This window comes from Crinia signifera, chromosome 4, assembly GCF_055691185.1.
Source record: "Crinia signifera chromosome 4, ASM5569118v1, whole genome shotgun sequence".
NCBI lineage: Eukaryota > Metazoa > Chordata > Amphibia > Anura > Myobatrachidae > Crinia > Crinia signifera.
In genome coordinates, this window is record NC_139220.1 from 331,993,388 (window position 1) to 332,065,476 (window position 72,089).

Consider the following 72,089-nt stretch of genomic DNA (forward strand, 5'->3'; position numbering starts at 1 on the left):
CTATTCACAATATCTCCATACTGTATATGGAATTAGAGACACCCTTTGGGAGGAGCATGACACACCCCCTCATAAGGCGCTGTGCAAAATTCTACTACCAACTGTAATCTCCCTGAAACTAGTTTTCAAAAGTAGGCAAGTATGGTTTTTTGTATATAAACTGTTGAAACTTAGCAGAGAATGCAAACTTTAGTGTTGAATAACTGAGTCAAAGGTGGGAAATTTAGCAGAAAAGAGACACTTTAGGAATGAATAAGGTAAGGGATATTACATCCTCAACTAGAAATTAGAGGCTGATAGGATGAATCAAAGGTGGTAAATGCAGCAGATAAGATAAAGATAAGGATAGGGAGCCTGTAGGCTCCTAAATTAGGAATTATGTAGAGATAAAGGTATGACATTTAGCAGAGAAGACACACTGTAGGGTAGAAAGAGTACTGAGAGTGATCATACTTGTCAAGAAAACATGTTTTGATATGTATGAATATTCCCCCTACATATGAGGGAGAGCCTAAAGGTTCCCACAGACGCATCAATTGTACCGTGCTATGCGTTTTTGACTGTACAATGGTTCTATACAATTTTTCTTCCAGCATGCGATGCGATGAACCCATGTTTGTACTGTTAATTTTCATATGTAGTCTAAAAAGTACGTGCAGCACATACTTTTTAGGACATACAATATCGGGCTCCCGGGAACGCGCATCGCATCGCAAAAGCCCATAAACACCACCCAATTATTGTACATAAGATGCGTTTTGTACTTAAAAAGTACAAAACGCATTCGATAATTGATGCGTCTGTGGGCACCTTAAGGCTGCTGTGTGCGATGCATAAGGCAGTATGCAGAGGTGAAACAGCAATGTTGCTCTAGTGTGTGGTGGTTGTCAGGGCTGCAATGCAATATTCTCATAGCTCTTAATCTAAGATATCGAGGTGATATTTATCAGAGAAGTCAAACATTAGAGGTGAAAGTACGGTACTTGTGAGTTATCCGGACGCCCGATTTCAAAATCGGGTCGGATCGGGCACATCGCATCGCATGCGACCATCGGATGCGATGCGATGCGATGACCCGATTTTTCCATAGGAATCAATGTTAAAATGGACTGAGTCCATTTTAACATGGAATTCAATGGGAAAAAGGGGTCCTTTTCATACCCCTACTATCCAAGTGGGCATGGAGTTGGATATAAACCTGTGGCGAGCGTAGCGAGCCACCGAGCCCGAAGCGTGGCGAGCGTAGCGAGCCCCGCGAGGGGACACGGAATACCGTCCGCTCGCCACGCTTCGGGCTCGGTGGCTCACTACGCTCGGCACAGGTTTATATCCAACTCCATGCCCACTTGGATAGTAGGGGTATGAAAAGGACCCCTTTTTCCATAGGAATCATTTTAACATTGATTCCTATGGAAAAATCGGGTCATCGCATCCGATGGTCGCATGCGATGCGATGCGATGCGATATCGCATCGCATCGCATCTGATTGTATGCCTTAACTTAAGGCATACAATCAAAAAATCGGGCGTCCAGATAACTCACAAGTACCGAAAGTACTATATACAAGAAGATGTTAGGGGGGGAATTTAGCAGAGTAGGCAAACATCAGTTATGTAAAAGAAGAGATGTGCTGGATTGAGTAGCAATTTTCCTGATGGAGAATTAAAGAAAGGCGTTCCAGCTAAATCTTTCCTTCAGTCCATCTGGTGCTGTCGAGCCCAATCGAGAAATCCATTGTGGTGAAGCCCTATCCCCACAACAACAACATCACTGTCCCTGCTGCCGGCTCCGGGCTGCGCTGGAGATCTCGCAAATGCCCAGTACAGCCGGCTAGGGGAAAGGAGATCAGTGTGAGCTGATGCGCTGTCTCCTCAATAGGACATCGCTGAAGGGGGAGTTTGCGCTCCCCCACATCTTGTCAATGTCCCTTCCTGCTTCACCTCATTAATGAGGTGAAACAGGAAGTATTATACTATTCTTTAAAAAGCCAGTTTTGTGCTGATAGAATATAATTTTAAGGACATTAAAGGCAGATTGTATAAAAAATATGTATTTTGATCATACAATGAATGTTTGTTGTGTGTGTATGTGTGTATATATATATATATATATATATATATATATATATATATATATATATATATATATATGAGACTGTTAATAATATATATCTGTGTGTATATATATATATATATATATATATATATATATATATATATATAAGCACAGGGTAGGTGCGGCACTCAGCTATGAAATAGAAAAACAACAGTACAGTCTTTAGGTGAATCAACGTTTCAGTGCTCTCTTTATTGGCACTATCGTCAGGATATGATATATATAAGCTGAGTGCCGCACCTACCCTGTGCTTATACCCTGCTGGAGATCAGCTGTGAGGGCACCAGCGCCAGCTTATTTCGGATCAGCTTGGAGTGCCGGTCCCATCGAGACATATATATATATATATATATATATATATATATATGTACATTTGAGAAACCGCACACCAACAGGTGTAAAGCAGGGTGCCAGATCACATAGAAAGTTGCATATACTGGGTGTTCTCCTTTAACAGAGAGTGGTCTGCACACCAAGTTGAAGAAAGAAACATCTTTATGTAGATGAAAAAATTGCAGCACATGGCATTACATAGGAATCAAAAAACAAGTAAGTAGGTGCAGGTTACTTATCCACAGCCCATCATAGCGTCATAGGGGGACCTGCCACCAATTCCACAGCATGTATACCCGACAGCCTGTTTCGGTGGTGCGACCACCTTCCTCAAGGACCCTTGAGGAAGGTGGTCGCACCACCGAAACAGGCTGTCGGGTATACATGCTGTGGAATTGGTGGCAGGTCCCCCTATGACGCTATGATGGGCTGTGGATAAGTAACCTGCACCTACTTACTTGTTTTTTGATTCCTATGTAATGCCATGTGCTGCAATTTTTTCATCTACATAAAGATGTTTCTTTCTTCAACTTGGTGTGCAGACCACTCTCTGTTAAAGGAGAACACCCAGTATATATATATATATATATATATATATATATATATATATATATATATATATAGTTTGCGGGGACCTGGGACTGGCTTAATCATTTTCACTTGCTCCGGTGCCTCCGTATCCACCGCAGAGGGTCTGAGTCTGAACTTTCTGATGTGACTATGCTGGGCGGCGGGGCCGTAACACAGCAGACCGGTGGACCCTCCCCTCTTACACCTGGGTGAGGGCATGGGTGCCGGACGTGTTCCCGATGTCGGGATCCCGACTGTCGGAACCCCATACCACACAGGAGGGTATAAGGTGAGCACTTTTTTCATTATGTATTGTACATCCTGACGATTTTTCGCTAAGAAATGAAACGTTGATGTGAATGACCGTGTGGTGATCTTCATTTAATGAAAATTCTCAGAGTGCCACGTTAATTACTAAGAGATATAGATATATATATCCATCAGTAGTGGCTGGCACTCACATGAATGTCTGGTAAACTGCCGGGGTGCCAATGCAAGGATATAGATGCCGCAGAGATGGATGTCACTCCTCCGGACTTGCAAATAATGAACGCAACACACAGGGTAGTGGTCAACGTTTCGGAAGCTTTACTTCCTTTTTCAAGACAGTGGGGTGCAATACAAAGCAAAAATGAAAAACAAGCTTACCTATAAAGAGTGCACAAGGAGAGATCTGCCCAGCAAGTGTGACCGGCTCATGGTCCACGCCGTTCTCCTGGCCCGGCGTCTCCCGGAAGTGTGGGATGAAGTCACATCCACCGCAATCATCTGGTGCTCTGGCTATCAGCAGAGGAGGCATGCCCATTGCCGTCAGTCTCCGTTGCTAGGGGAGACTGACGGCAATAGTCAGGCACTCAGGAGGTGAACTCTGCACGGAGTGAAACCCGCTACCCTGATAAGGGCTGCAGGATCGTTCATACCGAGTATCACACAGACAATCAAAATACAATTTGCATAAAAAATAATAAAAGTATCAATGTGCTAATCTGCCCGCGCACCACTAGCCGGCACGCGCTTCGCAAATTAGCTTCCTCAGGGCCAACCTGACTTCAGATCTGGCGTGGATTATATATGTGTTCATCCAATCATCATGCTTGTGTTGAGAGCGTCATACGTAGATATCCAAGAGGTGTCGCCAGTGGAATGATTGGCAAGTAGTCTACAATGCATGCAGTTATTCAAGTGGAATACTTTTGAGTATTGATAAAATATGCGGTTGTAATCAACTGGGATACATTGTATCAAGAGATGTTGCATATGTAACTGGTCTGTCACTGATACATGCTGAATAAAAAACAATCTGTGTAGTGTTGTACAGTGTACAATGGAGGACCGGTACATGCTAATCTGTTAGTAAAATATTGTATAACTATAAATACAGTAATGTGCAATTGTAGCACCCGGTAAATTATAGATATTAGCAATGTTTGTATTGAAAATAAGGGGGAAGTAGAAGAAACGAGCAGAAGGAAAGAGAGGAGGAATATACCGTTCATTCCTAACTGTATTGGACAAGAAAAAAGGGCTAGTGGCAGAGAGTGAAGACTCTGCTAATGTGATAGTATGTGAGATAGTGAAAACTGGGAAACTGCAAGCAGTGATAAGAACTCATAAAATGTGCGTGATCCTGGATGGGTGCTAACCATGTCTAGATTAGATCAGCCTGCTGATGGTGTACTAGAGATTTGCAGTCAGTCTCTCTCTATCTGCCAATACCTTCAGCCTAAGTCTGATCTATATTTTTATTAGATCTAAACCTACATATCTAAAAAATAAAACAAAATTTATTATACATGTATTCCTTCAATATTAAGGATATGTTAGGGACCTCGGAGGTACCCACCGAACCCGATCCCTAACTCTGTTTGTCTCTCCCCGTGGTTAGCGGACAGGTGCAGTGCTATGCTTCACCTTTAGCAGCCGTGTTCGAAGTAGCTGGTTGGGCCAGCTCCAACCCCGATGCCCCCAGGTCTTATGTGAGACAACTCATCCACGAGACAGAGAGATGAGCAAAAGGATTAACTAACTAAACCAAAATGGAACAGTGGAATACCTCCACAAGCAACAAACTTCCAGCGTGGAATCCAGGAGCAAGGCCCCACAGAACCCCTGGGAATGCAACAATGCACAAGATGGAACCGAATAACCCAAATAGTAAATGTAACAATACACAGGATGGTAACAGTGGTCAAAATATACCAACTGCGAAATGAATGCAACAATGCAAAAGATGATACCACAAGTGATAAATGCAATCAACCCCTGACTTATCTGGAAGATGGGAATCACAGGTATCAAAGAGGTTGAGCAAGCAGGAGAGCTGTGACTGGAAGCTGGCTGAGATGCTGCACACAAGAACACTGGACAGTAGGACACTGGAACTGGGAACACTGGTAGTGACAAGAAACACAGAACTATAACCAGTATCTGTGCTCAGCAGACGCCGGCCTTATATTCCAAAAACGCTGCCCTGCGGAGTATGATGTCAGCCACTGCCACTGATGCGTGCTGTTGTCTGCAGAGGGTGGAAGTTCGGGCCATTGCCTAACAACGGACCCAACTGTTTCTCCCTACCCACCTGGCTACTGCCAAGGAACATGGCCACCGCCTGCTGTGTCCCAGAGCCTCCGGCTCTGTCACTGACAGCAGCACTGCCGGAGGCAGAGGTGCAGCAGCGGTGGCGCCAAACAGGATATAGTGGGAGAAAATAATAATAAATATATTAACACATCACATGTGAATTAGAATACAGATCTTAGTAAAATTTCCCCAATGAGTTAAATATTAAACTGCAAACTGTCATTACCTTCCATAGTATAATAGTATAAGACTGAACTGTGGGCAAAAGTATATAGCTCTCACCCATTTCTACACTTGCCTGTGCTGAGACAGCTGTAACCCAACTGAACCAGACTCTACAAACTGCCCTTGATGAAGCTGCTCCAGCTACTCCCCACAATCCACGTAGGCTTAGATGCCAACCATGGCACTCTAAATTAACAAGACACCTGCAAAAACTATCACGTAGATTTGAACGTCAGCGGTGTAAATCTCAAAATCCAAGTGACTGTCACATTTAAGACAACCTACCACTCCTATCGTAATGCTCTAGACAAACTAAACAAACTTATTTTCAATCTCTCATCTCTTCTCAGGCCACTAACCCCAAGCGACTTTTTAATACATTTAAATCAATTCTTTACCCTCCTTCACCCTCCCCCCTGCCAATATCAGTGCGCAAGAGCTTGCTTCCTTGTTCAAGGAAAAGATTTCTAAAATCCAAGAAGAAATGGCATGCTCTTCCTCAGCCAGTGGCTTGCTAACTTAATTCCAGAGCCCTTTGCCACTTTCTCCTCATTTGACCCCACAAGTGAGGATGAAGTATCTACAGTACACTCTTCTCATCTTCCTACTCCACTAACTCTCCTCTTGATCCTATACCCTTACAAGTCAGTAAAGTTCTGTCTCCTGTGCTTATCCAAAGCTTAACTAAAATCTGTAACCACTCTCTCTACTGGTATCTTTGCTTCTCTGTACAAGCATGCACTTATTATTCCCATTCTAAAAAAAACACAATTCTGATCCAAACTGTCTCTTTAACTACCGTCCTATCTCTCAGCTCCAATGCCTCTCCAAGCTAGTTGAGAAATTTGCCTACACTCGCCTCACAAATTTTCTTAACTCCTACAACTTATTGGACCCACTTCGGTCAGGCTTTCGCTCTCAACACTCCACAGAGACAGCATTGACTAAAGTAGTCAATAATCTGGCCACTGCTAAATCTAAAGGCCATTTCTCACTTCTTATTCTTCTAGATCTCTCAGCTGCCTTAGACACTGTCGAACACTCTCTTCTCATACACACACACTACAATCCCTAGGTCTTCAGAACACAGCCCTTTCTTGGTTTACTTCCTACTTATCTAATCGCTCTTTCAGTGTTCCCTTCTCTGATTCTACCTCCTCCTCACTACCTCTGTTTGTTGGAGTACCACAAGGTTCAGGTTTAGGTCCTCTGATTTTCTCAATCTATCCCTCCTCACTAAGGAAACTATTCACTTCTTTTGGATTTGAGTATCATCTGTACACTGATGATACTCAGATCTATCTATCCTCCTCGGAATTGTCACCTACAGTATTGGTCCGTGTCTCTGAATGTCTTTCTGCCAATTCATCTTGGATTTCATCTCACCACCTCAAACTCAACATTTCCAAAACAATGTAATTATATTCCCATCAGCCAAGAGTAGTTACCAACCTGATATCTCTATCACTGTTGAGAACACAACAATTAATCCTACTCCACAATCTCACTGCCTAGGGGTCATCCTGGACTCTGAACTGTCCTTCATTCCTCACATTCAATCTGTCTCTAAAAGATGTTACATGCATCTAAAAAACATATCCAAAATGTGTCCGTACCTTACACAAGACACTGCAAAATCTCTTATCCATGCACTCATTATATCACGCATTGATTATTGCAATGACCTCCTTACCGGTCTTCCTAAGAAGAGACTCTCACCGCTACAATCCACTTTGAATGCAGCTGCGATGCTGATCTTCCTGGCTAGATGTTCATCGTCTGCTGATCTGCTCTGTCAGTCCCTCCATTGGTTGCCTGTATATTACCGCATTCAATATAAAATACTTCTACTTACATACAAAGCCATCACTCTGACTACATCGACTTATATCTTCGCTTATCTCAAAATATATCCCCACCCGACCTCTCCTCTCTGCACAAGATCTGCGTCTCTCATCCACACTTATTACTTGCTCCCACTTAAACTTGCAGGATTGTTGTCGGGCAGCACCCACCCTATGGAATGCCCTTCCATGCATACTAAGGCCAGTATTCAATGCCTCTGATTCTCCATATTTTCTGGGGAATCAGGCAATTCCCCGGGTTTACAGGGAATTTTCTCACTGGAAAAACAATTCGCCCTATTCAATGGACACAATTCTCTGCAAATGAAGAGCGAATGTCTGGCGATTCTCTGTTTGTGATTCTCCGCGATTCGCCAGTGGTTTTCAATGGGGTTATTAGTGGAATTCGCCGAGAGTGTATTCAATGCTGAAGTGGAGAACTGCTTTCTCCAGTGATTTTCCCCAGATTCTCCATTTTACATTCATCATCTTTTTCTGGAGAACTGGAATGTGATCTTTGAAAATAAAGCGTTTTTTTATTTTTATTTTGGTGTAAAAAAATCTGATTTTTTTTCTCTGAAGGGGTATGCTATTTTTATTCATGTGCTTGCAGCACATGAACATATTTTAATTATTATTATTTATTTTTTTTAAACAATTTTTTTTTTTTTACACATTCACCAGCAGGGGGCCGAGCCGGGAGACGCTCATTAATATTCATATATTCACTGCACACTCGTCCCGATCATTACACATGCACGATCGGGACCAGTGTGTAGCAGCTCCCTAACACAGCCCCCTGCCAGCTCTGGGGGCTCTCCCTGTGTCCCCCACAGCCCTCCTTCACCCCCGCAGTGTCCGGCGCAGGCAGGGAGGCTTCCATCTCCCTGCCTGCAGCCGTCCCCCAGCTCCCCGGCGGCATTCGCCGGGGGGGGGGGTTAAAATTCGCCGCCAGGGGCAGAGAGCCCCTGAGGCGTTGAATAGGGAGAACGGGCGGCTGCCCGGCGAATCTCCCTACAGGGAGAATTGGGGAGAAAGTGCAGCGAATCCTACACAGGATTCGCTGCAGCTCCCCAGAGCAGGCATTGAGTACCTGCCTAAGACTCTCCTCTAGCTTCCAAAATTTCAAGCATTCCCTGAAAAGTCACCTCTTCAGGCAAGCTTATCATATTCAGGACCCCACACAACCTCCTGTAGCATTTACAGTGTATATTTAATTGCATCCCACCAGGACTGTCCTGTAATCTGATGGGACTGCCATGCTATGGAATTCTATCCTTATGTATCCCTCCTATTAGCCCTATAGATTGAAAGATTGCGAGCAGGGCCCTCCTACCTCCATGTCAGTTTGTATCTACCCAGTTTGTTTATTCACTGTAGATTGCAATTGTAAAGCGCAATGGAATATGCTGCGCTATATAAGAACTGTAAATATAGCCATCTTGGATTTGCCCTTAGTTAAAATGGCCACTGTAGCATCACCATATATACACCTCTCTAGAATAAAAAGTGGGTGGGGACTGACACAAACAGGAAGTGCAATGATAGCTGGGACCTGCAAAAGAGTGCACCAGTGTGGCCAATTCCGCTTATAATTCTGCTTGGTTTTTCCCAATTAGCTTGTTTTCCCTGCTAGTTGTGGGTAGCTTGTTTTTGAGGTTGTTGCCTTGTTCTCAGGGCCAGTCGTGGATTGGATGCTGCAGAACAAAGCTGGCTCGTGATTTGCTGTGCAGGGATCAGGTGGGTGGGTCTGCAAGAAGTGATCACTGCTTCCTGTAGCTGCTGTATGGTGTGCTGCCTGTTATCTTCAGGGATCAGGGTGACGGATAGAAGCAGGTATGTGTATGTGTGCTGCAGCAGCCTGTACATCAGCAGCCACTCAGCCTCCACATTCCCTGGGCTTCCTTATAGTTACTTAGCTCACACGGAAGCCGGGACTGCTCTGGCCGTGCTCTGTGCTGCTGTACGTTCCTCAGCAGCAGGGAGGGGGAGGACGGGGGACTGCTGCCCTAATCACAGACTTATCAGAGGTGCAGCAGGGAGGGGGAGGATTGGGGACAGAAGCAGTAGTCCTCCTGTACTAAAGGTGCCCGCACTCTAGAAAGATCTGCAATCATAAGATGTGCGCATAAATTAGCCTTCAAATCTTTTGTCTGTCCTAGACAAAAAATTTCAGGCCAGCGCACCTCTTTACCAGAGATTTTTCTTAAGATCCCATGCGCGTTCCTATAGATCTTTTGTCAAATCATCTGATCTTTCATGCAGCACGTAAGATCAGAAGATTTAGCAAAAGATCCACGGGAGCGCGCATCGGACCGAAACCGGACGATCTTCGACCAATTATCAGTAAACATCGGATGATATATCGGCCGATTTATCGGAAAACGGCCAATCGGCCAAAAAATGTTCTAGTGTGTGGGCACCTTTACACAGATTACTGTGGTCATGAGGGGTCTGTAATACCCAGCAAGGTATGTGATTAGTCTGACCATGCCGAATATCTCATATACAGTGCTATTTTTCAGCAGGAACCAGCAGGAACTCAGTTTCTGAACCTCTAATTAAATATGACATCATCAGGAACTAAAAATGTACTTTCCATAAGATTTTCCATAAGTTTGATTTTAAAGTCACCTGTGATTGCCTTTGTTTCTAAATACAATATATACATCTATCTCACCCTCCCTCTCTTTATTATATATATATTATTTTTTATTTAATTGATCCACCCCCAGACCTGGAGTTCCTGGACCTGTTTTTCCAGAAAAATAGTACTGCTTAAATATTTAGCCATTCATTATATTTATCTGTCACTCATCCCCACTGTGTATAATGCTGGGTGGTATTAGAAGAGTGATTGACAGCGTTATACACACAAAGTTCCCACCAAGCGTTATACACAAACCCGCCCCCCAGGGAAAAGACCAGTGTTATACACACTACCACCCCCTTCACATCACCTTCCCCCACCCAGCCAGGGCTACAGTACACGGGCCACCATCCACCATTACTCCACAGCCACCAGGTGAGCGGCAGGTCTGCCCGCACCCCCGCGACCCACCCTCCCATGATTCGTGGGCCCCCGCGATTCATGACACCCCCCATCGCCCCCCCTCCCGCAATTCGTGGACCCCCTCAACCCCCTCCTGCAATTCGCGCCCCCCCCCTTCCCGCAATTTGCGGACCCCCTCTTCCCATGATTCACGTCCCCCCCCGTGCCTCCCCCCTCCCGCGATTTGTGGACCCCCACAACCCCCCTTCCCGCAATTCACGGCACCCCCCCCTTCTGCGATTTGCGGACCCCCGTGACCCCCCTCCCGCAATTCAGGGACCCTCACAACCCCCCTTCCCGCAATTTGCGGACCCCCCCTTCCCATGATTCATGTCCCCCCCCGTGCCGCCCCCTTCCCGCGATTCACGGCACCCCCCCCTCCTGCGATTTGCGGACCCCCGCGACCCCCCCTCCCGCAATTCAGGGACCCTCACAACCCCCCCTCCCGCCATTTGCGGACCCCCCTTCCAGGGATTCGAGCAACATTCAAAAGGTCGACATGGGGTTTTTCACTGTTTTTTTTAACCGAATGTCAACACATTCGACGTGGACACAGTTTATAGTGCACCACATCTCCTCGCTTCACTCGGCTCACTATTTTATTCTCCCACCACGGCCTAGTGCATGGGTCTTCAACCTGTGGCCCTCCAGATGTTGTGAAACTACATGTTCCAGCATGCATTGCCACATTTTTTCCTATAAGAGCATGCCAAAACTGTCAGGGCATGCTGGGACATGTAGTTCCACAACATCTGGAGGGCCACAGGTTGAAGACCTGTGCCCTAGTGGATGGTAGGGTATGAAATACCGCCTGTCGGCACAGGGCAGTTAAAAAACTGTCGAAAATCCCATGTCAACCTTTTGAATGTTGTCCTAGACACAGTCGAACTAATGACCTGTCGAACTAATGACCTTTTGACCTTGAATCAGGTTCACCTTTTCCCATGTCGATCTAGACCTATGTCGACCTAAAGACTGTCGACCATCATTCTGTAGACCAAATGACAGCATCCCGTACTAGTGATAGCACTAACCACACTGACTGCCCTCTATAAGGAAACCACTATATATATATATATATATATATATATATATATATATATATATATATATATATATATGTCACTCACCAGTCTTGCAGCTTACATAAGTGTTTTTAATCAGGCAGCATGGCAGACAATTGTCCGGTCAACATTTCGATCCACCTCTAGGACCTTTGTCATGAGTCCTATACATGGAAAGCAGACTCTTGTGTCGCGCCCAGAGAATTGATGTAATTTTTTGTATGTTGGGGCTGCCTATCTCACAAGATCCCCTGTTGGAGGGGGAATATGGGAGCACAGTTGTGAGTTGGCGCCACTAATGATGATCTTCACAATTTCATCAGTCCATCCTTAATACAATTCACTCTAGTATATAGAATGAGTCCAAATAATTTAAAAAATGTATTAAAAACGTCTCTTAATCCACACAGTGGCAACAAGTCATCCAGATCTTAATGGTTTTCATTGAGACAATTCAAACGCTTGATACCAGCAGAAGAAACCCAACGCGTTTCGCCCTTAAAGGGACTTCATCAGGGGTTAACTACAAAATTAATTGATAACATTTAGAATGTAAATTTGTTTAAAAATTGTAAAAAACAAAAATGGACTACATAATGGCATACTGGTACAGTACATTTTTTGGCTACATATGTCATGATTTATTTACATGAAAGGGATAAAAACATCAAGGGAGAAAATGGAGACAGGTGAACAGACATGGAACAGCAAAACAGATATACCATTTATGGTACAAGATAATGTGGTTAATTACATACCGGATCGTAAGGATTTAATAAGGCAGTCTTTCCCAAGAGGAATTAATTCCTATTAGGTGGTAAGTGAGTCCTTGAAACAGTATAACACCTAGTAAGGGATAATGAGAATTCCTTATCAGAAATAGGTTTATTCCTTATCATAAATAGGTTTCACCTACTCTAATGTGGAGTTAATTCTCCCATTCAAATGGAGATTATGTGCTAAGCCATCTGTACAATGTGAGAGGAGTACCCCACTCCATTGGTTGAGTAGACAAATGAAAGAAGTACCAATTAGTGTGTTTTCTGTGGATAAACCAACCGGCTGGGTGGCGGAAGACCTTTCTCCTGGATATGCTGCTAATATATTTGCAGTCTGATGTTACGTTAGTGGATAAGGTCTCTCTTTAATGGCAGTACCTATGTACAAATGTTCCATTTAGTGTGAAACCACTTACTGGGACTAAGAGGGTTATTTTGGTTCACTCTTTCTGACAAATTCCTTCTTAGATGGACAAAACCATGTGCACTGCAGGCGGGCAGATGCAACTTGTGCAGGGAGAATTAGATTTGGGTGACTTATTATCAGTACTATTGGGATGGAATCTGACATAATTAAATCCCCTTAAATGTAACATCTGGTAGGAATACATAACAAACTACAGATTAATTCATTACAAGCATATATCAGTTATGCAAAGTTCTACATACTATCTGCAATAGTCAATTTAGGTTGCTTACCCTTCAATGAGTGTGCTCTGGTCACAGGCTCTGTCTGAATGAGACTGCTCTATTCTCTGATGAGGGTTAAATAGGGCTAGGGGATGACATCACTTCCTCTCATTGGCTAAATAACTGGGATAATAAGACTGTTGATACTCTGTCATTTTGATACCCAAACGCCTTCCTGGTAAAGGGTTTGCCTGGAACTGAAGCCTCGGTGGGGGCAGACAGGATCCTGCAGACTGGTGGGTGCCTGCAGGCCAGAAGACCATGTGTGCCACGGCCAGGGGGTCCTTCTGGTCCAGCCTCCTCTTTCCTCATTGCGGGGGGCTGAGCTGATGCCTGCGCGTCACCGCCGGGTGAAGCGGCCAGGGGATCCTGGATACTTTTATGTAACAAAATCAAGCGCTTGTATTGTGAATATTGCTAATGTGCATGCCCCACAAAATAAGTAAAATAAAAATAAATATAAAAATCAAATTAATAATAATAATAATAATAATAATAAGGGCCAGGGGATCCTGCTGGAGGCTGCGGTGGACTCCTCTGGTGGGGCCGTGGATGCTGCCACACTCTGGCGCCCTCTGTTCCTTCTCCACCTCCCTTCCACCTCTTTCTCTGTCTCTGTGTTAAGCACCGCAGGAGCGCTCCAGGAAGGACAGAGCGGCATGTTCGTTCAGCCGCCTGTCCTTCCGGCTCTGACGTCCGGTTGCTAAGCAACCAGGGACGCCGGAGGACGCCGGGGGGACTTCCTGCCCACGGCAGCGCCGTTGCCTAGCAACGGCAGACGCTGCCGGGCAGAGAGGCAGGATAGCCTCTAATACTGTAGGTTAAAATAAAGCAGACCACAGGTGTCTGAGGGGGTTTATCAGGGCAGGCGGGGCTCAGGCCCCAGTTCCATTGGCTCCTGTCTTCTTTATCTAGGGAGCCAGCCCAACAGTCCTCGCCGGTGATAGCTCCTGTTTGGTCCTATCTGCCAGCTCCTGTCCGGTCTGCTTCCCAGCTGTTCCCAGTGGTATCCTCGTGGACATCCCATCTTCAGGGTTCTCCCAGCGTCGTGAGTTGCCCCACTTGGGGTAGTTTCCTTTTGCCTTTTTTCATTATTGTTCCTTGCCTTGTATATCTTCTTTCTGTCTGCCGGTTTGGCAGGTCCTTTTCGTTGGGGCATCTATTTCAGCTCCCATCCTTTTCCTCCCCTTGCTTCCCAGTCCACCTGGGAATCTCAGTCCCTCTAGTTCTATTGTGCTTTTGTATTTTGCTTTGTATTCTTTTTGTTCCCTGGGCGACTGTTGTCGCGGGTTGTGGCGACCAGGTCGCTGGCGCTTAGCTGCGTTAGCCAGGGTTCGGCAAGTCGCCGTTTGTTAATTTTAGTTAGGACCCTTAGCCAGCTTTCCTCTTGGCCGTACCCTAGGGGGGTCCCCGGCTCCTTATCCTTCCGTAACTCCTGGCTGCACCGGAGCTTGGGCGGGCGTAACTCGCCCATTCAAACGTGGCGGCTACAGGCGAAGCCTATAATATCTGCAGGAGTCGGTCACCGAGCCTGGGGGGTACAACAGAGGTAGTGTAGGATTTTTGCCGTGGCTGTCCTAAACAGCAGTCCCGGCTGTGGGGTCACACCCGAAACCTAACACTCTGCCTCCCTCGTGCTCGTCCTCTCTCTTCTGCAAGGCTCCCCATCTCCGGTGGCAGGGGAGGAAAGCTCCGGTGGATAGGAGCTCGCATGTGTGTGGCCATCCTTGGCCCCACCAGATGCAAAAAAATATATATATTTGTATATATAAATGTCCAAAAGAACAGCACTCAGGAGGCAGTAATTAAACAAAAAAACAAGTCTGTATTAAAGAACAAGCTTTCGGGGTGTGACCCCCTTCATCAGGTCTGTACCTGATGAAGGGGGTCACACCCCGAAAGCTCGTTCTTTATTACAGACTTGTTGTTTTGTTTAATAACTGCCTCCTGAGAGCTGTTCTTTTGGACATTTGCATAATTTTTCTTCGGGCACCGGGGCCTATTGTCATTTGAGCTACTAGAGAGTGCCGGTGGATTTGGATCTTTATTTGTATATATAGATATGCTTTCTTACAGGGATGTTATTAGTCTAGTGCTATTCGGTCCCCCACACCATTAGTACCAACAAACATATTCAAAAAATAAAAAAAAGAAAACTGGATGTGTTCCAGGTCCATCTCCATCACCAGAAGCAATTTAATGGACTATTTTCATTTAGGCCTTGCGGGGCTACAGTGTCCAGTGTGTAGATCGATTTCACTTTGCGTTGTTGTAAAGTTCTTGTTCGGTCCCCACCATGAATTGGTTTGGATACATGGTCACTCAACATTGATTTAATGCTGGCTTCTTGGTGTCCATATTCCAGACAATGTTTTGCCACTGGTTTATCCATTTTACCAGTCTCTAAAGCCAGTCTGATAGTATACCTGTGGTTGGCCATGCGATCTCGGAATGGTCTTGTAGTCATCCCAACATAATACGACCCCCAGGGACATCTCAGCATGTATATAGCAAATGCCAAAGTACGTGTTAGTCGATATCGGATCTTTATCCGCTTTCCAGTTAGTGAATGTGCCAATGTCCCTCCAATCAGCATTGCACTACAAGTAGTGCATCCTTTGTATCACACACATCCAGGTTTATTGGCCTGCAGCCATTGTGAACAACTGATAGGGACACCTTGCTACAAGCCACCAGCCAGCATCTGGTACAACTAAAGTAAAATTTACTGATTTCCCAATTTTTATGGACAAACTCCCCAGAGGAACTTTTGGTGATACAACTAAATGAAATGAAGTTTAGATCTTAGTATGACCAACTTCAAAGGGTTCACAATGGCTGCGGTCCAGTAATACATCTCATGTGAAATCGAAACTCCCATCTTAGTGACCTTCCCCCACAGAGTGTGAATCCGCACCGGATTTCCACTGTTCTCTTAATGGTTAGACCCATCTGTGTGCAGAGACAGCAGTGTCCGGTGAGCGTATCCATCACCATGGTAACTGTAAATAAGCAACACTAAGAGCATATTGATTGGCTTATACTATACAGGGAGAGATGCAAAGCTAGAGGGCAGAGAGACTGAATGGGGGAAATTTACTAAGATGTGTATTCTACTTCACATGTGATGTTGCTAGGGGCAACCAATCAGAATCCACTTCTTATTTATTTCGCACCCTCTAGAAGATAGTAGACAGAATCTGATTGGTTGCCCATAGCAAGACCACATGTGAAGTAGAATACACATCTTCGTAAATTTCCCCCTTTGATTCCTATTGGGAGAAAATGCTGTATACTGCAAATAACACTATTATTATTATTATTATTATTATTATTATTATTATTATTATTATTATTTACCGCACAAGCATTAGAGAGAGCTGTTGTTGCAGGGAGGTGGAAAGTTGTGGAGAATGAATAGCATTAGTATTTCTGCTTTCCAGTATCATATGTTAGTCATCAAATACTGGATGAGAGATTCCACCATGTCCAAGGCACTGATAGTATTAGCTTCTGCTTGTCACAAATGACTGCTCAGAGCATCTCTGTTGCATTTATTGCAGTGCAGAGTGTCCGCTCGGCTGTCTGATAAATGTAGGGTAGGGATTTATATCACTGTATATGTCCCCTATAGATAGAGAGAGTCTGGGAAATTAGACAGTATCTGTTCTGCTGTCTGACATCTGCTATATAAGCAGATATATAAATTATAGGCCCTTATTCTGGTTGGTGCGGTAATATCCGCGTGCGTTCGTGCCGCCAATGTTTTGTGTCTGCGCATGTGCGAGCGGGGCATACGGCCAAATCCCGCATGATATGTGAACACTCCGAACAGGGGGTGGAGAGGGGCGTAAAGGGCTGTTTGGGCTCATTACCATATGTTTACACCCCGCGTTTCATGGGCGTTCCCATGAAAACGCTGGGCGTACGTATGCTAATGCGGCCGTGACGCACGTGTAGGGGGCGGACATATGACATCGCCGGATGTCAGCTGCCCGCCCAGATCCCTGCTTTTGCACGGAGAAATGCCCGTGTGGTCTGAGGTTGCGGGAGCTGCCTGACCACTCGGTCCTGCATTCGATGGTCTGCGACCATCGAATGATGGGGGAGGTTCCCAGAGATGAAGGAGGTGTATTCATGAGAAATACACTCGTACACCGTGCGGTCAGCAGCTTACCGCATTCGGACGGAATGAGCGATCCATACGAAAGGCGGGGTTTAGTACGCATGGTCCTGGCCGCATATTCGGCTCCGTCCGCACCGACCAGAATAAGGCCCATAGAGACAGGTAGCGGTTTCTGCTGTCCTGAACTGGCTGTAATCACTATTTTCTGATGCTCTGGCAGCGTTTCTAGCTGTCAGAATGAGAGAACCGTTGTAGTATAGAGATCTATGTATAGAGCCGCTTAGAATGCGTCAGATCGGATTTTTAAGCAGTTTGTTTAAACTATCTAAACAGTATTACACATGAAGGCAATTTGATACAATCGTTTATAAAAAGTAGCTTTCTCAGCACACATGAAGCAATTTAAAACAATTGATATGCAGAGGTACTTGTTTCTGTTTATTCAGAATCTCTATTTATCAAATGAATACACCCAAAATGCGAGATCTATGTATAGAGCCACTTGGAATGTATCAAACAGGATTTTTAAGCAGTTTGTTTTAAACTATCTAAGCAGTATCCAATATAAAGGCAAATTGAAACAATTGTTTCTGCAAAGTAGCTTTTTTTATCACATATGAAGGAATTCAAAGCAATTGATATGTGGAGGTACTGTTTCTGTTTATTCAGGACCTGTAATTGCCAAATTATTACACTCAAAATGCCAATTTCAATGTTACTGAGAAATATAACAGTATATCAGTATATCTATAGCATAGTTCAAAGGATAAGAGGGTAAGGAAAAGCCGGGAGCTTCCTATGTGGCAGGAACACATATGATATATTGTATGCAGCCCTTTCACAAGTGATGTATCGCATGCGACCCCTGTTCCCCGCATGCAGGTCCGACCTTCAGGCCTGATATGCTCAGGGCATCGCATCGGATCCGATGGCATGTCATACAGATGGGGCCATTCTCCACCGTGCCACCAGCTCACCATATCTCAGTAGCTGGTGGGTTAGGATGTGTGGGCACCCCGTTCTGTCGGACAGCACGATGGGAGCCACTCTAATGAGAGTGGCCCCATCTGTACACATCTAGTTTGGGCCAATTTCTCAGCCCGATCCATCGGAGATGAATGAAATTGGCCCAAATCGCTGTAAAACTTCTCCGAGCTTTGTATCTCTACCCGTATAATATAAGCTAAACGATGTGCTCTTAGATCAGTATTGATTATTTACAGTTACCATGGTGATGTATACACTCTGTTAATTAAGAGAAGAACGGAAATTCAGGGCAGATTCACGCTCTTTGAACCTACACCGGAAGGTAACATTTATACCGTTGTGTCTGACGACGGTTGGAATAAAGTGAAACGTTATATGAGGTGACGGACTATCTGACTCAGTGAGACCAGTCTGTGAGTGCTGCCAATTTACACCAGTATATGTGAGTTATTCCTATAATCATTTCCTCCATTTTCTCATTTGCAGAATCCGTATTGCCGTGACTTGCTGTATGATCTCTGTAACTGGAGGCAGAAACATAACCGGATCCTCCTCTCCCCTCCGGTGTATGTGGGAAACTGCGGCCGGCCAGTGATACGGGAGAGTAAGGTGAGCAGAGCAGCTTTTTATGCCAAGCCAGGCAGTCCTGAACTGAAAGTGACAGAGCAGGTCGTGTAGCCAAGCCAGGCAGTCCTGAACTGAAAGTGAGTGAGCAGGTCGTGTAGCCAAGCCAGGCAGTCCTGAACTGAAAGTGATAGAGCAGGTCGTGTAGCCAAGCCAGGCAGTCCTGAACTGAAAGTGACAGAGCAGGTTGTGAAGCCAAGCCAGGCAGTCCTGAACTGAAAGTGAGTGAGCAGGTCGTGTAGCCAAGCCAGGCAGTCCTGAACTGAAAGTGATAGAGCAGGTCGTGTAGCCAAGCCAGGCAGTCCTGAACTGAAAGTGACAGAGCAGGTTGTGAAGCCAAGCCAGGCAGTCCTGAACTGAAAGTGATAGAGCAGGTCGTGTAGCCAAGCCAGGCAGTCCTGAACTGAAAGTGATAGAGCAGGTCGTGTAGCCAAGCCAGGCAGTCCTGAACTGAAAGTGACAGAGCAGGTCGTGTAGCCAAGCCAGGCAGTCCTGAACTGAAAGTGAGTGAGCAGGTCGTGTAGCCAAGCCAGGCAGTCCTGAACAGAAAGTGACAGAGCAGGTTGTGTAGCCAAGCCAGGCAGTCCTGAACTGAAAATGATAGAGCAGGTTGTGTAGCCAAGCCAGGCAGTCCTGAACTGAAAGTGATAGAGCAGGTCGTGTAGCCAAGCCAGGCAGTCCTGAACTGAAAGTGACAGAGCAGGTCGTGTAGCCAAGCCAGGAAGTCCTGAACTGAAAGTGACAGAGCAGGTTGTGTAGCCAAGCCAGGCAGTCCTGAACTGAAAGTGACAGAGCAGGTCGTGTAGCCAAGCCAGGCAGTCCTGAACTGAAAGTGACAGAGCAGGTCGTGTAGCCAAGCCAGGCAGTCCTGAACTGAAAGTGACAGAGCAGGTCGTGTAGCCAAGCCAGGCAGTCCTGAACTGAAAGTGACAGAGCAGGTTGTGTAGCCAAGCCAGGCAGTCCTGAACTGAAAGTGACAGAGCAGGTTGTGTAGCCAAGCCAGGCAGTCCTGAACTGAAAGTGACAGAGCAGGTTGTGTAGCCAAGACAGGCAGTCCTGAACTGAAAGTGACAGAGCAGGTTCTGTAGCCAAGCCAGGCAGTCCTGAACTTAACGTGATAGAGCAGGTTGTGTAGCCAAGCCACCCAGTCCTGAACTGAAAGTAACAGAGCAGGTTCTGTAGCCAAGCCAGGCAGTTGTGAACTGAAAGTGACAGAGCAGGTTGTGTAGCCAAGTCAGGCAGTCCTGAACTGAAAGTGATAGAGCAGGCCGTCTAGCCAAGTCAGGCAGTCCTGAACTGAAAGTGATTGAGCAGGTCAGGTAGTCAAGCCAGTCAGTCCTGAACTGAAAGTGACAGAGCAGGCCGTTTAGCCAAGCCAGGCAGTACTGAACTGAAAGTGACAGAGCAGGTTGTGTAGCCAAGACAGGAAGTCCTGAACTGAAAGTGACAGAGCAGGTTGTGTAGCCAAGCCAGGCAGTCCTGAACTGAAAGTGACATAGCAGGTCGTTTAGCCAAGCCAGGCAGTCCTGAACTGAAAGTAACAGAGCAGGTCGTGTAGCCAAGCCAGGCAGTCCTGAACTGAAAGTGACAGAGCAGGTTGTGTAGCCAACCCAATCAGTCCTGAACTGAAAGTGACAGAGCAGGATGTGTAGCCAAGCCAGGCAGTCCTGAACTGAAAGTGACAGAGCAGGACGTGTAGCCAAGCCAGGCAGTCCTGAACTGAAAGTGACATAGCAGGTCATGTAGCCAAGCCAGGCAGTCCTGAACTGAAAGTGACAGAGCAGGATGTGTAGCCAAGCCAGGCAGTCCTGAACTGAAAGTGACAGAGCAGGATGTGTAGCCAAGCCAGGCAGTCCTGAACTATACATGATAGAGCAGGTCGTGTAGCCAAGCCAGGCAGTCCTGAACTTAACGTGATAGAGCAGGTCGTGTAGCCAAGCCACGCAGTCCTGAACTGAAAGTTACAGAGCAGGTTGTGTAGCCAAGTCAGGCAGTCCTGAACTTAACGTGACAGAGCAGGTCGTCTAGCCAAGTCAGGCAGTCCTGAACTGAAAGTGATTGAGCAGGTCGTGTAGCCAAGCCAGGCAGTCCTGAACTGAAAGTGACAGAGCAGGTTGTGTAGCCAAGCCAGGCAGTCCTGAAGTGAAAGTGACAGAGCAGGTTGTGTAGCCAAGACAGGCAGTCCTGAACTGAAAGTGACAGAGCAGGTTCTGTAGCCAAGCCAGGCAGTCCTGAACTTAACGTGATAGAACAGGTTGTGTAGCCAAGCCAGGCAGTTGTGAACTGAAAGTGACAGAGCAGGTTGTGTAGCCAATTCAGGCAGTCCTGAACTGAAAGTGATAGAGCAGGTCGTCTAGCCAAGTCAGGCAGTCCTGAACTGAAAGTGATTGAGCAGGTCAGGTAGCCAAGCCAGGCAGTCCTGAACTGAAAGTGACAGAGCAGGCCGTTTAGCCAAGCCAGGCAGTACTGAACTGAAAGTGACAGAGCAGGTTGTGTAGCCAAGACAGGAAGTCCTGAACTGAAAGTGACAGAGCAGGTTGTGTAGCCAAGACAGGAAGTCCTGAACTGAAAGTGACAGAGCAGGTTGTGTAGCCAAGCCAGGCAGTCCTGAACTGAAAGTGACATAGCAGGTCGTGTAGCCAAGCCAGGCAGTCCTGAACTGAAAGTAACAGAGCAGGTCGTGTAGCCAAGCCAGGCAGTCCTGAACTGAAAGTGACAGAGCAGGTTGTGTAGCCAACCCAATCAGTCCTGAACTGAAAGTGACAGAGCAGGATGTGTAGCCAAGCCAGGCAGTCCTGAACTGAAAGTGACAGAGCAGGCCGTGTAGCCAAGCCAGGCAGTCCTGAACTGAAAGTGACATAGCAGGTCATGTAGCCAAGCCAGGCAGTCCTGAACTGAAAGTGACAGAGCAGGATGTGTAGCCAAGCCAGGCAGTCCTGAACTGAAAGTGACAGAGCAGGATGTGTAGGATGTTGGGGACCCAAGACCATAGCTCAAGTGCAGCTGCGTCTAAGCCCTCTGCATTACGGTGTTCACCCACCCAGAGAAATGCTTATGGTGGGAGCTTGGCTGTTGCACTTCAGTCACATGTGGGATGCCTCGTGCCTAGGTTCCATGGATCTTATTTCACAGGGCTACAGACTGGAGTTCAACAGATCGACTCCCTGAAGATATTTCAGGTCAGGACTTCCAGCAGCTGTGAAGGGCAAGGTGATCCAGCAGCAAGCAATCACAAAGCTGATGCAATCCTGGGTCATAGTACCTGTCCCATTGCAGGAACGGGGTCTGGGGCATTACTCCTACTTATTTGTGGTACCAAAGCCGGATGGTTCGGTCAGGCCAATCCTGAATCTGAAATCCTTGAACCCCTATCTAAAAGTGTTCAAACTCAGGATGGAGTCATTGCAGGTGGTAATCGCCAGTTAGGAAGAAGGAAAATTCCTTGCTTCCCTAGACACCAAAGATGCATATCTTCATATTCCACTTTGGCCAACAAACCAGGCATACATAAGGTTCACCCTACGGGATTATCAGTTCCAAGTCTCGACTTTCGTACTGTCAACAGCTCGGTGCATCTTCACGAAGGTGATGGCAGAAATGATGCTCCTGCTCAGGTCATAAGGGTTAAATGTGATTCCCTACCTGGATGACCTACTGCTAAAAGCAATGTCGGAGGGTGAATATATTCTCGCAATCAATCATACATTACAGGTGCTATCAATGCGCAGGTGGCTCTTGAATCTACCAAACTCCTCCTTGGTCCCGAGCCAATGTATCCAATTTCTGATGATCTTGGAAACAGTGGACCAGAAGGTATACCTCCTGGGGGACAAGGTGATGTCCCCCAGGAGGGGGGCCCATGGGGCCCATAAAGTTCTAGTTATGCCCCTGTCCATGTGTGTTGGAATTGGGAGCCTTGTCATCCAAGAGCCTGTATCTTGTCTTTCATGAAGATAGGGCAGAGCTTTGGACTTGTCCGCAGTTCCGGCCTAAGGTGGTTTCGACATTACATCTGAACCAACCCATTGTGGTTCCTTTTAGTTCCAATCATCCTGGAATTCCAGAATTCTTGGATGTGATTCGAATGCTTAAGGCGTATGTTAAATGATCTGCTCGAGTGCGTTAGACAGAATGGCTTTTTGTGTTTTATGGTGCACACAAGAAAGGTTGTCCTGCTTTAAAGCAGATGATTGCCCGTTGGATTTGTTCTACTATACAACAGGCTTATGGGGCAGCAAAATTGCCTACACCAACCTCATTGAAGGTTCATTCTATAAAGGCAGTGGGATCATCCTGGGTGGCTGCCCATTGGGTTTCAGCCCTGCAGCTCAGCAAAGCTGCTACGTGGTCCAAGTCAACATACCATACAAAATTTTTAAAGTTTGATACTCTGGCCAGAGAGGATACCCAGTTTGGGCAGGTGGTTTTACAGCAGTCTCCACACATTCCCGTCCGTTCTGGAAACTTTGTGACATCCTTATCGTATTGAGACCCCATATGGATGATAGAGAAAATAGGATTTTATTACCTACCAGTAAATCCTGTTCTCATAGTCCATACGGGATACTGGGCGCCCGCCTCAGTGCGGATTTCTTCTGCATCTGGTTGTCACTATTATAGTTGTGACGTTCTTGCCTGTTGCCTAAAGTATGTTGTCACTTGAGTGACTTTATGTTTATTATGTTTCTATAAGTTTTTAACAGTTCTGTTAACTGTTATTGTGTTTGTTGTGTTGTGCTGGTATGAATCTCACCACATATCATGTATACGCATATCCTTTTCTCACGTACGTTCATTCTCCTTTGGGCACAGTTTTCCTTAACTGGCTTGTGGGTGGGGATGTGGAGGGGAGGAGCCAGTACACCCATTCTGAAGAAAGTTATATGTGCCTGTCTCCTGCGGAGAACCCTTAATTCTCTTTATATTGAGACCCCAGTATCCCATATGGACTATGAGAATAGGATTTGCCATTAGGTAATTAAAATCCTATTTTTTTTTTTTTTTTGTATCTGATTCCCAAGCACCAAACATCCCCAGATCTGTAACATATAAATGTGTGAACCCTGGTTCCTCTGCACACTTCACACTGAGCTGAGTGAATGTGAGATGATCACTTTGTTTATATCCCTATGGTGTGCCTGGAGTGTGTGGTGACATCCTACTGCATCAGCTGACCGTAGGGGGGATAGGATCACTAGCATGTGCTACCCATGTATGGTCAGTATTGTATGTTCTGTACATCTGAGGTCAGAGGAAAAACATTATACAACAATTATAGACACATTAATATACCGTGTATACTGTAGTTGGGTAGAGGTCTTTGTGCTGTACGTGTGACTGCAAATAGAGTCCCAGCAATTTGGGAACACAGAGATGTGTCCACATGCATCTATCCCCCACTCACCACAAGTCGGGTTACACCTAACATGTGAGCGCACTATGACTGGGTACCGCCAAGCGTCTGATCATGTTACTTTTTTTGTTATGCGCATTATTCACAAAGTGATGCTAATAGGACACACAAGCAGCTTCTGCTTATTAAAATATGTGGCATTCCTATATATTGTGTGTGACCACTGCTGTATCTGCATATGAAAAACTGGAAAACACTAAAGTAGCATTTCTTATGTAGACACAATGCAGGGATTCCACATATTTTAATTATCAGAAGCTGCTTGTGCGTCCTTGACACATCGCTCTGCGAAGAAGATGCATTTTAATGGAAAATACAGGTGTTTAAGCAGCGCTGGTTGGAAAAAAAATGTGTGATCAATTGGAATGGTTTCACAATAGAAGCATACAATTTATTATACACAATGTAGTCAAATGATTAAGAAATGAGCAGTATTTGTATTACTAAGCAATTGCTGTAAGATAATAAAAAATGAAAAAATAAAAAATATATAAAAATTATAAAAAAAATGCTAGTGCACTAGACTAATGTCCCATGATTCCTGGTGTAGTAGGGGGGATATGTGGCAATATTTGTGGGATCAGTCTGTTCATATTATGCCCTTTTTACATCATACCCAAATTATTGAGTGTATTACCGTCCACTGGTGGGTAGTCGTCCTGTGCTGTCAGCAACCTCCTCAGCAGATGTTATGCTGTCCAAGTGGATGTCCAAATTAACTTGAAAGGTGCAAGGCGCTGGCAGTAAATGGAGATACGGCTCCTGTTCTGGAACTAGTGGAGGTTTCAATAAAGGGCTGGTTCGGATAGGTCCCAATCGAGAGTGACAGGAAAACAAATGCCAGGAATCTGGGTAGTACTCCTTCAATAGGGTCTGGGTGGCACGCCTGACGCGTTTCGCTGTATTCCACAGCTTTACCAAAGGATAGGGTGTGTTTGTTCCCAGGGGGGTATTTATACTGCTTCAGGAAGTAGTAATTGATCACATGATACATGGTCACATGGTACATAAGAATGAAAAGGAGGCAAAGTACATTCATATCAACAACATACATAATGGTTTTTTTTATATAAACTTTCTAGAATGGGAGTTGTTTAAGGATATTTCTAATATTATGGTGGTGATTCATTGGTGGACAGAGGTCATGTGTCCCGGCTAGTCTCTCAATAATCTGTGTTCTTACAGGTGTTGTTAGTATTGTTAGCCTGTATTGGCTGTTATACATTCACGTCTGGGGATTCCCAAAAAAAAAACGCCACCAGTGTGGCGTTTATTTACTCTTTCTATAGGTTAGTTGACCAAGTGGGGTGGAAGTGTTAGCAGGAATGCCGCACTTCATTCTCCCTCCAGAGAAGTATAGGAGCATGCACCCGGTGACCGGAAGTGTATACAGCGCACACGCCAAGGACGGAAGTGCGTCATTCGAAGTGCGGGTGTTCCCAGGAATAGTGCCCTGCATAACACTATGGTTTGCCTGCCGGAAGTGGGGCTTTAATGGGACTATAGGATGACAGAAGTGGGGCATATATGCGTCCCATTTTGGATATATAAGGATACATGTACAAAAAAAAGGGTCTTTGCAAAGAATTATTGCTGAAAGTGAAAAAGAAGAGATTTTAATTTTATGTATACAGTGGCAGATTCTTATAATACAAATATACAATATTTGTATGAAATATTTTTGATGTGAGATTGCGTTATCGGTGAACAATTATTTCCATTCAAGTCCTTTAACTGACACATTTCCTATCAAAATATACAGAAGGGAAAGAATGGGGAGAGAGAGGGGCGGGGGGGGGGGTGAATGATTAGTATTCTAACAGCTCAAACTGTTGCAATATGGATTTATTTCGCATAATCTTAGTAAATAGTGATTTATGGCAGAAAAAATAATTTCCTAATCAGTTGTTTATTTTTTATTAATATTTATATTATAAATTCTATGCATTATTTATTTATTGTAAAGGTTCCTTTTTCACTTTTTTTTTATCTCAGTCATTTTCTCCTTTGAGAAAGCAGGGAAGGGGAGGGGGAGAGAAAAAAGGGGAGGGGGGAGGAAGGGAGAAAAAGTGGGGGGAGTGGGGATATATCGAAAATAGGTTTAATTATTAACAGATAGCTTAGTTAGGCAAACTCATAATAGAATATTTAGTTCAACAGACTCCTTTCGGCCTCCTGGATGAATTGAACCTAGTTGATGCTTCCAGAAGACCTCCTGACGGGCAAGGCTTCTAAAGAGGTCTCCCCATCTTGGTGTTGCGGCAATGTGTTCTATCCCGACAATTTTCAATTCTGAGGGGTCCATATTATGGTGAAGGAAGAAGTGTTTTGATACACTATGCGTTAGAATCCCTTTCATAATATTTTGTCGGTGCTCAAGGAACCTAATTTTTAGTTATCTGGTCATGCGACCTACATAGTGAAGGTTACTGATGTCACGGACCCACCGGTCGCCTGCTCCGATACGTCAATCTGAGCAGCGCCGGCCGTGACTGGGGTTCACTCGGGACCCTCGGGTCCTTTCCTTGAGGTACACTGCCACCAGCCAAAACCTGATTTTAGCGCCTGAAACTGCGCAAGGGGCGGCTTGGCTCACCCCTGACCACACAATACAAGATAACAATGGTAACGTTTTCCAGCCTTTCTCTCCTGAGGCTAATGAGTCTTAAGAACACAGAACCAGAACTGGGAATATGTATTATTTATTCCTAGAAATACTACAGAGCTTTAGAAAATAGTTACAAGATTTTACAATGATTTTAAAAGTACACACAAGTTTTAAATGCATATTTCAGAAATAAAATAAAAGGAAAAAAAGACAGAACCGTATCTTACAATCCTGAAGTGGGGGGGTTCTCCACAAGAAATCTCTCGTCGCCTACAGCCTGCTTGCTAGACCCCCAGGTAGTGACATTGACTATAGGGAGAAGAGTCTTAGTTATACCTTGCAGACTCCCTCATCCCTCCCACCCTTGGGATTCCACTCTTTCCATGCTGAAGGAGTGTGGAAGGTCCCTGGCAATCTACAGTCTGCTGTTTTCAAAGTGATTGATCCTCCTTCCTTGCATAGCAGACCCACTGATAAGAGATGTGAAGGAAGGGGACAAACTCTAACCTCTTCTCCTGGACCATGGTTTATGAGGGGCTCAGATCTTATCTTACATCCTGACTCCGGAGGAGTCCACAGATGTCACACTGAGGGAATACAGGCCTCAAACTCAAACCAGGGTCACCTACAGTTTACATACAAGACATGTCCTGATTCCAATACTCACAGGAGACATAACTATTACACCAATATCAGACATACATTGATTGAACAGATAATCATAACAGGAGGCATACATTAATTTGATCGATCACCTGATTTGATCGTTACACCTCCCCCTTTTAAAATGGCGCACAGAGGCGGTGACCCACGTCACCGTCTCATCACTGCGCTATTAACTACATCACCTGGACAGGTAGCAGTGGTCTCTGTGCTGAGACAGACTGCCACTGATTCTGCGGGATCTGTACTAACACTTCACTATACTTGACGTCTGTCATGGCACCACCTGACGCCATAGCCGTGGCTAGGGTGGGCAATGGGCATAGTCCCTGTCCCTCTCGCAGGAGATGGCAAACTAAAAGCACACAGGTGTCCTCGAACCCATAGTCTGTGAGCACACTGATATAGTGGGAGCTGTGTCCATCCTGGCTGGTATTGACACAGCCCACCACAGCTGTGCGTCGGACTCCTGGGCACGGATTCTCCCCTGCAGCTGGCAGTTTGGCCTTACTCACTGAGATCAGTACCAGACCATTCCGCCACACCCCAAATGGCCATCCCGCCGGGACTCGTAACTCAGCGCGTTTAACTATACCACAGGTGTGGGGCATTCTCCCAGCACTATATACAGACTTAAAAATGTCTTCCCAGCACCTCTCCTGAGCTGACTGACCCCCCCTCCCCTTCACTGGGGGGAAGGTCCACTCACTCAACACCTCACACCTCATCCTTTTGTGAGGAGATTCGCCCTCTGTGTCTGGGTGTGTGAATTGTGAAGGGGGGCACGTTTCTGCAAGGGGGAATACCAGCAGGTCCTTGTCCCCTGTCTTGGGAACATCCCAGCTCAGCTTTCCTGAGGTTAATATAGCTGAGTTTACCTGTGCTTCGCGGGCCCTCCCACCCTTCTGGTTACACGCAGCAGCTTCCCTACTAGCCACTGGCTCTATTCCTGACACAACCCTCTCACTGTACCCAGGGGTATCTTTCCCACTTCCCAGGTATGGGGCAGCCTGTGCAGGGTTGATTCTCAGTTCTGCGTGGAAAGCCAAGCTTTCCATGGCAGTCCAGGACACCTTCCTGAGCCTGACCTTCCCTCCCAGACCCGCAGGTTCTGTGGCTGGGGTGGTGCCACTGAGGTTCTCAGGAGAGGCATCCGTTATCCAGTGAGGCTGGAAAAATGCACTCTCTGGAGGGTTCTCAGTGTCTGGAGGGAACCCCTGCTGTGTTCCTGTATCTGTTCTTGTGTGGCTACAGTAAGGAGGGGGGTTTGGGGGGAAAGCTGCAGTAAGGGACACTCTCTCCCTATCTGACAGTTCCACAGTGCACACAGGACCCACCGGGTCACTTATTATACCTGGTACCACATTTCCCACAGTAGCGCAAGACATCACATTATCAACAGTAACATCAATATCATAACCTGGGGAGACATCCTGCAATACCTGCAAATTAGCCTGTGCATCTTCCACAACACATGGGGCCCATCCTGCTGGCTTACAATTGCACCATGGCAAACCCGCTATATCTGGATCCCATTGTCTCTGAGCAGGAATGGGGTTATCTGAGCATGTTGTCACCAGTAACTTATTGGCAGGTACGTGCTCTGCCTGCAACCAACTCAGATCTGTCCCATTTGTGCAGTTAGCGACCCCTGGCACGATGTCACAACCAGACATCACTGGAGGAACAGGGTTAACTTCTAGCACAGCAACCTTAATGACATCACCAGCAGCACTCCTACCACTGGTAAGTGAGGGTGTCTCATTCCCAACTAGATTAGGGCATTCATTTAACCCCACAAACTGGCAAGGATTACCCACTATACCTGTCTCTAACTCACCCTCCACCTCTACCGAAGGTACGGCACTATCACAGATCATCCCAGGGGCTTCACACAAAATAACAACATTGCAATGTTCAGCATGGTTACATACTACCTGAGATGCATCATATGGTTCAGAAGGGTTAGCGACAGATATGTGTGGAGTTAATAAAAGTCCCACATCAGTAGTCCCACACATACTTGTGTGCATACAGTCAGAAAGTCCCATTCCTATTTCCGACATAGTCTCTCCCCTGCATACTTTCACTATGCAGCCAGCCTCTTCCGGCAACAAATCTGGAGCAACGGGTGGGAACATGCTGCTCACATCTTCCAGCAGTTTAAACTGGGCCTTGTGATGTGAGGTCTCCTGAGCAGGCTCCATGACTGCTGTAGTAGGCAGAGGCACCTTGCCCTGGTGGGGCACCCCTGGTGAGAGCAAACTGCTGACATCCTCAGATTCTGCTTCTCCCAGCCGTTTAAACTGGAACTTTGCTTTCAGAGCTGGTAACAGCAGCTGTTCTAGGCGACGCCACTCCACACCTATCCGGCGGCACTGATCTCCCCAAAATGGGGTATCCAGCTTTCTCCAAGCATCGACCTCCTGCTGCGCAAATTTGTAACATTGTCCCAGTTCTCTCAGCAGCACCCAAGGAGACGCGGATGGACCCCAGAAACGAAATGCTGCACGATACTGGCTGAAGGCATTGCACCCATCGTCCCTGGCCTGGGTGAGCTGCGTGATCATCTCCCCACAAGTATGGTTGTGGCAGGAGATACCTTGCAGCTGGCATTCTTCCGTTAGTTCCTCTGTGCTCAGTAGGGTAAACATATCATCATCCTCCACTGGGTCAATATACCCACTGGGCTCTTCTGGTGCTGTAGGGGATTGGTACTCTGCAGTCTCCCTGACTGCCACACATCCTACAGTCTCCCTGGTGCTAGCAGAGATGTCACCTCTCTGAGCATCGGTTGTAGTGTCCAGGGCCAGCTCATTACTCACAACCAAGCTGACACTCACTTGGCTTCCTCTGTCTGCTTCCAAGACAGGGAACTGTGCATGACGCGGTCCGGTGAAATTCGCGTCAGCGGTGATTTGGGACCTCTGTCCCTTGTTAGGCTCCCCATGATTGATAACAGAGTCCACATCATGATCCAACACATTATTTACTTCCGCAGACAGTAAAAGTTCAGTACGAAGCCCATCTCCTGCTAACTCAGTAGCCACGGCAGATAAAGTCTCACGTAAAGGTTCGCCATCATGATGCTCTGTATCATTCTCCACTGGTTCACCAACAGCGATCAGGCCTCTGAGCCTCCCCAGAACCAACTGGTACTCACGCTCAGCCTGACGCTCTGCAGCCTCACGTACGGCTTTGCGCTCCTCAGCCTCTCGTATGGCTTTGCACTCAGCAACCTCAGCCTCTCGTCTGGCTTTGCACTCCGCAGCCCCTCTGTCCACAGTGGCTTTGCGCTCCGCAGCCTCTCTGTCGACAAAGGCTTGGCAGAACTGCACCAGCTGCAAAGCGAATACGGGGTTCACATTCTTAATTTGCCTGCTAGCAGCTAGAAGGTCGCTCTGCAGTGTAGACTTGCTGGGTCCAGCAGAAGTGTTTGACCCTGGCACGGCATCGTTTGTACTGTCCAGTGCTGACTGAGCCCCTGGGGTAGGATTGTCCATGGACTGGTTTCCTCCAGCAGCTAGAGTCCGATCGGCATCCACTAGTGCCTGAATCATACGTTTTCTACTCTGGCCAGACCAAGGGATATTCCTCTGCACACACACGACCGCCAGGTCATCTCTCCTCATCTGCTGGTAATCAGCCATCCGGAGTCTCACACTTGTCAAATAAAATGATAGGAAAGAAAAACAAGAGAAGGGAGGGGAACAGAAATTGCACTCACTGTGTGACTTTTAAAACTATAGTAAAGCTCTGAGTTCTGATTCTGGTGATGTGGGTATTTCTCACAAAATTCTACCCACACTCACTTAAGTTCTTAAAGAGAAAAATGAATTCTCCACCCCACCGCTTGCCACCAAATGTCACGGACCCACCGGTCGCCTGCTCCGATACGTCAATCTGAGCAGCGCCGGCCGTGACTGGGGTTCACTCGGGACCCTCGGGTCCTTTCCTTGAGGTACACTGCCACCAGCCAAAACCTGATTTTAGCGCCTGAAACTGCGCAAGGGGCGGCTTGGCTCGCCCCTGACCACACAATACAAGATAACAATGGTAACGCTTTCCAGCCTTTCTCTTCTGAGGCTAATGAGTCTTAAGAACACAGAACCAGAACTGGGAATATGTATTATTTATTCCTAGAAATACTACAGAGCTTTAGAAAATAGTTACAAGATTTTACAATGATTTTAAAAGTACACACAAGTTTTAAATGCAAATTTCAGAAATAAAATAAAAGGAAAAAAAGACAGAACCGTATCTTACAATCCTGAAGTGGGGGGGTTCTCCACAAGAAATCTCTCGTCGCCTACAGCCTGCTTGCTAGACCCCCAGGTAGTGACATTGACTATAGGGAGAAGAGTCTTAGTTATACCTTGCAGACTCCCTCATCCCTCCCACCCTTGGGATTCCACTCTTTCCATGCTGAAGGAGTGTGGAAGGTCCCTGGCAATCTACAGTCTGCTGTTTTCAAAGTGATTGATCCTCCTTCCTTGCATAGCAGACCCACTGATAAGAGATGTGAAGGAAGGGGACAAACTCTAACCTCTTCTCCTGGACCATGGTTTATGAGGGGCTCAGATCTTATCTTACATCCTGACTCCGGAGGAGTCCACAGATGTCACACTGAGGGAATACAGGCCTCAAACTCAAACCAGGGTCACCTACAGTTTACATACAAGACATGTCCTGATTCCAATACTCACAGGAGACATAACTATTACACCAATATCAGACATACATTGATTGAACAGATAATCATAACAGGAGGCATACGTTAATTTGATCGATCACCTGATCTGATCGTTACGGTTACACCTCAGAACATATATGATATAAGTGGAGTTACAGTTTATGAATTGTGTTAGGACATAAGGTTTTTCTTTTTGTGAAACTTGATAAGTCTTTGTGTTCATCATATGTGTGCACGTGTTTCATTTATAGCAGCTTTGGTTTGGTTGGAAGCCATGTGTTCATAGAATCCGGAATCTGATCTATATTTTTCAAAAAGCTGGGAGCCAGTTTTTTGAGAGTGGTGTTCTTCTTGAAGATGAATGGGGGTTCAACTAGAAGGGATTGGTTCAGTATTGGGTCTTGTTTGAGGATGTTGTAGTTCTTTTTTTATGATTTTTGATCTTACTGCTTGCACTGTTATAAGTGGCAATGTACGCCAGTTTTCTAGTCAGAGGTCTTTGAGGGCCTTCATCCTATCTTCTATTCTTCCCTTTAAGGAGTTGTTCTCTTTCGCAGTTTTGTGATTCCATGTATGCTTTCTCTCTTAGGCCTGGAGGATAGTCTCTTTGTAAAAAGGCGGAAGTCATTTTTTTGGACTGGAACATGAAATTTTGAGTGTTGGAGCATTTCCTTCTCAGACATGTAAACTGACCTTTAGGTATTGCTCATTTCCAGGGGAGGTCGTGCTCACTTTGAAAGTGTAAATAGGCATTTATCCCTACTTCTTTGTTATGGTTCTTTGTGGCTATCTGATTTCCCATGATCTCCAATGAGATACCCAAAATTAAATATTGGTGGGGTGAAAGTGATGGGTGAACTTGAAATTATTATCATTGTGATTTTAAATAGTCTACAAAAGATTGTTCTGAAAGTGCATCCCCATCCCAAATAATAAAAAGGTCATCGGTGTACCGCCCATAGAAAACCAGGCTTGCGCCAAACTCTCTCCCCCAAATCAGTTGGTCCTCAAATTGCCCCATATATAAATTGGCGTAGCTTGGTGCGAACCTGGTTCCCATTGCGGTATCCATGACTTGTAAATAGTGCTTGTCCAAAAAAAGAAAATAATTGTGTTGTAAAATAAAAAAAATAGCATCCCGAAGAAGGTGTTGGTGTTCCACTCTCAGGTCATTATCCTTACCTAGCCTTTCGGCTATAGCTTGGACTCCTAAGTGATGTGGAATATTGGACAATAAGCTTTAGACGTCCAAGGTTAGAAAATGTAAGAGCTTTTCCAGGTTGGTTAATAGAAAAAATGCTCAGTGCTACAGTCCCACTATGGAATGGAGCAACTAGAAGGACTGTTTAACACACAAGGAGGCTGGATGTATGTGGACACATCTGTACACAAATATAACATCATGGTCAGTGTCTGTGATATTTGCTATTGTGTATAAATATACATCTTATACAATAAAAGCAGCGTTATCCTGGTAACCGTTATGCTTTTACATATTAACTTTCTTACAGGACATATAAGGAGCAGGATTCAAATGAAGAGGACGTGGAAAGGGAAATTGTTCTCCGCTCAAGCCAACTAAATACATCATATCTCCTTACACCTCAGGAGGAGGAACAAACACTATTTTATTTTCTGGATAGAAGAAACCTTCAGCAACTAATTTGTTCTCACCTCATATATGATGAGTCTCACAGGAGAGAATCCACATGTGTGCTCTGAGTGTGACAAAGGCTTTATATATAAATCACAGCTTCTCATACATCAGAGGAGTCACACTGGAGAGAAGCCATATAAATGTTCTGAATGCAGAAAATGTTTTTCCCAGAAGTCAAAGCTTGTCATACATCAGAGGAGTCACACAGGAGAGAAGCCATATAAATGTTCTGAATGCAGCAATTGTTTTACCTGGAAGTCACCTCTTCTTCGACATCAGAGGAGTCACACTGGGGAGAAGCCATATAAATGTTCTGAATGCAGCAAATATTTTTCCCGGAAGTCACATCTTGTCCAACATCAGAGGAGTCACACAGGAGAGAAGCCATATACATGTTCTGAATGCAGCAAATGTTTTTCCCGGAAGTCACATTTTGTCCTACATCAGAGGATTCACACAGGAGATAAACCATATCATTGTTCTGAATGCAGCAAATGTTTTTCTCAGAAGGCAGATCTTGTAAAACATCAGAGGAGTCACACAGGAGAGAGGCCATATAAATGTTCTGAATGCAGCAAATGTTTTTCTCTGAAGTCAGATCTTGTCCGACATCAGAGGAGTCACACAGGAGAGAAGCCATATAAATGTTCTGAATGCAGCAAATGTTTTACTCAGAAGTCACATCTTGTCCGACATCAGAGGAGTCACACAGGAGAGAAGCCATATAAATGTTCTGAATGCAGCAAATGTTTTTCCCAGAAGTCAGATCTTGTCCTACATCAGAGGAGTCACACAGGAGAGAAGCCATAGAAATGCTCCGAATGCAACAAATGTTTTACCCAAGAGTCACATCTTGTCCAACATCAGAGGAGTGTGTTGGCAGTATTGATAAACAGATGGACAGACAGCACTATATGGGGTATATACAGACAGCGCCATATAGAGCAGATTGGAGGTGGTATACACAGACAAATGTATGCATAGAATATCATAAGGGGGTTTTGACGGATGGATACAGTAGGTGACTAGGACAGACAGAGCACCATATGGGGAAATAGCTTGCCAGGAGAGGGCATACAGACATTCTCTGTTCTCTGCCTCCCTTCCTGTGCATGTACACTGCTGGGCTCTGCCTCCCTCCCTGTGCACGTACACTACTGGGCTCTGCCTCCCTCCCTGTGTACATACACTGCTGGGCTCTGCCTCCCTCCCTGTGTACATACACTGCTGGGCTCTGCCTCCCTCCCTGTGTACATACACTGCTGGGCTCTGCCTCCCTCCCTGTGTACATACACTGCTGGGCTCTGCGCCTCTCCCTATAAATACACTGCTGTGCTTTGCCTCCCACCCTGTGTACATACACTACTGGGCTATGCCTCCCTCCCTGTGCGTACACTGCTAGGCTCTACCTCCATCCCTGTGTACATACACTGCTGAGCTCTGCCTCCCTCTTTCCCTGTGTAAGTAAGCTGCTGTGCTCTGCCTCCCTCCCTGTGTATGTACACTGCTGTGCTCTGCTTTCTTCCTGTACATACACTGCTGGGCTCTGCCTCTCTCCCTGTGTAAATACTCTGCTGGGCTTTGCCTCCCCCTCTGTACATACACTGCTGGGCTCCGGCTCCCTCCCTGTGTTTGTGCACTGCTGGGCTCTGCCTCCCTCCCTATGTACATACTCTGCTGGGCTCTGCCTCCCTCCCTATGTACATACTCTGCTGGGCTCTTCCTCCCTCCCTCCCTCCCTTTGTACGTGCACTGCTGGGCTCTGCCTCCCTCCCTCTCTGTGTACGTGCACTGTTGTGCTCTACTTTCCTCCCTGTACATACACTGCTGGGCTTTGCCTCTCTCCCTGTGTCCATGCACTGCTGTGCTCTACCTCCCTCCCTGTGTATGTACACTGCTGTGCTCTGCCTCCCACCCTGTGTATGTTCACTGCTGGGCTCTGCCTCCCTCCCTGTATACGTGCACTGCTGGGCTCCACCTCCATCCCTGTGTATGTGCATTGCTGGGCTCCTGCTCCCTGTACATACACTTCAGGGCCCTGCTTCCCTTCCTCTCTGTGTTTGTGCAATTCTTGGATCTGCCTCCCTCTCTCCCTGTGTACCTACACTGCTGGGCTCTGCCTCACTCCCTCTACATACACTGCTGGTCTCTGCCTCCCTCGCTGTGTCCGTGCTCTGCTGGGCTTTCCCTCCCTCCCTCTCTTTGTACATGCACTGCTGGGCTATGCCTGCATCCCTGTGTACATACACTGCTGGGATCTGCCTCCCTCCCTGTGTTCATACACTGCTGGGCTCTGCCTCCCTCCCTATGTATGTGCACTACTGGGTTCTGCCTCCCTCCCTGTGTATGCACAATGCTGGTTTCTGCCTCCCTCCCTGTACATACAATGCTGGGCCCTGCCTCCCTCCCTCCCTCAGTACTTGCACTTGCTTCCCTCCCTGTGTACGCGCTCTGATAGGCTCTGCCTCCCTTCCTCTCTGTATATATGCACTGCTGGGCTCTGCCACTCTCCCTGTGTATGTACACTACTGGGCTCTACCTCTCTCCCTCCCTGTGTATGTGCACTGCTGGGCTCTGCCACCCTCGCTGTGTACATGCTTGGCTCTGCCTCCATCCCTCTCTGTGTATGTGCACTGATGGGCTCTTTCTTCCTCCCTCCCTGTGTATGTACACTGCTGGGCTCTTCCTCCCTCCCTGTGTACATACACTGCTGGGCTCTGCCTCCCTCCCTGTGTACGTACACTGCTGGGCTCTGCCTCCCTCCCTCTCTGGTAGGTGCACTGCTGGGCTCTGCCTTCTACCTCCCTGTGTACGTACACTGCTGTGCTCTGGTTCCCTCCCTGTGTATGTACACTGCTGGGCTCTTCCTCCCTCCCTGTGTATATGTACTGTCACAAATTACCCCTGTTGGGGCTGTGTGAATGCAGCCTGACTCCTGTGTCCTCAAGGTGCAATGCAGCTGTTGTATAATTAGACCAATAGCTCTGGACCTTGTTTCTCAGGCTGATCATCTGTAGTAAGTCCCCTCGTTAATGGAGCTTAGGTATTCTGATTGGGAGTGTTCCCTTTATCTCCCATGCTGCCTTTCACCCAGAGGCCTGTGATTGGTACAGTCTATCTGAATCTGTTCTCTGGTCATCAGCCATATTCCTCAGCCCTCCTGACCCTTCCTTGGTCCAGTGTTCCTAGTGCTTTCGGTTCTGCAGAGGATTAAGTGCTGGTTTTTCCATCTACAGTATTTCTGCTGATCCCTGTTAGAGTGTATATGTATGGAGTGATATGGGGTTTGCCATCCAGCCCCACACGGGTTATATTGTGTATTATTAACATCTTCATGCATTGTTGCATTTATGCCAATAGCAAGGACATACTGTCTTCTGTGTTTTTGTAGTCAGTGTGGTAGTGAGGAATTACTTATTTGGTTGCATTGTTGCATTCCTGGGAGTTCAGTGGGGGATTGCTCCCATATTCTTCCACTTAACTCCCTGGTGTTTCTGACTTAAGTAGGGGTTACTTATAATTGTACGTTGGTCTGCTGAAGGATCGCTTCCCGTGGAGTAAAGCCGTGCCACATTTTGCTTTGTTTCCCATTTCAGTGGGTTTTAGTTAGTTTCCCACTTGTCCGCTCTGGAGGTGTTGTGCATCTTCTTTCCTTTCAAACTCCTGGTGGCACTGGGGTTGTGGTGAACCTAATTTACCCCTTTTATAGTTGAAGTCTTAGCTCTGCAGGTGCCTATAAGCTCTGGAGGTATTAATAGAGTTAGGATTGGGATTGTGGCCTTTCCATCCCGGTAACCTTTTGTCTGAAATCCCAGCAGAGTCCTAACCAGTACACTGCTGGGCTCTGCCTCCCTCCCTCCCTCCCTGTGTACATGCTCTGCAGGGCTCTGCCTCCCTCTCTCTCTGTGTATGTGCACTCCTGTTCTCTGCCACCCTCCCTGTACATACACTGCTTGGCTATGACTCCCTCCTTGTGTACATGCACTGCTGGGCTCTGCCTCCCTCCCTGTGTATGTACACTGCTGGGCTCTGCCTCCATCCCTCTCTGTGTACACTGCTGGTAACTTCCTCCCACCCTCTCTTTGTATGGGCACTTCTGGGCTCTGCCTCCCTCCTTGTGTATATGCACTGCTGGGCTCCACCTCCCTCGCTGTGTGCATACACTCCTGGGCTCTGCCTCCCTCCCTGTGTACGTGCACTGCTGGGCTTTGCCTCCCTCCCTGTGTGCTTGCCCTGCTGGGCTCCGCCTCTCTCCCTGTACATACACTGCCGGGCCCTGCGGCCCTCCCTTTGTATGTGCACTGCTGGGCTCTTCCTCCCTCCCGTTGTACATGCTCTTTTGGGCTCTGCCTCCCTCTATCTGTGTATGTGTACTGCTTGGCTCTGCCTCCCTCTATCTGTGTATGTGTACTGCTTGGCTCTGCCTCCCTCTATCTGTGTATGTGTACTGCTTGGCTCTGCCTCCCTCTATCTGTGTATGTGTACTGCTTGGCTCTGCCTCCCTCTATCTGTGTATGTGTACTGCTTGGCTCTGCCTCCCTCTATCTGTGTATGTGTACTGCTTGGCTCTGCCTCCCTCTATCTGTGTATGTGTACTGCTTGGCTCTGCCTCCCTCTATCTGTGTATGTGTACTGCTTGGCTCTGCCTCCCTCTATCTGTGTATGTGTACTGCTTGGCTCTGCCTCCCTCTATCTGTGTATGTGTACTGCTTGGCTCTGCCTCCCTCTATCTGTGTATGTGTACTTCTTGGCTCTGCCTCCCTCTCTCCCTGTGTATGTTAACAAGTATTTATTTTTACAGAGTGCAGTGGAATTACCTTTGGAGATCCTTCCAAGCAGCCGGGCCCCATAGTAATCTCTATAGTTACACCACTGATTATAGGAACCCTGTATGCGGCCTTGTACCACCCTACAGGTCTCCTCTGGTCTCTCTCCTTTCCCTCATGCCTCCATATTGCTGCCTTACCTCATGCACTCTGAATACTATGTACTACCTGTATCACATAGTAACCAATCATTATTACATGTGTTAGGTTGCTGACACTAGACTGCTGATAGTGGATTTCTAGTTGCTATGGGTTACAGCACATCCTTCCTTCTCACATGTTATTAACCAGGTCTGATGGAGAGCCCATTGTGTAATAGGCTAATACTAACATCCTCCATAATAATTAGCAGCCCAGTAACAGTATACACGTTACTATGACACAGTATATACCGATATAACCTGCATGTAGACTGAAGGACGATGTTCTAACTAGAGATGTGCGGGCTCGGATTCCCCAGATCCGACCCTGCACAAACAGTAGCAATCTGAGCCCGGGTCCGAGCACCGCTCTGAGCTTCCCGTCTGATTCGGATCCAGGCACGTGGGCAAAATGTCATTGCCCGATGCTGGATTCTCGCGAGATCCGGACCGCTATGTAAATAGCAAGTGCCCGGCACCATTTGTCACTCGTGAGTTAGGAGGGTTAGGGATAGGAGTGTGCTTAGTACTGTGCAGAGCTTTGTTAGGTTAGGTAGGTTAGGGACTGGAGCTGTGTTTTTATTTTTGCTGCTGGGGCAAAAGTCAGTGCCTACTAATGCCACTGTCTGCTCTGCTCTCTGCTGTTGTGTGCTCTGCACTGCCAGTGGCTGGCTGCCAGCCCAGTCAGTATTACCTCTACCTGGCCACTTCAATCAGAAGTGTATATGACTGTGCAGTGTACACTGTTGTTAAACTTATTAACCACTTGTATACCAGTCTGCTGGTGCATCTGCTGGTGTATTTTTTACCTCCCTGCTGGTGTATTTTTTTACAGCCTTATATAACTAGTAAAGATATTCTCTGCTGGTGCATCTACTGTACTGAGTCTGACATATAAATAAATATTAATGAATTAACAGTGTACTGGTGCATCTACTAAATAAAATAATATCTCTGCTGATGCATATTAATTATACTGCCGTGTATATATAATATCTCTCTGGTGGGGCATAATTAATTTACTGCCATATATATAATATCTCTCTGGTGGGGCATAATTAATTTACTGCCGTATATATAATATCTCTCTGGTGGGGTCTAATTAATTTACTGCCGTATATATATAATATCTCTCTGGTGGGGTATAATTAATTTACTGCCATATATATAATATCTCTCTGGTGGGGTCTAATTCATTTACTGCCATATATATAATATCTCTCTGGTGGGGTATAATTAATTTACTGCCATATATATAATATCTCTCTGGTGGGGTCTAATTAATTTACTGCCATATATATAATATCTCTCTGGTGGGGTCTAATTAATTTACTGCCATATATATAATATCTCTCTGGTGGGGTCTAATTAATTTACTGCCATATATATAATATCTCTCTGGTGGTGCATAATTAATTTACTGCCGTATATATAATATCTCTCTGGTGGGGTCTAATTAATTATACTGCCGTGTATATATAATATCTCTCTGGTGGGGTCTAATTAATTATACTGCCATATATATAATATCTCTCTGGTGGGGCATAATTAATTTACTGCCATATATATAATATCTCTCTGGTGGGGCATAATTAATTTACTGCCATATATATAATATCTCTCTGGTGGGGCCTAATTAATTTATTGCCATATATATAATATCTCTCTTGTGGGGTCTAATTAATTTACTGCCGTATATATAATATATCTCTCTGGTGGTGCATAATTAATTTACTGCCATATATATAGTATCTCCCTGGTGGTGCATAATTAATTTACTGCCGTATATATATAATATCTCTCTGGTGGTGCATAATTAATTTACTGCCATATATATAATATCTCTCTGGTGGGGCCTAATTAATTTACTGCCATATATATAATATCTCTCTTGTGGGGTCTAATTAATTTACTGCCGTATATATAATATCTCTCTGGTGGGGCATAATTAATTTACTGCCGTATTTATAATATCTCTTTTGTGGGGTCTAATTAATTTACTGCCGTATATATAATATCTCTCTGTTGGGGCATAATAAATTACTGCCGTATATATAATATCTCTCTGGTGGTGCATAATTAATTTACTGCCATATATATAATATCTCTCTGGTGGGGTCTAATTAATTTACTGCCGTATATATAATATCTCTCTGGTGGGGTCTAATTAATTTACTGCCATATATATATAATCTCTCTCTGGTGGGGTCTATTTAATTTACTGCCATATATATAATATCTCTCTGGTGGGGCCTAATTAATTTACTGCCATATATATAATATCTCTCTGGTGGTGCATAATTAATTTACTGCCATATATATATAATATCTCTCTGGTGGTGCATAATTAATTTACTGCCATATATATAATATCTCTCTGGTGGTGCATAATTAATTTACTGCCATATATATAATATCTCTCTGGTGGTGCCTAATTAATTTACTGCCATATATATATAATATCTCTCTGGTGGTGCATAATTAATTTACTGCCGTATATATAATATCTCTCTGGTGGTGCATAATTAATTTACTGCCATATATATAATATCTCCCTGGTGGGGTCTATTTAATTTACTGCCGTATATATAATATCTCTCTTGTGGGGTCTAATTAATTTACTGCCGTGTATATATAATATCTCTCTGGTGGTGCATAATTAATTTACTGCCATATATATATATAATATCTCTCTTGTGGGGTCTAATTAATTTACTGCCGTATTTATAATATCTCTCTTGTGGGGTCTAATTAATTTACTGCCATATATGTAATATCTCTCTGGTGGGGTCTATTTAATTTACTGCCGTATATATAATATCTCTCTGGTGGTGCATAATTAATTTACTGCCATATATATGATATCTCTCTGGTGGGGCATAATTAATTTACTGCCGTATATATAATATCTCTCTGGTGGGGCCTAATTAATTTACTGCCGTATTTATAATATCTCTCTGGTGGGGCATAATAAATCACTGCCGTATATATAATATCTATCTATTGGTGCATCTACTGCCGTATATACTTGCACTCCAGTGGTGCTGTCCTGTAGTGTAATATATTGCACAACTCCACAAAAATAATGGAGATCCAAAATATGGAGAATCAAATTGGGAAAGATGAAGGGCCGCTTCCTCTTCTGAATCTGCTGCAAATTCAAGTAATAATGATGACATAGACGATGATATGCCATTAACGTCATCTGCCAAGGCTGATGTCCAGTGTCAAAGTACGGGGCATGTAAAATCCAAAAAGCCAAAGTTGAGAAAAAGGAGGACCAAAAAAAAAAAAATTCAAATCATTGGAGGAGAAATGTAAAATTGGCAATGTGCCATTTACGACACGGAGTGGCAAGGAACGGTTAAGGCCCTGGCCTGTATTCATGACTGGTGGTTTAACTACACATGACCATGCAAGCCCTCCTACTCCCCCCTTTAGAAATTTGAAGAGATTTCAGCTGTCATAAAAAACACAGCAAACATCTCTGCCTACTAAAGAAGACATGTTGTCACAAACCCCCAAGCAGAGTCCAAGGGTGTTGGTGGTTGCGATGCTTGACCTTACCATCGCTGTATAGGAAGAGCTGGCTCCTTCCACCATTTCAGCACTCCCTCTGCATATGCTGGAAGGATCACACATAGTGCAGTTCCTGATTTAGATAATGAAGGTGTCGATGTTGTAGACAGAGGAGGATATTGATGTAGCTGGCGCTGAGGAGGAAGTTGACGAGGAGGATGCTGAGGTGGTTTGCTTAAATGAGGCACCAGAGAGGGAAACAGTTGATGTCCATGGGATGAAAAAGCCCATTGTCCAATAAATCCACCTCTATGGTCTGGAATGTATTGCCATATGTATGGCATATGGGCAGAGGACCAATAAATCCACCTCCTACAGAAGAATCCTTGGCTCAGGTAATAAACACTCTCTTTGTTCTTATCAGTGGTACCCAGAAACAAAAGAAGAGAGAAACACAATAGTGTAATACATTAAGTCACATATCGGGGGGAGTCCTGCAGGCCATCCAACGGTCATTTGCCATGAGGATGAAATACATCAGCAGTCATCCTATGGCAAAGTGGATAGCTGCGGCCTTGACAGCTATGTTGGTTTTAGATGTGCATCCAGTGTCCGCCATCAGTGGAGTGGGATTTAGACGGTTGATGGAGGTATTGTGTCCCCGGTACCAAATCCCATCTAGATTCCACTTCACTAGGCAGGCAATACGCAGGATGTACAGGGACGTCAGAAAAAGTGTCCTCAGTGCCCTGAAAAATACGGCTGTACCCACTGTCCACTTAACTACGGACATGTGGATCAGGGCAAACTAAGGACTATATGACTGTGACATCCCACTGGGTAGATGCATTGCCTTCCTCAGCAGCAACATATCCTGCATGCCAGCTCCTTCCAAGGCAGTCTATGCTGTGTATCCCCGCTTTCAGGAAGAGGCACAACGCCGATAACCTCTTAGAGAAACTGAGGGAAATCATCTCCCAGTGGCTTACCCCCCTTAGACTCTCCTGGGTATTTGTGGTGTCGGACAACATGCGGGCATTACACATGGGCAATTTCCAGAAAGTGCCATGTTTTGCCAACACAATACATTTGGTGGTGCAGCATTTCATCAGAAGTGACAGGAGCGTGCAGGAGATGCTTGCTGTGGCCCGCAAAATTTGCAGGCACTGTTGGCATTCTGCCACTGCCACTCCACCCTCTATATGATGCAGAGAATGGAGGAACAGCAAAAGGCAATTCAAGCCTACACGGCCACCTATGACATAAGCAGAGGAGCGGGCTGTACCTGACTCAAGTGCAGTGGAGGCTGATTTCCATGTTGTGCAAGGTTCTACAGCCCAAAACAGAAGAATAGAAAAGTCCCTAGGCGCAATAGATCCTTGCAGCCTCACTTCCAAATGGAGGACCACCCAGTAATCCTCACTCGCCAACTCTCCAGAACAAATGAGAAAGTGCAGGCGCTTGACTTGTATGTTCCATAGTGTGATTTTTCTCTCACGTGAAAAGTGAAAAGTAAACAGAAAAATGTGTATCAGTGACACAATATTTAATATTAAATTATGGAGGTAACATGAACCCAGGGAAGGAAATCACTCTGCAGTGAAGTGTGACAGGTGTATAGCGGTTTCTTTTGAAGGTTCACCACAGTGATGAATTTAGAAATATGTACCAAAACCAAGTGCCAAAGACTGCTTAAAGACTCCTGAAATATCAGTGAGTACGGTATGCATCTGAGCTCATTGGCACTTGATTTTGTTCTGGCCAGTACAGGAGAGTGGAGCAGGATTTGGAAAGGATTGTCATCTTCCTCCAGAGACTGAACTCTGTCACTTCTGTGTATTGGTTTCTGGTCTGGTTCTGGACGCTGCACTCTGTTATCTTCATCTTCAGAGCCAGTGTTTCAGCTCGGATTCCACATCCAGTGGTTTAGCTCAAATACCATCTGAGAGCAGGTGTCTGGATTGGTCTTGGGCACTGGGCTCTGCTGTTCCCTCCTGCAGAGTAAGTGCTTCCAATCCAGACTCCATCCTGTGATTTACTTCCAGCCTGCCCGTGGTTCAAGTGGGTCAGTTTCGTCTCACTTTTACACTTGAACGCAGAGGGAATTCTTCCTGGTAAGGAAGTTCATGGTTTTGTTATTATTAACTCCTTCCTGAGTATTGTTGCTCCAAGTGAAAGCACATTACATCTTGCTGGTTCACTTTATCTGTATGTCTGTTTGTTCCCCATTTGTCCCCAGTGTTTGTCAATGACACTCATAACAGATGACAAGTGACTATGACATCTTGTCTCTGTAGAGCCAGTTTATACAGGGAGATATGTGTGGGGGCCCAAACAAACCAATAATTTCAGCCACAGTTTTGTAGGCCCTGTCGCTGAAATGTTTGGTTTGTTAAAGTGTGCATGTCCTATTTCCACAACATAAGGGTGGGTGGGAGGGCCCAAGGACAATTCCATCTTGCATCACCATTCATTAATCCCAATGCTGAGAGTCATTGATATGTGAGATAAGTGGACTTGTCTTTAATCACATACAACTGCAGAGAGTCATTGATTGCTGCACGAATCGGCCACTGCTCCTCGGCTGGTCGTCACCTGGTTATGTCTGGTCAGTAGGTTCCATTCCATTCTATTGCCGTACATACAATATAATATCCCTCTGCTGGTGCATCTACTGCCTTAGATAGGGTGTTAGAGGTGTCTCTGGGAAGCACTGTACCTTAAGCACAGATAACACGTACATGACTGTCACATTCACAGACTCTGTAATGCAGATGATGATATTCCCTATATTATTCTGGGAGTCCACCGCTGCCACTCTCACCCTGCATCACACAACCAGACGCCGTCGGAAGATGGCCTAGGTGACAGGAGCGTTTCTGCCACTGCCTGCAGAAGGCTGCCGAATCGCCCACTGCTCCTCGGCTGGTGGTAAACACCATCAAGCCAGATAGTGGTCTTATTGGATATTAAACTAATAAAAACAGATACACAGCACAGCACCCTCACAGATGAACTAAATACTGTAACAATTTGCCCACTTCTCCTCGGCTGGTAGCCACCTGTGGTCAGAAGATTCAACCCCTTTGCAGCTATTGCATTGCTGCACCAATCACCCACTGCTCCTCGGCTGGTCATCACCTGTGGTCAGAAGGTTCCACCCCTTTGCAGCTATTGCATTGCTGCACCAATCACCCACTGCTCCTCGGCCGCACAATTAGAAATCTCACGAGGTGGCGACAGATACGTCCAATTGTGCAGGCGTGAAGCCTTTTGGATTTTCTGGTTAAAAACATTGAGTCCTTTGGGCCTCAACGTCACTATAGAACTCAACGGTATATAGCCTGTATGTAGTCTTCTGTCTGTACTATTGTATGGAGTAATTGTCCCGGTTTATGGACTTTGGGTATTGAGTGTATCTGTACCACAAAAGGGTATGATGTCTTTGGAAATTGGGGGTGGTAGGGTTAAGGTATAGCCTGAGTGTAGTCTCCTGTCTGTATTTTCTCATAGAATAATTGTCCCGGTTTATGGGCTCTGGGTATTAAGTGAATGTACACCACAAAAGGGTATGTTGATTTTGGATATGGGGGGTGGGGGTGGTAGGGGTAAGGTATATATTTTTTATATATGCTTATCGTAATTTATTTGTATGTTTATATTTACATTTATATATTTTTATTTTTATTTCTATATTTATTTATTTCTATTTTTATTTTATTTTATTTTATTATTTTTTATCATTATTATTATTTTTATTTTATTATTACACTATATTTTATATATACTCTTTTCATCAATATAGTATGTTTATAATTGTCATGCCACTAATGGTATTATTAATGATATATATAAGAAAATTCTTATTATGATTATTTATGGTGATATGGTGACGTTGTCACTACACAATGGCGTTATGTACCCCTAAAAAGTATATGAAGATAATATAAATAGATGGACTAAATTCGTATAAATACCATCATGGGGGCTGGCAATATGAATGAAAACGAGGCTTGGCAAATGACACAGTGAGAGGCGAATGAAAGAAACTAATATGGTGGCATGTAATCAAAAAGAGGCTTGGAATCGAGTGAGTCGGGACGTCACTATGGCTGCAGGTGGCCTAAACATCATAACGAGGCTTGACACGCACAGATTAAGATGGCCGCCGCAACCTATATATACAGTATAGGACGCGAAAACGAGGCTTGACACGCAAACCCGGAAGTACGGGTCTAATGAGACGCGCGAATGATCGCGCTATATAAGACAGCATAAGAGGTACTGAGCTTCAAACTGAGGAAGCCGCTGAGTCAGAATTCAGGCGGAGAAACGCGTTTTTGGAGTGAGCCTCTGTTACCATATCCCACAGACCATCAAAGTCCGCTGTTAACTACTGAAAGTCCATCCCACAGCAATATCATCTGCTCAAATTATGGTTATCCGGAGGAACTCTGGTAATTAGTGGAGAAACTGGACACAGTATCTACAGCCCATTTGGATTACAAATTATGCGGGACTGGTAACTATTAAATCATTTAGTGTCATTTGCCTCTAAAAGGAACAATTCATTCCTCTCTACAGACAAAGCCTAATTGCCATATCACCATCTGCATTTATGCTTTTTTAGCAATACATGTTCTGTGTTTGTTTTGTCTTGTATTGTCTTAATCATAGTGCACTTTGTTATATTGTATTTAATTGTATGAGCTAGCCATCATGTTTTTAATAAACCTGTATCATTCTCTAAAAAAACAGTGTGAATTTAATTTGACTGAGTAAGATAGCGCCTCTTAAAGTGACAGCGACCTAGGTTACTGTCACAACCTCCAGGGTGTTAGAGGTGTCTCTGGGAAGCACTGTACCTTAAGCACAGATAACACGTACATGACTGTCACATTCACAGACTCTGTAATGCAGATGATGATATTCCCTATATTATTCTGGGAGTCCACCGCTGCCACTCTCACACTTCATCACACAACCAGACGCCGTCGGAAGATGGCCTAGGTGACAGGAGCGTTTCTGCCACTGCCTGCAGAATTCTGACGAATCGCCCACTGCTCCTCGGCTGGTGGTAAACACCATCAAGCCAGATAGTGGTCTTATTGGATATTAAACTAATAAAAACAGATACACAGCACAGCACCCTCACAGATGAACTAAATACTGTAACAATTTGCCTACTTCTCCTCGGCTGGTCATCGCCTGTGGTCAGAAGATTCAACCCCTTTGCAGCTATTGCATTGCTGCACCAATCACCCACTGCTCCTCGGCTGGTCATCACCTGTGGTCAGAAGGTTCCACCCCTTTGCAGCTATTGCATTGCTGCACCAATCACCCACTGCTCCTCGGCTGGTCATTGCCTGTGGTCAGAAGGTTCCACCCCTTTGCAGCTATTGCATTGTATTTTTGGGGCCTAGTTTTTCAAACTGCCATTCTGTCTGCAGCTGCAGTGCCACTCTTACATGAGCCACGTGTTTGTGCTCAGAGCCAGATTAAGGTCTAAATGGGCCTGGAGCTGAAAATGATCAAGGGCTTATTATGCGCAATAATAGGGGTTGTGGCCAGCACCTAATAATGTGGGGGGCGTAACCAGTGTTCTGTTTGGGTGGTCTGCTCATGGGTGTGTCTCTATTTGTGTAAATACTTTCAACTAATTATATATGCCTGGAAAACGCAGGGGGCTGGCATAAGAAAAATGCATGGAGATATATTGGCGGGAGCCCTCCAAAGGTGCACCCGCAGGACGTCAATGTACTAAGATACTTGCGGGGTGAGGCGGCACTCCAGTCATAAAAAAAATACTGAAAGCCGAAACTTGGTAGACAACATTTCAACACCTTTTATGTGGTCACCTAAGTTTACCACACCATATACCCCTTATACAAATCATGAAACCCAATAGTAACCCCCTTACACTGTACTTGCCTCTTACATATAATGACACATGGAATGAGCCAAAATTCACACCGAGTGAGCCAAAATTTACACTATGGCACACAGATTGAGTCAAAATTCACGATATGCTGCACAGATTAAGGCAAAATTCACATTTTGCCACATGGATTGAGCCAAAATGCACACTATACCAGGCATGCCCAAACAGTGGCCCTCCTGCTATTGTGAAACTACACATCCCAGCATGCCTTGACATAGTTTTAGCATTCCCTAATAGCAAAACTGTGGCAATGCATGGTGGGACTTGTAGTTTCACAAAAGCTGGAGGGCCATGGTTTGGACATGCCTGCACTATACCAAACAGATTGAGCAATAATGCACAATATGCTCCATAAACAGGGGCATTGCGCGCCAAAGGCGCGCATTAAAAATTTACAGCATAATGCCCATTACATGTTAAGCCACACACCATAATCTCTATTACGTATAAACTTGCCATCGGTAATCCTTATGCCCCGACACTTTAATAACTTATCTAAACTTATCTATCTTAACACTAAAATAAAGAGACAGACACAAGTGCTGGCGTTTCAATATGAATGTCAAATTTATTATTGACAACTATTTATATATATTGATCTTATAAAAGAGGGTGGCGGCCCTAAAGAACGGTCATAGAGAAAAGAAGGGTAAGATGACATCACACCATTCACACAACATTGGTGTTCAACTCTACCACGCAACCCACCCGTGCGGATGGTGCAGCCCATCCCCTGTCCAAGGGGCATGGGCTCGTGGCGTATCATTGAGGGGAGAGCGCACCCCACTATCCTCATATCAGCATTTGAACAAGGACCGTTCTTTACCGCCGCCAAGAAAGATAGAAAAATAGGGAGGGAGGGTGGGGAAATTCGGGCCAGAGAGGCAGATCACCTGACCCTCTGGCTATTCCTAACTGCAGGAACTCCTCCCCTGCTCCCTAATTGGCTATTGCTGCAGCATCATAGCCCCCTTAACAAACACAACTTAAAGTGCAGGCATCTCGGATTCCTTCAGCAGTTTATGGCACCTCTAGCTTAATCAGCCCTCGGTTCTCTTAAACTTGCCATTGGTAATCCTTATGCCCCGACACTTTAATAACTTATCTAAACTTATCTATCTTAACACTAAAATAAAGAGACAGACACAAGTGCTGGCGTTTCAATATGAATGTCAAATTTATTATTGACAACTATTTATATATCCAACAACAATGTATCCTCAAAAAGCGCTGATCGCTGTAGCAAACATATAGTGTCCCAGGTTTTAATTACTCAGACTGGTGCAGCTCTCCTGTGTGGGCCCTTCCCAGCAGCCCAATCTGTAGATATGTAGAAAAGGAAAGAACAAGAGGCGCACAATAGTGTAGTATTTTTTTTGATTTAAAAGCATCAATCTTTACTCATAAAAAATTCACTCACAAAGGTACAGGTGTTATCATCACAATAACACAAAAGCGCATGAATATATCACCAGTTTGGGGCTATCTGGAACACAGCACGCTGTACAAACAGTCTCTCTCCTGGACCCAGCCGCGTCACCACGTGTCACCGCGTCACCGCGTCACCACGCGTCACCAGCTTCCGTCCTTCAGCTCCGCCCAAACGCGTTTCGTCCTTGTCGGACTTCGTCAGTGGGTGTGTCCGTCCATGGACATTGTGTGTATATATAGCCCTCTGATTGGTAATCATCAATTACATCACTTGACAGCATTGCTTTCAGGGGAGTGCCGGACTTCTTTCACCTTCATTCAGACATGTTTATTACCTACTTTTACTCGCATCTTTCTATGCATATCACTGAATGCGGCGGCCATTTTTGTGAAGAAAGTGTCTCCATTACTCACGGCGGCCATCTTATTATAGATTGTAACCATAGATTTTATTAGAGAACAGTGATTCAGTCACCGGCATTTCCGTCAAAGCAGCGCTTCACATATAATATTCACATATAAAGAAATATACCTATAATAAAAGATAAAAAACATATTTAATAACATTGGCTAAAAAGTACATATATATATTCTATACCTGCTTTATTTTGAGCCGTACATTCGTTTTTTCAAACAACATATAATTATAACATACAGATAATTTGCATATTATAAGATGATAGTCACATTTGATTTTTTTGCAAGCATGCATAGACATAAGTACATGCATACACATACATAGCTGAATCCTCCATACACTTCTAAGGTTTGGACATAAAGTAGAACAACAATTATAATTATTCCTTTAAGGAATCATGAACAGTTCACACACCTATTTGCGGCAGCACCAGGGCCCGGTGTTTATGGGACAGGCAGGGATGTTTCCATCCAACAACTGTCTATCCCCTCCAGACCAAGGTGCTACCACCAGCAGACCCAACTCCTAACTGTCATCATTCCACCAAAGGAACAACTATTATATTTGGTTTATAAAAACGGGACAATGTCGCAGTTCTCGTTTAAGCCCCCAGGTACTATTGTATTCAATTGGTGGATCCACCAGGTTTCCCGTTTTGACAATTTTATCTGAAGATTTCCTAGCCTTTCGTCTAGTGTTACATGTTCGATTCCTTTAAATGAGAAATTCTTCAAGCTGGATTTTTGACATTTTAGGAAGTGTCTTGCTACACTTGAGTGAGGGTCTTTATTCACTATACTTCTTTTGTGTTCCAAAATGCGCAGCTTCAAATTTCTTTTGGTTTTCCCAATATATTTTGCTCCGCAATTACACTCCAGCATATAAATTACACTACACGTTTGACAATTCATCAGACTTTTGATCTTATGTACTTTCTCATTGTCAAAATTCTTAAAGGTGGTCCTTTCCTTACTTACAAACTGACAAACTGAACATTTAGAACATGGGTAAAATCCCTTTGTGGACCCCAGCCATGTTTTATCATTACCCGTTATCGGCAAAAAACTGGGTGCCAGTCGTGTTTTTAGAGACTGTGCTTTCTTAAAAATTACCTGTGGATGTTTAGGTATTACTTTTCCTAAAATTGGATCTAGAGACAGGATTCCCCAGTGTTTTTTCAATATTTGTTTAATTTCATTACTATTATCATTATATCGAGTAACAAATGGAACAAAAAATTCATTCATATCAGATGGATTCTCTCTTTTTTTATATTCCAGCAGGTTTGTTCTCTGAAGATTTTTTGCTCTATCAACACTGTTCTTAATTAATTTTTCGGGATATTTCTTTTCTCTGAACCTTTCACTGTATATTTCACTTTGTTCTAAAAATTTACATTCATCCTGGCAATTACGCCTAAGTCTTACGAACTGAGAGAATGGAATGTTCGTTTTCCACCTACCCAGGTGGCAACTTTCAAAATGCACGTAGCTATTACTATCTACGCTTTTTATAAATGTATATGTATCTATCTTTTTATTAGATGCATTGCATTTTGATGTATCAAGGACCAAGTCCAGGAACTCGATTTTATTCTCCTGGATATTTGAAGTAAATCTCAAATTCATATCATTTTTATGTAAATAGTTCACAAACTCCTGAAATTCATTCGATGTGCCCCCCCAAATTATCAGAACATCATCGATGTATCTTTTAAATAATTTTATATGCTTTAAGAAAGGATTCAACAATTCATTAAAAACAAAGTTTCGCTCCCAAATCCCAAGATACAGACACGCAAAGCTTGGCGCAAAGGGCGTTCCCATCGCGGTTCCGCACCTCTGCACCAAGTACTGGTCCTGGAATTTGAAGAAATTATTTTTCAATATGTATCTCATACATTCTATAATGAATTCTCTTTTTTTGTCCCCTAAGTTGGGATCCTCAAGGAGAAATTCGTTAACAGCATTCAAGCCCTTTTCGTGAGGAATGCTGGTGTACAGGGCTTCAATGTCTATTGTACACCAGCAGCAGGAGTTGTCCCACTCAATTTCCTCTAAGATCTTAAGAATTTGCGTTGAATCTTTTATATAAGTGTCTAATTTAATAACATAATTTTTTATACACAGATCAACAAATTCTGACATTTTTGATGTTGCGGACCCTATCCCCGAAATTATCGGGCGGCCCGGAGGATTTTTTAAGGACTTATGCAGTTTCGGGAGATAGTAAAAAATTGGCAACCTTGGATAATCCACTAATAAATATCCCAACTCCTTTTCAGTAATACAACCATTTTTATGACCTTCCCTAATAATGGAATTAATTTCATTGACTATTTTCTCTGTTTGATCCTCTTTTATTTTTTCATATGTATTCACATCACTTAAAATTCTCCATGATTCTTTTAAATAATCATCTTTATCAATAAGCACCACCCCCCCCCCCCTTATCCGCACTTTTTATAACAAGGGATTCGTTTTTTTCTAGCTCTCTCAAGGCTTTAATTTCAAAATTACTTAAATTATTTTTATTTTTACTTTTAGATTTTGATTTTTGTTCTAATTGGCTCAAATCCTTTTTAATTAAGTCAAAATAGGTTTCCACATAGTTGCCTCTTGACTCTATGGGATAAAAGGATGATTTTTTCCTTAATTTTGTAAGTGCTTCATCATTGGTATTTTCAGGTGTTAATTTTTCTATGGGGTTGGCTGATTTTAAGAAATGTCTTTTTAAAGTTAGGTTTCTAACAAATTTATTAGCGTCAATGAACAAATCAAAGTCATTTGGACCCTCACTTGGTGCAAAATTTAAACCTCTTTTCAACAATTTTATATCCTCTGTTTTTAATTCATAACTTGATAAATTAAAAATGCCATTGTTTATCGGTAATTCCCTCCTCTCCATCTTTTTCCGTTTTCCTCCTCTCTTTCCTCTTCTTGTACCTCTTTTTTCCTTTTTTGTGATATTGGGGTATCTTGCTGTTTGTCCCTTCTCTCCTGCTGGTTGTCCCGCCAATTTTCCCTGAAATTTCTTTTGGTGTACTTTTCCTTGTATGAGAAATTTCTCTGTCTCTCGTTTTTTGGATGTTTTGGGGTTTCTATTTTCTCATATCTATTTGAAAGGGGTAACTCAAATCTTCTCTCTGGTCTTTTAAGATCCCTCTTATTATTTTTTCTATATGGTACTTGTTTCCAAGAGTCATTTTCCCAATCTCTCCTCCTCTCAGTATTTCTGGCCCAGTTTCTTACTCTGTCATTTTTATAATCCATAAGGTCTCTTTTAAATTTTGACACTTTTGTTTCAATAATTTCTTTTTCTAATTTATTTACTTTGTCATCAATTTCTTTTTTTATCTCTCTATAATCCTCTAAACCTTTAATTGGCTCTACTTTAGTTAGAAGTGCATTCATTTCATTATCTAACTCTGTTAGTTCCCTCTTCCTTTCAATTACGATTAATTTCATTAATTCTTTGGAACAGGCATCTAGGGTGTTGTACCATTTTTCTTTAAACTCAGCTCTTTCATTTCCAAAGGTAGGATTTTTATGAATCCTTAACCCTCTTGGAATTCTATCTACTTCCAAATAGTTTTCAATTGAGGTAATCTCCCAGCTTAATCGCATCTCTTTAATTAGGAGTTTCTCTTGGTAGTCACAAATTGACTCTATATCCATATCCTCATTTGAACTCTTTGGAAGCTCATTTTGAGATTTTTTTAAAAGATCATTAAAAATCTTGTGACATTCATCATATCTCTTTGTTCTATAATCAGTACGCAACATTTTCTATTTGCAGGTAAATAAAAAACACACAAAAATAGCTAAAAAAGACAGTAATATATAAAAAACAATCAGAAATATTACCACACTTTTGTATATACTCTTTTACAGCCGATCGCTGCTAGAGGATTTTAGGAAGTCCACAATCTCCAACAACAATGTATCCTCAAAAAGCGCTGATCGCTGTAGCAAACATATAGTGTCCCAGGTTTTAATTACTCAGACTGGTGCAGCTCTCCTGTGTGGGCCCTTCCCAGCAGCCCAATCTGTAGATATGTAGAAAAGGAAAGAACAAGAGGCGCACAATAGTGTAGTATTTTTTTTGATTTAAAAGCATCAATCTTTACTCATAAAAAATTCACTCACAAAGGTACAGGTGTTATCATCACAATAACACAAAAGCGCATGAATATATCACCAGTTTGGGGCTATCTGGAACACAGCACGCTGTACAAACAGTCTCTCTCCTGGACCCAGCCGCGTCACCACGTGTCACCGCGTCACCGCGTCACCACGCGTCACCAGCTTCCGTCCTTCAGCTCCGCCCAAACGCGTTTCGTCCTTGTCGGACTTCGTCAGTGGGTGTGTCCGTCCATGGACATTGTGTGTATATATAGCCCTCTGATTGGTAATCATCAATTACATCACTTGACAGCATTGCTTTCAGGGGAGTGCCGGACTTCTTTCACCTTCATTCAGACATGTTTATTACCTACTTTTACTCGCATCTTTCTATGCATATCACTGAATGCGGCGGCCATTTTTGTGAAGAAAGTGTCTCCATTACTCACGGCGGCCATCTTATTATAGATTGTAACCATAGATTTTATTAGAGAACAGTGATTCAGTCACCGGCATTTCCGTCAAAGCAGCGCTTCACATATAATATTCACATATAAAGAAATATACCTATAATAAAAGATAAAAAACATATTTAATAACATTGGCTAAAAAGTACATATATATATTCTATACCTGCTTTATTTTGAGCCGTACATTCATTTTTTCAAACAACATATAATTATAACATACAGATAATTTGCATATTATAAGATGATAGTCACATTTGATTTTTTTGCAAGCATGCATAGACATAAGTACATGCATACACATACATAGCTGAATCCTCCATACACTTCTAAGGTTTGGACATAAAGTAGAACAACAATTATAATTATTCCTTTAAGGAATCATGAACAGTTCACACACCTAGGACGCATGCCATCAACATCTCGCCGCTCTCAACAAGTCAAACACACTGGAGAGGGAGAGAAGAGAAAGAAACCGTAGCCGACCAGACCTTGAGGCACACTGCACAGAAAACCCCCGGCGTAAACTAACCAGGACGCCATGTCAAATTGGAATTAAGCCGAATTGTGCCCCCGGGGGAAAGTGGACCACCTCAAGACTCCCGCTAGAGTGAGACGAGTACTTATGCGTCCAGTCGGTTACGGTCGTGCAGATGGACAGATAGGCCAGGCCGAATGTATCTGCGGAACACTGCCGAACGCCATCGACCCAGAGACTGTATCTCTGTGTCGGATTGATCCTCAGCAGCAGCAGATGTGGCCGCCCCGATCCGGAAGGAGTGAGTTCCAAACTCCCCCGGATCCAGGCCAAGCGATCCCAGGGCACGTCGCAAGACATGGCAGAACTGGTATTTGGTCAATGAAGAGCCGTCTGAATGCATTAACCACTCCCCGGGGCGGTTGGGTCGCAACAGAGCGTAGGCACTTGCCATCGCCACTGGGCAAATCCCTTCCACCGGGCACGGCTGCAACGACAGCCATTGACCTCTCCCAGCCTGATCCGTCTTGGAACGCCGCACCCGGCACCAAACCAAATCGACCTGAATCAACACATCCTCTAACAACAGAGGCGAAGGTCGATGCTTCGATGGGGCTACCAGCTCGCCGACCCTGAAAGCTCCCTGGAACGCCATGGCATACGCCATGCGAAACAGTTGGACCTCATACTCAGAGTGACATACATCCCGAACCGCCCCCAATAAGGGAGGCAGCAGGGACACATCAATGGGCCTTCTGCTGTCTGGAGCCACAGGGGAAGCGCCCCGCCAGCCCCTCAAGGCCCGTGACACTAGAAAAGACCGACTGGTGTCCGATCTCCCATACAGCGATGAGAAGAACGACACACCGGCCAACAGCCATCTCACGGCCGACACCGACTGCCCTCCGGAGTACAACTCCACACAAATGCCAACATGACATAACTCGGGGCCTTACCTGTTTGGGATGCGGACATCCTGAATTGTTCCCACTCAAGCCAGCCAGCTTGGTAACAATGTAGCGTCCTGGGAGCAATAGCCCGCATGGCTAGTTCCTCCATGCCGGACTGATGACCTACCAAACATAAGGAGGACAGGGCTCACCAACCAAGTCGGCCCCCGGAGCCAGAAACCGAAACCTAGCCCAGTCACGCCTGGACAGGTCGTCGGCAATCGAGTTGTCCATCCCGGGCACGTACCTGGCAACAAAATGCAAATTAATCTGCAAACATATTAACACAAGGCGCGCCAGCAAACGTACTACCGGCAGTGAAGAAGAGCTCTGTTTATTGATGGCCTGCACCACCCCCAGGTTATCACACCAGAAGGTAATGCAGGCATCGCACAGACGTTAGCCCCAAAGTTCTAGGGCCACCACTATCGGAAACAGTTCTAGCAGTAGCATGTTCCTAGTGAGCCCCTCCCCCGCCCATTCGTCAGGCTACGTCGCAGCGCGTTTAGGGGGCAGACATATGACATATGACATATGACATCGCCGGATGTCAGCTGCCCGCCCAGATCCCTGCTTTTGCACGGAAAAATGTCCGTGTGGTCTGAGGTTGCGGGAGCTGGTGGAGCACTCGGTCCTGCATTCGATGGTCTGCGACCATCGAATGATGGGGGAGGTTCCCTGAGATGGAGGAGGCGTATTCCGTTAAAAATACACGTGCGGTACGTTCGGCCAGCTTCTTACCGCGTACGGACGGAGTTGGCGATCCGTATGGAAGGCGGGGTTTCGCACGCACGGTCCTGGCCGTATAATCGGATCCGGCCACACCGATCAGAATAAGGGCCATTGTGAGGTGTTCAGAATAGACTGGAAATGAGTGTTATTGAGGTTAATATAGCATAGGAATAAAAAAAATTTAATGCTTTTTTGTATAAAACCCAGAACCCAAAACGTTTAGGGGGTGTTTTGGCAAAACCCATTAGAACCCAAAACCTGAGGGTAATCAGAACCCAAAACATGAAAAGTGGCCGGTGCACATCCCTAGTTCTAACAATGGCCCTTATTCTAATCGGATCGGTACGGCCCGCGTGCGGCCGTACCGCCGATGTTTTTACTCTGCACATGCGCAGAGGTGAATCTGCGCATGTGCAGCCCCCTTCGCCGCAGACGTATTTCGTCCGCCGCAAAGGGGGCGTATAGGGGCGTGAGAGGCATCATGCCCTCATTTCCCTATGTGTACGCCCCGCGTTTCATGGGCGTTCCCATGCAAACGCGGGGCGTATGCATGGTAATGAGGCCATGACGCAACTCATGGGGGCGGAAAGCTGACGTCGCCGGATGTCAGCTTTCAGCCCCCATACAAGCTACCACACGGACGATTGTCCGTGTGGTCTCAGCTTGCGGGAGCTGCAGCGGCGTGCGGACCTGCCTTCGATGGTCGACGACCATCGAATGCAGGGGGCAGCTCCCACCATGGTGGAGGCGTAGCCTCCACCATTTTTATGCGGATCGCCAGCCGTCCGTGTACGGACGGCCGTGGCGATCCGTAGGGTGGGCGGGGATTGGTTTGTGCGGCCGGAGCCCCGTGTGCGGCTCTGGCCGCACCAACCAGAATAAGGGCCCATATCTGTAATAACCATGTATGTTACTAGTAGCTGTCCCCAGAACAGGGAAATAAAAGCTGATCTGGATAAATGGGATTCTGTTACCGATTGTATAACTATAGACTTTGTTTCTCTATAATACTTTGTACATTCTTCTACATGTTACAGATAGTTAGGTGGTCCTGTAATGATGACCATCTGGTAACCTATAATAACAACCTAAATAAACTAATGATCCTTCAGCAAATGGATTATAGGGGCGAAATGTAATAGGGTGCAATATAGATATCAGTATGATGTACAAACCCCACCTAAATGTAACTCTCTCTGCACATGTTACATCTGCCCCACCTGCAGTGCATATGGTTTTGTCCATCATTAGAGAGTGTTAGAGAATTTTCCTTTGTGAGTGAACCAGAATAATCCCCTGGGTGAGTACTGCTACATCTGAGAGGAATTTTTTGAAATGACTTACTGTATATCCAAATGTAGATGAGCCCCAAAGCAGATAGTAAGGAGATACTATACTTGGTAAAGTGCTGAGAAATGGCCCTGATGATTCAATGTAAATGTATCTGTCTCACATTCCTTCCCCCCCCCCCCCCCCAAAATGTAACAGTGTAATGTGGGCTAGGTGAAATGAGGAAGATTGCTAGACTAATGAGGGAGAGATGGAGATTGCTGCTATGTCAGGGAGTCTCCTTCAGAATGCAGGCGGGGAGGTAACTATGATGTAACAGTGTAATGTGGGCTAGGTGACATGTGGGAGATTGCTAGACTAATGAGGGAGAGATGGAGATTGCTGCTGTGTCAGGGAGTCTCCTTCAGAATGCAGGAGGGTAGGTAACTATGATGTAACAGTGTAATGTGGGCTAGGTGACATGAGGGAGATTGCTAGACTAATGAGGGAGAGAGGGAGATTGCTGCTATGTCAGGGAGTCTCCTTCAGAATGCAGGAGGGTAGGTAACTATGATGTAACAGTGTAATGTGGGCTAGGTGACATGAGGGAGATTGCTAGACTAATGAGGGAGAGAGGGAGATTGCTGCTATGTCAGGGAGTCTCCTACAGAATGCAGGAGTGTAGGCAACTATGGTGTAACAGTGTAAAGTGGGCTAGGTGAAATGAGGGAGATTGCTAGACTAATGAGGGAGAGAGGGAGATTGCTCCTATGTCAGGGAGTCTCCTGCAGAATGCAGGAGGGGAGGTAACTATGATGTAACATTGTAATGTGGGCTAGGTGAAATGAGTGAGATTGCTAGACTAATGAGGGAGAGAGGGAGATTTCTGCAATGTCAGGGAGTCTCCTGCAGAATGCAGGAGGGTAGGTAACTATGATGTAACAGTGTAATGTGGGCTAGGTGACATGAAGGAGATTGCTAGACTAATGAGGGAGAGAGGGAGATTGCTGCTATGTCAAGGAGTCTCCTGCAGAATGCAGGAGTGTAGGCATCTATGGTGTAACAGTGTAATGTGGGCTAGGAGACATGAGGGAGATTGCTAGACTAATGAGGGAGAGAGGGAGATTGCTGCTATGTCCGGGAGTCTCCTACAGAATGCTGGAGTGTAGGCAACTATGGTGTAACAGTGTAATGTGGGCTAGGTGACATGAGGGAGATTGCTAGACTAATTAGGGAGAGAGGGAGATTGCTGCTATGTCAAGGAGTCTCCTGCAGAATGCAGGAGTGTAGGCAACTATGGTGTAACAGTGTAATGTGGGCTAGGTGACATGAGGGAGATTGCTAGACTAATGAGGGAGAGAGGGAGATTGCTGCTATGTCAGGGAGTCTCCTACAGAATGCAGGAGTGTAGGCAACTATGGTGTAACAGTGTAATGTGTGCTAGGTGACATGAGGGAGATTGCTAGACTAATGAGGGAGAGAGGGAGATTGCTGCTATGTCAGGGAGTCTCCAGCAGAATGCAGGAGGGGAGGTAACTATGATGTAACAGTGTAATGTGGGCTAGGTGATATGAGGGAGATTGCTAGACTAATGAGGGACAGAGGGAGATTGCTGCTATGTCAAGGAGTCTCCTGAAGAATGCAGGAGTGTAGGCAACTATGGTGTAAAAGTGTAATGTGGGCTAGATGACATGAGGGAGATTGCTAGACTAATGAGGGAGAGAGGGAGATTGCTGCTATGTCAGGGAGTCTCTTGCAGAATGCAGGAGGGGATTTAACTATGATGTAACAGTGTAATGTGGGCTAGGTGATATGAGGGAGATTGCTAGACTAATGAGGGAGAGAGGGAGATTGCTGCTATGTCAGAGAGTCTCCTGCAGAATGCAGGAGTGTAGGCAACTATGATGTAACAGTGTAATGTGGCTAGGTGACATACGGCAGATTGCTAGACTAATGAGGGAGAGAGGGAGATTGCTGCTATGTCAGGGAGTCTCCTGCAGAATGCAGGAGGGGAGGTAACTATGATGTAACAGTGTAATGTGGGCTAGGTGACATGAAGGAGATTGCTAGACTAATTGGGGAGATTGCTGCTATGTCAGGGAGTCTCCTGCAGAGTGCAGGAGGGGAGGTAACTATGATGTAACAGTGTAATGTGTGCTAGGTGACATGAGGGAGATTGCTAGACTAATGAGGGAGAGAGGAAGATTGCTGCTATGTCAGGGAGTCTCATACAGAATGCAGAGGGGAGGTAACTATGATGTAACATTGTAATGTGGGCTAGGTGATATGAGGGAGATTGCTAGACTAATGAGGGAGAGAGGGAGATTGCTGCTATGTCAAGGAGTCTCCTGCAGAATGCAGGAGTGTAGGCAACTATGGTGTAAAAGTGTAATGTGGGCTAGGTGACATGAGGCAGATTGCTAGACTAATGAGGGAGAGAGGGAGATTGCTGCTATGTCAGGGAGTCTCCTGCAGAATGCAGGAGGGGAGGTAACTATGATGTAACAGTGTAATGTGGGCTAGGGGAAATGAGGGAGATTGCTAGACTAATGATGGAGAGAGGGAGATTGCTGCTATGTCAGGGAGTCCCCTGCAGAATGCAGGAGTGTAGGCAACTATGATGTAACAGTGTAATGTGGCTAGGTGACATGAGGCAGATTGCTAGACTAATGAGGGAGAGAGGGAGATTCCTGCTATGTCAGGGAGTCTCCTGCAGAATGCAGGAGGGGAGGTAACTATGATGTAACAGTGTAATGTGGGCTAGGTGACATGAAGGAGATTGCTAGACTAATTAGGGAGATTGCTGCTATGTCAGGGAGTCTCCTGCAGAGTGCAGGAGGGGAGGTAACTATGGTGTAACAGTGTAATGTGGGCTAGGGGACATGAGGGAGATTACTAGACTAATGAGGGAGAGAGGAAGATTGCTGCTATGTCAGGGAGTCTCTTGCAGAATGCATGAGGGGAGGTAACTATGATGTAACAGTGTAATGTGGGCTAGGTGACATGAGGGAGATTGCTAGACTGATGAGGGAGAGAGGGAGCAGGGAGTCTCCTGCAGAATGCAGGAGGGGATGTAACTATGATGTAACAGTGTAATGTGAGCTAGGTGATATGAGGGATATTGCTAGACTAATGAGGGAGAGAGGGAGATTGCTGCTATGTCAGGGAGTCTCCTGCAGAATGCAGGAGGGGATGTAACTATGATGTAACAGTGTAATGTGAGCTAGGTGATATGAGGGAGATTGCTAGACTAATGAGGGAGAGAGGGAGATTGCTGCTATGTCAGGGAGTCTCCTGCAGAATGCAGGAGGGGAGGTAACTATGATGTAACAGTGTAATGTGGGCTAGGTGACATGAAGGAGATTGCTAGACTAATTAGGGAGATTGCTGCTATGTCAGGGAGTCTCCTGCAGAGTGCAGGAGGGGAGGTAACTATGATGTAACAGTGTAATGTGTGCTAGGTGACATGAGGGAGATTGCTAGACTAATGAGGGAGAGAGGAAGATTGCTGCTATGTCAGGGAGTCTCATACAGAATGCAGAGGGGAGATAACTATGATGTAACATTGTAATGTGGGCTAGGTGATATGAGGGAGATTGCTAGACTAATGAGGGAGAGAGGGAGGTTGCTGCTATGTCAAGGAGTCTCCTGCAGAATGCAGGAGTGTAGGCAACTATGGTGTAAAAGTGTAATGTGGGCTAGGTGACATGAGGCAGATTGCTAGACTAATGAGGGAGAGAGGGAGATTGCTGCTATGTCAGGGAGTCTCCTGCAGAATGCAGGAGGGGATGTAACTATGATGTAACAGAGTAATGTGAGCTAGGTGATATGAGGGAGATTGCTAGACTAATGAGGGAGAGAGGGAGATTGCTGCTATGTCAGGGAGTCTCCTTCAGAATGCAGGAGGGGAGGTAACTATGATGTAACAGTGTAATGTGAGCTAGGTGATATGAGGGAGATTGCTAGACTAATAAGGGAGAGAGGGAGATTGCTGCTATGTCAGGGAGTCTCCTGCAGAATGCAGGAGGGGATGTAACTATGATGTAACAGTGTAATGTGAGCTAGGTGATATGAGGGAGATTGCTAGACTAATGAGGGAGAGAGGGAGATTGCTGCTATGTCAGGGAGTCTCCTGCAGAATGCAGGAGGGGAGGTAACTATGATGTAAGAGTGTAATGTGAGCTAGGTGATATGAGGGAGATTGCTAGACTAATGAGGGAGAGAGGGAGATTGCTGCTATGTCAGGGAGTCTCCTGCAGAATGCAGGAGGGGAGGTAACTATGATGTAACAGTGTAATGTGAGGTAGGTGATATGAGGGAGATTGCTAGACTAATGAGGGAGAGAGGGAGATTGCTGCTATGTCAGGGAGTCTCCTGCAGAATGCAGGAGGGAGGTAACTATGATGTAACAGTGTAATGTGGGCTAGGTAATATGAGGGAGATTGCTAGACTAATGAGGGAGAGAGGGAGATTGCTGCTATGTCAGGGAGTCTCCTGCAGAATGCAGGAGGGGAGGTAACTATGATGTAACAGTGTAATGTGGGCTAGGTGATATGAGGGAGATTGCTAGACTAATGAGGGAGAGAGGGAGATTGCTGCTATGTCAGTGAGTCTCATACAGAATGCAGAGGGGAGGTAACTATGATGTAACATTGTAATGTGGGCTAGGTGATATGAGGGAGATTGCTAGACTAATGAGGGAGAGAGGGAGATTGCTGCTATGTCAAGGAGTCTCCTGCAGAATGCAGGAGTGTAGGCAACTATGGTGTAAAAGTGTAATGTGGGCTAGGTGACATGAGGCAGATTGCTAGACTAATGAGGGAGAGAGGGAGATTGCTGCTATGTCAGGGAGTCTCCTGCAGAATGCAGGAGGGGAGGTAACTATGATGTAACAGTGTAATGTGGGCTAGGGGAAATGAGGGAGATTGCTAGACTAATGATGGAGAGAGGGAGATTGCTGCTATGTCAGGGAGTCCCCTGCAGAATGCAGGTGTGTAGGCAACTATGATGTAACAGTGTAATGTGGCTAGGTGACCTGAGGCAGATTGCTAGACTAATGAGGGAGAGAGGGAGATTCCTGCTATGTCAGGGAGTCTCCTGCAGAATGCAGGAGGGGAGGTAACTATGATGTAACAGTGTAATGTGGGCTAGGTGACATGAAGGAGATTGCTAGACTAATTAGGGAGATTGCTGCTATGTCAGGGAGTCTCCTGCAGAGTGCAGGAGGGGAGGTAACTATGGTGTAACAGTGTAATGTGGGCTAGGGGACATGAGGGAGATTACTAGACTAATGAGGGAGAGAGGAAGATTGCTGCTATGTCAGGGAGTCTCTTGCAGAATGCATGAGGGGAGGTAACTATGATGTAACAGTGTAATGTGGGCTATGTGACATGAGGGAGATTGCTAGACTGATGAGGGAGAGAGGGAGCAGGGAGTCTCCTGCAGAATGCAGGAGGGGATGTAACTATGATGTAACAGTGAAATGTGAGCTAGGTGATATGAGGGAGATTGCTAGACTAATGAGGGAGAGAGGGAGATTGCTGCTATCTCAGGGAGTCTCCTGCAGAATGCAGGAGGGGATGTAACTATGATGTAACAGTGTAATGTGAGCTAGGTGATATGAGGGAGATTGCTAGACTAATGAGGGAGAGAGGGAGATTGCTGCTATGTCAGGGAGTCTCCTGCAGAATGTAGGAGGGGAGGTAACTATGATGTAACAGTGTAATATGGGCTAGGTGACATGAAGGAGATTGCTAGACTAATTAGGGAGATTGCTGCTATGTCAGGGAGTCTCCTGCAGAGTGCAGGAGGGGAGGTAACTATGATGTAACAGTGTAATGTGTGCTAGGTGACATGAGGGAGATTGCTAGACTAATGAGGGAGAGAGGAAGATTGCTGCTATGTCAGGGAGTCTCATACAGAATGCAGAGGGGAGATAACTATGATGTAACATTGTAATGTGGGCTAGGTGATATGAGGGAGATTGCTAGACTAATGAGGGAGAGAGGGAGGTTGCTGCTATGTCAAGGAGTCTCCTGCAGAATGCAGGAGTGTAGGCAACTATGGTGTAAAAGTGTAATGTGGGCTAGGTGACATGAGGCAGATTGCTAGACTAATGAGGGAGAGAGGTAAATTGCTGCTATGTCAGGGAGTCTCCTGCAGAATGCAGGAGGGGATGTAACTATGATGTAACAGTGTAATGTGAGCTAGGTGATATGAGGGAGATTGCTAGACTAATGAGGGAGAGAGGGAGATTGCTGCTATGTCAGGGAGTCTCCTTCAGAATGCAGGAGGGGAGGTAACTATGATGTAACAGTGTAATGTGAGCTAGGTGATATGAGGGAGATTGCTAGACTAATAAGGGAGAGAGGGAGATTGCTGCTATGTCAGGGAGTCTCCTGCAGAATGCAGGAGGGGATGTAACTATGATGTAACAGTGTAATGTGAGCTAGGTGATATGAGGGAGATTGCTAGACTAATGAGGGAGAGAGGGAGATTGCTGCTATGTCAGGGAGTCTCCTGCAGAATGCAGGAGGGGAGGTAACTATAATGTGAGAGTGTAATGTGAGCTAGGTGATATGAGGGAGATTGCTAGACTAATGAGGGAGAGAGGGAGATTGCTGCTATGTCAGGGAGTCTCCTGCAGAATGCAGGAGGGGAGGTAACTATGATGTAACAGTGTAATGTGAGGTAGGTGATATGAGGGAGATTGCTAGACGAATGAGGGAGAGAGGGAGATTGCTGCTATGTCAGGGAGTCTCCTGCAGAATGCAGGAGGGAGGTAACTATGATGTAACAGTGTAATGTGGGCTAGGTAATATGAGGGAGATTGCTAGACTAATGAGGGAGAGAGGGAGATTGCTGCTATGTCAGGGAGTCTCCTGCAGAATGCAGGAGGGGAGGTAACTATGATGTAACAGTGTAATGTGGGCTAGGTGATATGAGGGAGATTGCTAGACTAATGAGGGAGAGAGGGAGATTGCTGCTATGTCAGGGAGTCTCTTGCAGAATGCAGGAGGGGAGGTAACTATGATGTAACAGTGTAATGTGAGCTAGGTGATATGAGGGAGATTGCTAGACTAATGAGGGAGAGAGGGAGATTGCTGCTATGTCAGGGAGTCTCCTGCAGAATGCAGGAGTGTAGGCCACTATGCTCACCTCAAGTGGCTCACTGCTCACATGGCTCGATGAGCTCATAAGTGAGCAACCCATCTCTAGTTTGGATGTCAGGGATCTTAAGATTTGAGTCCCCCGCCCCTCCCCTCCACCCCGGCACACATGAATAGACGCATCTATTCCTGCAGCCGGAGGGGCTGGGGGCATAGCCAGCAGCTCATGGAGCTGCCGAGCATGCCCCCACAGTGGCGAAAACAGGGTGTGGCCTCACAGCAGCACTGCAAGTACAGGCCACGCCCCTTTTCTGCTAGGCCACGCTCCTAAATAATCGGCCCACGCACTATTCCTCTTTAGGACATTCAGAAGTTTGGAGGTATGCTACCTCAGGGTTGAGACTCCCGAATTTATGGGACATCTCGCGGACTCACGGAAGAGGGCCCCTTTCTCTCGCAGCAACTTCCTCGCTTGCGTGATATCAACTGCCCATGCGCTAGATGCCGGTGGCGGCAGCAGCAGTTGGGCCAGCTCTTCCGGGATCCTGCTGCTACATACGCTTTCTGGGTCCAGCCCCCTGTCCCTGCTGCTGCCGACTGTGCCGTTACGGCGCCTGTCCCGAAACAGGAAGGAGCAGGACTCAGGATAGGAGCAGCGCTGAGCACAGGCGGCGGGAGGTGAGCAGCAGTGGCGGCAGCAGGAGGAGAGGATGGCCGGTCTCCTGTGTCTGCCAGAGCCCCTGATGGCTCTGCAGCTGCGGCGGCTGGACGAGCACAAGTACAGCGTGTCCAGCTGCTCCCTGGTGGAACCCTACATGGAGATCTACTGGAACTGGCTGGTGAGGAAGGTGCCACAATGGATGGCCCCAACACTATCACCATGGTGGGATTGGTCATGAACCTGATCACCACCCTCATCCTCATCTACTACTGCCCCACGGCCACTGAGGAGGTAGGTGCCTGCATGTTGAGTATGGCTGGCAGTCGGTGTCGGTGCAGGTATGTGTGTGTGTGTGTGTGTGTATGTATAGGGAGGGAATAGGGTCTCCATGGACAGTCTCCAGTCATTGCAGTGTTTGCCCTCCCTGTTGTGTCACCTGATAGTGCACATTCTGCCAGCTCAGCATCCATCTGACATGCCACATGCCCTGGTGTCCAGAGTGTGACAATCAGACTGCTCACTCAGTATGTACATATGCAGTGACCCTGTATCTGTAATCATGTTATTTATAGCGGATCCGGCCACCTGACTCCCCCCTGCCTGGTCTCCCAGCACTGTCCCCACTACACTACTCATCTCTTGCATTCCACTGACTCCCCCTCTATCTGTTCTCCCAGCACTGTCCCCACTACACTACTTCTTCCTTTCCCTCTCCCCTGACTCCCCTCTGCCCTGGTCTCCCAGTATTGTCCCCACTAGACTACCCATTCCTTGCCCTCCCCTCTGTCTGGATTCAGTATGAAATCCCGGCGGTCGGGATCCAGGCGGTCAAAATCCCGACGCCGGAATCCCGACCGCCGAAATCCCGACAAGGGGGGGGACGTGGATCGCCCCCCCCCCCTTTGCGGGCTCGCTTCGCTCGGCACGCTAATTTATTCTCCCTCCAGGGACACCCACGGAGGGAGAAAGTGTCTGGATTCCGGCCGCCGGGATTTTAACTGCAACCCCTCTGTCTGGTTTCCCAGCACTGTCCCAACTACCAATCTTGCTCCATGCTTATCAAAATACTGTAGGGGCCCCCTGGCGATGCAAGATCCGCCCCCTGGTGATGCAAGGCCCGCCCCCTGGTGATGCAAGGCCCGCCCCTGGGCTTTTATATTTCTCCCTGAAGTGAATTGATTTTTCAAAAGTAGGCAACACTGTGATACCTTCAGCCTAAAGCTGATCTATATTTTTATTAGATCTAAACCCACATTTCTCAATATGAAAACGAAATTTATTACACATGTATTCCTTTATTATCAAGGATATAGTGGGAGAAAATAAAGATAAATATACTAGCCTGCGGACAATTGATTAATCTGTAAAATAAATGCATATAACTAAGACCTAGCAATATATTATGTAATGTGCCCTTTGTGCGTTTATTTGTAATACATAATGAGTTAAATATTAACCTGCATACTGTCATTTCCGTCCGTAGCATGAGACTGAACTGTGGGCAAAAAAATATATAACCAGGTTGGATTTGCCCTTAGTTAAAATGGCCACCGGAGCATCGCCGTATACACACCTCTCTAGGAATAGGAAGGGGGTGGGGACTGACACAGACAAGAAGTACAATGATAGCAGCGACGCGCCCAGCCTGACCCGGAAGTGGAGGACCAGCAAATAGTGCACACACTGACCCGGAAGTAGGGGGTGTAAGTACTAGTAGGAGACAGAAGCAGCACTGACTCCTCCTGTACTTACACATTGGTACCAGCAGCTGGGAGACCCGGATTACTGTGGTCCTGAGGGGTCTGTAATACCCAGCAAGGTATGTGATTAGTCTGACCATGCCGAGTATTGTGTTATATATGTCTGTTCTACTAACAGCGGGCAGTGCTGGGGATAACAGCACTAACCACACTGACTGCTCTCTGTATGGGAACCAGTGTGTGTGTGTGTGTATATATATATATATATATATATCTCATTGCACTAACCACACTGACTGCCCTCTATATGGGAACCAGTATATATATATATATATATATATCCTGCGTGGGGCCGGCACTCCGTGGCCACTAGACTCAGCTTGCCCGGTGCCTTCCAAAAATTCCACCTTGATGCAGCGGGTACAACGTATATCTCCAGTGATGGCGGCACTCACGGACGGAATAATAAGACAACAAGACTGTCTGTGTGTCCAACGTTTCAGTGCATAGCACTTTTATCAAGAACAGTGTAACAGTGAATAACAAAACTTACCCCTATAAATAGCACGCCAACCCCTCAGAAGAGACGCTGCTTCCACCCGCTCCAGTCAGCTGCTGGTCGCGCGGCTCTGACGTCAGAATTACCCCATGTGATCCTGTTGCGTGGCAACAGCTACAAACATATAACACGCAATTAAAAATTCACATATCAATCGAAATAGGTAAAATGCATCGTGCATATATGCCTATAAAAAGTGCTAAGTGCAACACAGTAAAAAGATCTTGCAGAAGATACAAAAATATATTTAAAATTCACATAATTGCTTATGTGCCGCTAAAGGTTGACACGATGTCGACTAATCACAAATGTGCTTATAAATGTATGCTAAAGTTGCAATAATCAAATTATCTGACCCATATAAGGGATCTAAACATTTTCTAACCTGTAAAGCATCATGTCAAGCCCGTACCAGCCACAATCAAGCAAGTATGCATCAAATAAAATCATACAGTTATATTTTAACTCGAACCATTATATAATGCAGGTCATTGACATAAAAATTCATACAGTACACACTAATGGGGAGAACAATATCTATATTAACTCAAGCGATCTATTGGTGTTTATAAAAAACAATGCAGTCCTAGAGTTTCATTAAGCCCTCTAGGGGCTAGAGTACCCAATTTTTCAATCCACATTGATTCTTTTTGGAGAAGGATGATATTTCTATCCCCTCCCCTCTTAAGTGGTGGTACTTGGTCAATAATCATATAGCGGATCGCTGTGATGTTATGTTTAGCTTTAGCGAAATGCCTGGCTAGAGGCTGATCACTATCCCCTTTTAGAATGGCGGCTTTGGTGGCAGAACGATGTAATGCCATTCTCTCCTTAAATTGTCGTTCAGTTTTGCCCACATATTGTAAAGAACACGGACATGTGATGATATAAATAACGTACTTGGATGTACATGACAACCTAAAATTGATATTGAATTTTTTTCCGGAAAACGGGTGATTAAATGAACCACCAGTTTGCATAAACCCACATGTCGTGCAATTTGGGCATCGAAAACAGCCCTTCTTGGGGGTCCCTAGAAAAGTGCCGCCTTTTTTCTTTGACATCTCTGTGATGTCTGTACGTACCAGGTGATTTCTGAGATTCTTATTCCTGCGATATACAGGCATTAACCTAGTATTCAACAGGTGTAAGTGGGGATCTGTATTGATGGCTGGCCAAAAGGATTTAATCTTCTTGGTGAGGGAAGGTGATTGGTGATTGTATGTATTGGACCAAATGAATTTATTGCTCTGGCCCTGTTTGTCTTTTTCTTTCCTTCCCCTATCCTCGCCCATCAATTGAGCCTGTGGGACTTAAGTGCCCTATCTCTCATTTGTTGAACAGTGTTTATTATCATATCCACGTTCATAAAATTTAGCACTCATGTCGTCTAGTGCTTTAATGGCCTCAGTCCTATCACTAGTAATCCTAAGGACCCTCAAGAATTGACTGTATGGTAAGGCTTGTTTTAAATTTTTGGGGTGTGCACTTTACGCTAATAATAAATTATTTCTATCAGTGGGTTTTTGAAAAATATTGGTACGTAGGGTGCTCCCTTCTTTGGTGATAGTAACATCAAGGTAGTTTACTGTATTCTCACTGATTTGGTAGGTCAGTTTCACTGGACTATCTGTATTGTTATGGTTATCAATGAGGGAAACAAATTCTTCTTTTGAACCCCTCCAAAAAATGAGCGCTTGAAGGAGGGATGGGAATCAGAGAGCCTGATGGGTGGCGGGAGGTTGTTCCAGTGCAGGGGGCATCACGAGAGAACTCTTGGACACGGGAGTGGGAGGAGGTGATTAGGTGAGAGGTCAGGCGGAGACGGAGCGAAGAGGACAGGAGGGAGTGTGGATAGAGATCAGTGAAGAGAGGTAATGAGCGGTGGAGGAGGAGAGCCTTGTAGGTGTTGGTGAGGAGTTTAAAGAGATCTCGGAAAGGAAAGGGGAGCCAGTGAAGAGATCGACAGAGGGGGGAGGCAGAGGTAGAGCAGCGGGAGAGGAAGATGAGCCCAGCAGCGACGTTAAGAATGAATTGGAGAGGGGCGAGGCAGGCGAGAGGAAGCCCGGAGAGAAGGATGTTGCAGTAGTCAAGGCGGGAGGTGACAAGAGAGTGAATGAGAATTTTGGTCGCGTCATTAGAGAGGAATGGTCTGATGCGAAAGATGTTGCGTAGGTGAAAGCGGCAAGACTGTGAGAGCGCACAAATGTGGGGGGTGAAAGAGAGGGAGGAGTCAATGATGACACCGAGGTAGCGCGTTTGGACGGTGGAGATGATCTCAGGTTCACCAGTGCTGATGGAGAAAAGAGGGGATGTTCGGGGGATGGAAGATTAGAAGTTCAGTTTTAGCCATGTTTAGTTTCAGGAAGCATTGGATCATCCAGGCTGAGATGGCTGTGAGGCATTCGGAGATCTTGGACAGGAGTGATGGGGATAGGTCAGGGGAGGAGAAATAGATTAGGGTATCATCAGCATAAAGGTGGTAATGGAAGCCATAGGAGCTAATGAGGGTGCCCAGAGAGGTGGTGTAGAGGGAGAAGAGGAGAGGGCCAAGGACTGACCCTTGGGGAACACGACTGGCTGCGGGGTAGTAGGAGAGGAGGAGCTCGGAGTGGAGATGGAGAAGGAGCGATCGGAGAGGTATGAGGTGAACCAGGAGAAGACTGTGTGATGCCAAAGGAGTGGAGCGTGTTGAGCAGGAGAGGGTGGTCAACAGTGTCAAAGGCAGCCGACAGATCAAGCTGGATGATAGAGAAGAGGCCTTTGGATTTAGCCGATAGTAGTGCAGATGGAACATGCTATTTGCAGGGGCTGGCGATTCTATCACCGGCCGGCTTCCGCCAGGGGAGCGTGCGCATGAGAGACTCGCACGCGCCCCGTGGCTACGGAGCTGGCTCCGCCACCTTCCCCCGGTGCCCCTCGCCGCCTCACCGTCCCCCTATCCCTGCCCATCTCCCTGAAGAGGAGATGGGCAGGATGCCGCCATGGTCCCGTCCTAAAACTGGGAAGCGCGTGCTTGTGAGCCGCACTCGTGTCCCAGTCAGATGGAGCACCGGCGAGCGCCAGCGCAGGCATGCTGGCGATCCTCGGCCAAGGATCAGAGGCTCCATCTGTATATACATAGCAGGCACAGGCCAGCAATGTATATATTACTGGCCACCATGGGTTAAATTGAGCCAGAACGGGGCATAACTGCGTTCCGTCGGTTCATTTTGGTGGTGAAACGTCCGCTCACCTTGCCCTGCTGTCTGTCCATGCCTGCATCGTTAAAGGAGACAGCCTGCCGAGCAGTGGTAAACCTGGCTGTCTCAGACTAGGTCCAACCATCCGCTGTTCGGCTATTTCAAATGACACGCCTGCTTGCAACTCGCGAGCCACCGTTGCCTGATTGGCTGCGAGTCGCGGACAGATGGACCTGCTCTGAGACAGTCGGATTTCCCCACCGCTCTGCCCGGCGGTCTCCTTTACTGATGCAGGCAGGGACAGACAGCAGGGCAAGGGGAGCGTAAGGATGCAGAACCGCACAGTGCAGTGCACATAGCATGTTACCCCTGGCACCGTGCATGAAAACCCTAGCAATGAGCATGTAGGTAAGCAGCGCTTATGTGGCATTATATATAATGGGCATTACGGTGTGTTCCATATGTGTATTGGGCATTACATGCTTGCTTGGCGGAAGGAGGTCAGAAAGTGACTTAATGCCGCGTTTCTGGACCTGACTTGGTGGCAGTGACCTCCTGCC

General features: G+C 45.7%; 1 protein-coding gene across 1 annotated transcript; it reads left to right on the forward strand.

Annotated features, from left to right (window-relative positions):
* The first annotated feature begins 9,213 nt into the window (after positions 1-9,213).
* Positions 9,214-39,911, forward strand: LOC146075994 (uncharacterized). Its single transcript, XM_083185751.1, has 3 exons — positions 9,214-9,503; positions 18,852-18,974; positions 33,878-39,911. The coding sequence occupies exon 3, from the start codon at positions 34,048-34,050 to the stop codon at positions 34,831-34,833; it is 786 nt and encodes a 261-aa protein (XP_083041877.1). The 5' UTR covers positions 9,214-9,503; positions 18,852-18,974; positions 33,878-34,047; the 3' UTR covers positions 34,834-39,911.
* The last annotated feature ends 32,178 nt before the right edge of the window (positions 39,912-72,089 follow it).

Bases quoted from the DNA above. Each gene is read 5' to 3' on its own strand.
- LOC146075994 (XM_083185751.1), top strand. From the start codon at position 34,048: ATGATGAGTCTCACAGGAGAGAATCCACATGTGTGCTCTGAGTGTGAC.